We start from the raw sequence: 68,995 nt of genomic DNA, 5'->3' as shown, positions 1-68,995 counted from the left end.
CAAGGAAAATGGGACGATAAACACCCTTGGAAACTGCGCGTTTGCAAAACGGCGAGGGTTTTCTGTTCTGGCAATCGCACTCTAGCAAGTGGATATGTCTACGTTAAGCAAGCAAAATCGCGTTCTCAACGAGGGCGCCAACAGTGTGCGGCGACGCTCACCCAGTGCCCGTCCACGAGCTTCATTTATCGTCCAGGAGGCTTTTTTTTTTCGTGACAGACTGCAGTGCGGCAGGGAGTGAAGAAGACGCATGAAAGAAGGGGAAGACGGCGTGCACTCTATTTAAGACCGAGAGCGCGAAGGACGGCCAGAGACAGAAGCGCAAAGAGAGCAAGAAGCGGGGGAAAACTGCCAAGATAGGCTAGAAAAGGGGAAGACAGGAGTACGGACGCGTTTCGCTTGCCATTGAAATGTGAGCGACAAATGCACTCAAGAGACAAACCCACAGCCAGTGAATGGAGAAGGGGTCCGTTGGGTGTCGCAGTCAGACAGGGGGATGCCTAGCCGTTTCCGCGTCTGGCCAGTTTTGGGGACTGCTTCTCGGAAGAACCAGATGAAGCTTCCGCTTTGGAATCTTTGAAACTACCGGGAGGAATCATTCAGTACATTCGCGACTGCTCGCGCTCCCGTAAACCGATACACTACGCTTCCATTTTCGACTGCCCCGTTGCACTGACTCTCCCGCTGGAACAGAGGTAACAGACCAGCAAGAGAGAAGGCCGAACCAAAAGCGGTGTTAACCGCCAAGAAATCACTCGCATTTCCTCGATTTGCTCCGCCTCCCCGCTCTGAATACATCCCTTTGTCCAGATCTGTGGCAAAACTGTGCTTTGCAGAAACGCGTGGAGACCCAGCAACGGATCGCAGAACCTTCCGGCGGTGACGGACTGCTTCGCCTTCTCACTATGTCGAAATCGCTTTGCATGAAAAGCGAAGTTTCTGTCATCTTTCGGAGCCTTCCGCCCGTTAGTGTGCGCACATGCGACGAGTTTTTAACTCTGAGAAAGCGGATGTGCGCAGCAGATCCGGCCCGGTTTAAACAACAGAAACAGTCAGCTGCGAATCCTGTGGAACCGTAACTGGTCTGCGTACGCACGTGCATGCGTACGCTGTATTTGGCCACTGGAGTACGGCTAAACGCAGCTTCCGCCGCTCTATCGTTGAGTACCGGAGGCAGAGAAAACAATGTCTGGCGGCGCCGTTTCCTGCTGAGAAAACGGCTGTTTGTTTCGAATTCGCGTCACGAAGCCTCGCTCACTCGCGATGAGGAAAACAGACTTGCACGTGACATGTGTTCGGAGGTAGAGACTTTTGGGTACGCCTGAACTTTGCAGAGATCCCTACAGTCAGACAAAAGACAGGTACTCGCCGTAGACGTACGTGCGGAATCTTCATGCGACGGATCTGACCGGTCCCGGACCCAGGTGAACTGCAGCATTCGTGTGCGGAGTGGGTTGCCTGCTTCCTACCATTAGAGTTGTGTCGCGCGTCAGCTTTGCAAAGAGCAGAAACAGGCACCAAGCTCGTTTCTTGTTGAATCGACTCTCGGTGACGAGACTGAAACCACCGAGCGCGGGCCCACCAGACACAGACTACGGTATACAATTGCAACCAGGAGGCACCAAGCAAGCAGTGCACAAAAGGCGGCTCAGTGGGTTACGGGTTCTTCCTGTACCAGTCCTAATGCGCCACTGCCTGTCTCCGATCCGCGTGTATAGAGTCACTCATGAAAACACCAGTATATCCCTATCGTTCACCTTTTCGCCCCAGGGAGAGAAAGGGGTGCACATCTCTCCGCGCGGCGGAAGTCCAGCCTCTCCCAAGTGAACACGACTGCCCCGACACTCCTGACCGTTTGTTTAGGATTTTTTCCAGAGCCGGTGGCAATTTCAGGTTTGAAAAAATGCAAGACCCTGCACGGCAGTTGCGCAGCGAGTACTCTAGTGTGGCGGGAAACAAGAAGGAACTCAGCGGAGGAAAGATCCCACTGAGCCTCCTCCGGGTGTTTAAATACCGCGGGAGAGTTTGTTTATTGGAGAAGAGGTGGACGGACCTTTTTTCTGTCACAGTCTGTGTATTGCGACAGGTTGCTACTCCCTTCCGGAGCAACGCGCCGCCAATTGGCTAGCTGACCGAGCGTCTTTTGTCTGTGGTCTTGTCCTCGAGTGTTTCCGCCCGATTTTTCCTCTTTCTCTGTTTCCATGCAACGATCTCTTCCCTGCTGTTCCTTCAATTTCCCCGTCTTCCGGTCTCTTGTTTTCGGGGTTTCCCTTTGTGTCATGGCTCGATTTGTGTCTCTTTTCTCGGGGACGGATCGCCGCAGGTAAAGTAGGGTGTCTCCCAGGCAGGAGGGCTGAATGAGAACTGGGGGATTGCCGCTCTCTTCTTCCTCTCAAAGAGACAGATTCGTCTCTCCTGCCCCCCAAAACTTTCCAGTGGCTCACCAACATCTTTCTACGTCTTGTTCCCCTTTGTTTTAGCCTCTTTCTCTCTCAGCTGTTGTCCGCCGCTCGTTTCTCTCTGGAATGCCTTCGCGGTCCTCCCCATCGGGTGCGCTGTCTCGCGAGATGCGTGCCACTCTCTCTTTTGTCCTTTTCCCCCTCACTTGCTCTCTCTGTGCCCGTGAATCTACTTCTGCGCTGTCTCTCAACTTTGCCTCTGCCGCCTGATCTCCGCATCTCCGTGTCTCGATTGACCTAAGTCTTCCGTCCTCGCTTCTTCCACCTTCCGGACGCTCCTCCCGTCTCCTGCTTGAGCCGCCTTTCCTTTTCTTTCCTACGGTCCTGCGACCGATCGTGCCACTCTCTGGCCCTTGGCGTGCGCGCGCTCAGTGGAGATGGCCGACACGGACGATTCGCACACCGGCTTCGAGGGGTTCGACCTCTGCGTCACTCCGGAGTTTGGTTCCCCCGTCTGTTCCCATCCGTCAACTCCCCGCCAGGCCGGCTCTTCCGCCTCCCGCGCCTCTCTTCCCACGCCTCCGCCTCCACGGCTTGTCCCCTCTCGGGCCTTTCCTTCCGAGTGTTCGTATCCCAGTGAAGACGCGTTTCACGCGTTCTTCTCTCCAAGCAGAACCAAGCGGGCTCCTCACCTCTCGGACTCTGAGGATCTCTGGCCTTTCGCCTACGATCCCTATGCGAGTGACGAGGACGAAGACAGCCTGCGCAGCTCGGAAACGCGATACGTGTACGGACCGTTTCTCTACCCTCCTTCCGCGCGAACGGTCGTCCCTGTCTCGCCCTCGGACGGGGACCGGGGGCGAGACAGGTCCGCAGGACCAGGTGCTTCTGCCTGGCGAAGAAGAGAACGAAAGCTCTCGAGCGGGGCGCACAGAAAAGAGAAGGGCGAGCACGGAGACCCATCTATTGCTCGAAAGATGCGCCCCGCTTCTTCCTCTGGAAATGACGCTCGTCCTTCGTCCTCCCCCTCGAAGTTTGGGGAGTCTGGGGAGAGGGAGGAGACAGCCGAGGCCGCTCCCGTGTCGGGCTCCACTGTCCGACCGCGGTCGCGGCCGGCCGGGGCCCCGCGCGAAAGGCGCAGAGACACTTCGGAGCGACGCGCGTCTCTGCCAATCCTGTCTTCGGCGGCGAATCAAGAGGAACTTCCTGTCTTTGGTCTGCGGAGAGCGGATCGGCGAAAGGCGATTCTAGGGCAGGTACGACCCGTGCCCATCCGGGATCCGCCCTTGCACGACGACTCGCTCACTCTCCCCTCGACCTGGAAAGAAAGCGCATTTGTGTCGCCGCCGACGGAGGACGAAGTGCGGAGCCTCAAAAACTTCCCTGAAGAACTCGCGAGAAGACGCGCAGAAGACGGCGCGGTGTTCAGGCGCAAACGCCACCCCTTTCTTCTCCAGTATGCGGAAGAGAAGGTGCGTCGCCTGATTCGCCGCGTGCGCGAAGAGGTGAAGAAATTGGGCGCTGCGGAGCCGCAAGCAGCAAACGACGAGGAAGACCCGTTCGGCAGCGAGTTCGCAGAAGAACTGATGAAGCTGGTCCTCCAAGACATCGACAAGAACCAAACCGCGTTATCTTACCTCGAGGACGAGTACGAACTCGTCGAAGGAGACCAGTGGAAGTGGACCATGCTGGATCGAGATCGGTGGACGCGGAGCAGCCTCTTAAGGAGGCTGATGAAAGAAGGCAAGGTGGGTTCGTTTTTTCTCCAAGAGCCACCCGCTCAGACACACGATTGCTGCACCACAGACGGAAACGTGCTGCACTGGGGAACTTCGTGTGGTAACCAACTGGTGCTGCTAAGTCGCCTAGAAACGTTTCAGTCGCCTCGCGCTCGGAGGCGTCTTGCCGGGTTGACGCCTTTCAAGGTTCTTTTTCGAGTCTGTGAAGAGACAAAGTCTCAGTGGAGGATCCCAAGGATCTCCGTTTTTGAAATGCCTCGCCTCGCTCGGACACGGCGCCTTTTTTGTTTGCTTCCTTTGCATTTGTTTCTCGGGTTATCGGATGTATCGTATACTGCATGACGAATCCCCCGAGGACGCCGTTCGCTGTAGGTGACGGTTTGCGACACTGTGGGGGTGACCCCAGCTGTCGCTTTCTCATTTCCTCGCGACTGTCGTATCCTTCTTGCTTTCCGCTTCCTCCCGCTGTGTTTCCCCCATTTCTCTATGTTTCCTCGGTCGCCCTCGCTGTGCCTCTGCGCTTCCAGGTGCTTTTTCAGTCTGACTGGGAAGAGCGTCAGTACGCGGAAGACTACGAGAGATTTCTACTCAAGGCGTTCTCCCCGCCGCGCCCGGACTGGGGCGGGACTGCGTACTACGAGTCCATCACGTTGGACAAGGAAGACTACACGGCGTGTATCGACGAGCTCCTGGATCAGCAAGAGGTGGCGAGGAAGGCCAAACAGAAAAGGCTGGACGAAGAACGGAAACGCGTCGAGGTTGAACTGGAAAGACAGCGAAAGACGCGTAAGAAGCCAGAACCACACCACAAACACGGCTGAGGACACCCCACACGTGGCATGCAAACATGGACCCGTGTGTAGGCACTTGCGCGTGCATCTGTGCGTGTATTGGTTATCGAGAAGCAGTGGGTAGAGAGGACACGAAGACGACACAAGGAAAAACGAAGCGGTTGATCATGGCTGAGAGACAAGGACTGGAAAGAAAAGAATGGAAGACTGGCCGCGTCGAGAAACGACCCGTGAGATGGTGCTACGGAAGAGAAGAGAACTGTGTATCTCTTTTGTTCACTCAGGGGTGAACCACGATCGGGTCATCAAGTACCTCGAAGTGGCGGATGGAAGACTTCCTCGTCTCTTCGAAGGAGTTGCGCGCACCAGGTAAACGCCACCTCCTTTCGATAACCCTAAAGATGTGCCTTTGCTGCATGGATTTAAGAAAGGCCTGCATCGGGAACAGAACCTTGGTCAAAGAAGAAGCAAAGGGACACTTCGCCCTGGGCAGGCGCTCGCGAGCGCAATGCGGCAATCCTCTGTATGCGCGTTGATCCGGAGACCGAACCGAAGACAGGGTGAACCGTCTCGTTTTTTGGCAGCGAAAATGTGCCCTGAAATTGAGGGATATCCTCGGTACAAAAGAGGATGCATGCGTGCGGGAAACGTATCGCAAAGGCAGTTTCTCGCATTCTCTGGTACCCACTGATGCGTTCAGGAGGAAGAAACATCCGAAGAACTGCACCGTATCCTCCGACCGCCTCAAGTCCTATGCGGAAGGCATCGAGAGTGTAACGCGTTGCCCATTCTTGGTGGTTGTAAGCGAGAGGAAGGAAGAGAGAAAAGCTGAGGAGACAGCGAGGAAAGAGGGGAAACAGCAGTGAAACCGAGGAAACGCGTGAAGGGGATGGGGCGGCGGAAGAGGTGGAAGACAAGAGATCGTGCGCCGGGACGACCGGATCGAGGAGTGACGGAATGCTTCAGCCAAAATGCACGATTTGTTTCCTTTCAGTTTCTGTCAGATGATGCCTGGGGAAAAGTTCCTTACCGATTCGACAGAAAGCAACAGACATGCGGAAAGAGTTGGGGAAAGCAGGGAGACCGCAGAAGGCCAGAGTTAAAGAAGTCGATAGGACGTCGGGGAGACTGTAAAATCTGTTGGTTTTCTGATGCGGTTTGCTTTTCGCAGTAATCTCGTGGGTTCCGCTTTCCCTTCATCGCGAGTTCAGTGCGTGAATCCCGCTCTTTCTTTCTTCTCTCAACTCCACCACCTGTTTCCTAGCTCCGTCCTGCATGTGCGTGCATCTGCGCATTTCCCTCTTTCGCTTCGTTTTCCATCGCAGCCGCCGCCGCTCTTGTGCATGTCATTGCCTTCTTACAGGACATGGGTCGGGCCTTGTGTGAAGGCTGGCGACATTGGGGTGGACGAGGAGCTCAAATCAAACACATGGATCCTCCTAGAGGAATACCTCCCGACAAATACCGTTTGACAAAAGAATCGCTAGCGAATGCCATGAAGAAGCTGCACGTTCCCGGCCAAGATGACGACGCTCTCGATCTCATGGCAGCGAAACCGAAAAAGCGGGAGAGACAAGCGGAGCCTGAAAAGATGCTTGGGGGGGGTCGCTATGCTGTGTGAGGCAATACTGCAAAAGAGAACATAAACTGCCTACAGGGATCGTCTCCAGCTTTCGGAAACGCGAGGTCCTGTACATCTCTTGTGACAGCGAACCTAAGGAAGCAGAGAGTGCCGTCGAAGTGATTGACGGGTTCTCGACGGAGAGCACGATAACACGACAGCACATGTGTTTCTTCTTGCGTCAGCAGTACTCCCGTTTCGCTGGTTAGTCGTCAACGAGAGGAGAAGGGCGCGTTCCTTCTAACTGCTTCCCGTCCTTTCTTTCAGCCATCGCTCTTTTCGATGCGAAAACAGAAGAAGAAGAAAATGGACAAACGTGCTTCCGGGAGGAAACGGACCGAAGAGCACTCGACTCCGTGTGCGTATGAGGCCGACCTCGGCGGTGGTCCAGCTGCAGCGATTGTGTTCCTTTATGCACTACTGCTGGATTTAGGAAGCCTCGGGATGGGATTGAGCATACGCTGGAGATCCTATACATTTGTAAGTCCACTCTAGCTTCAAACGCACGTCACACGCATTCGTTCTTCCCTCCCCCCCTCGAGGTCTCGGATACTGAGGCGAGGCACGAAAAAAAGGGGGGATGTTCTCTAACGGGGGGATCTGCTCTTCTTTGCAGGCGGATCCAGGAGAATTCAGCAAATAGCCGAAAAGAAAGCTGCACGTGTACGTGGGCGCCTGCTTCCCTGGCTGACACACATGGGCAGTGTTTGCTGCAGGACAGTACATGTGTAAGTCGGAATGCCGCCTCACCACGTCCCCCGCACCCTCGGCGAAAACTTTCCACGACCAGCTTTAATCGATCCACGCGCCTCGAATAGACAGACAAAAGTAGACGAAAACCAGGCACACGGAAACGCGAGGCCCAAACGTCGGTCGCATTTGCACCGGACCTCCACGAAATTCGACACCCACACCACATTCAGCGTTTACAGTCTGTATTTCTTATGTCCAAAAAATACTAAACAGGGGACGGGGGGATGAGAACGAGTTGGGGAAGACGACTTTAAATCCGTTCAGATACGGTAAAGCCTTCCTCGGGTGGCGTCTGAGGAGAAAGATGCATGGCCTGCCGTTCCAGAGAAAACCTGGCGACTGACGACGCTCGCAGCTGTCCTAGGAGCGAGGTCTACTGTCGCTGACTTCAGCAGCGTTTCTCCGAAAAAACCACGTCTTGTGTGCACAGACATTCATACGCATGAATTGAGGGAAATCCATCTGACACCTAACTCGCAGTGTCTGAAGGCCTGTTATTCTAGACGAGCCGGTGAGAAGCGGGGGCAGGTTCTCAATTTCTCCTCGAGTCCTTGAAGCTTAATTGATCAACTATTTAGGAGACTTGGGCGGCTTACCCCCGCTGCCTACTCACCGTGTGTCCTACTTTTGCTCTGTGCGCGCTACGAGGTGCGGCCTAGGACGGGTGGTAGAGAGGATTGTGCAGCGAAAGAGATCGAATGGCGAGTTCCGATGTGTGTGAAAACGCGTGCCTTTCGTTGTCCAAGAGCTGCACAAAGAAACTGTATCGTTGCACCGGCAGTTGAACTGCCGGCTTTGAGCCGCGACCAGTTCCTGTCGCCAAAAAACCAAGAACGTTGGCGCCGCGTAGCTTTCGCAGAAAAAGTTGAGCTTTCCGTGCGCTTTAAAAAGTTCCACGCGAAGAGACATGTTCCGAGTCTGACGAGCGGCTATCTCTCTCATCTCTTTGGGCTCGTGGGCGTTTCACCAACAGGGGACTCGACTGAGTTTCCCTCACAAAAAGCCGTCCTGCTTGCCTTCCGGCGTCTCATCCCCCGCTCAAAGGTGACTTAAACTTTGGGTGTCCCTCGGGGCATCGAGGGGGAAGGGGACACAGCTGAGCCAGCATGTCACGTTTCTCTCTTTCCGTGTGTTCAGCCTGACATCTGTCTGCTCAACTTCACACCAAACGCGTCAGGCGCGCGTCTTAGCCGACGGCGCTTTCACTTCAGAGATTGTGAGGATGCGATTTTCGCTAAAACGCGTGCGACCGTGGAACCCAGCCGCAGTCCACAGTGCGAAGAAGTCGCACGACTCGGCGCGCACACAACTGTTCGGCTTTGTGGACCGGAAGGCGGCAAACTCTCCCCGCCGTGAACAACTTGACTCGGGGCTTCTCTGACGGGGTCGCGCCCCACGGGGAGCTCAGGGCATCGTCTTCGTCTCGCGGCGCGTCGGTCCACGGATCCTCCAGCAAGCAATCTTTCTCAAACACGACGTCTGCGACCTGTAAAAAGCGACATTGCGAGAGAAAGACCGGGAGGTTTCGACTCCCCGCCACAACAGATCATTTCCTCGTGTGTACGCAGGAAAGGACGATGTCAACGTATGGGCACATAGATTTGCACGGCTGATTTCCCTGGTTGTCTGCATGCACGGTGCTAGGCGATGTCGAACTGTACAGGACTTTGTTGGCGTCTACCAGTCTCTCCCCACGTCTCTTTTACTCGCGGCACACGCTGACTGCTCGCGCAATCTACATATGCAAAAGCTTTCCAGAGAGCAGGGACGAAGAGCGCGGGCCGAGATGGGGTGTTATCACCAGTCCAAATGCAGACCGTCGGTAGTAGAAACCGAGGAGTCTTTGTGGATAAAGGGTAACAAGGAGTCTAGCTGGTCCGTTTCTCAAGATGTCGTCTCTGTGAAGAACCCGTGTGCTGTCTGTGCGCGACGCTTACCGCTGTGAACTTTCCGTTTCGTTCCGAGGCGACCTTCCAGGCGAGTTTCTCCCTTCGTCGGTGCTCCGATTCGCACAACCGCTTTAATTGCAGCTTCTCCCTATCGGCGAGCTTTTCGATTGTGTCTCCATCGAAAGCCTCAAACTGTCCACACGACTCGACCGCCATGCGCTCGAGGAGCCGCAGTCGTTCCTGATGGTACGCCCCGCGAACCCGCAGCGCAATGACGATGTTCTTTTCCGCCACTGCATGCGCGAGCTCGTACGCCGCAGCTTCGCCCGGGTCTGAGTGCTGCCGATTTGCACTGAGGCGAGAACGGAACAACAGGAGAGGATCCCACAAGGCACGGCGCACGAGGGTGTTGACGCTTGCACGCAACAGGCTGAAATAGGCAGAAATCCTAGACAGTCGCCCGCTGCGGGGAAGCGTGAAAGCCAAGAAAACTACGTCAAGAGAGAAAACCCACTGTACCCCTGTGTCCTGAACAAGGGCTGGTCCGTACTCTACTTTGTGTGGCCATAAGCGAAACAGGGGACACGGGAGTCTTCGGTCTCATCTCACCCTCGCTTCAAAACTCATACCCACACTTCTCGTCGGGGTTCAGGAGTCACGCACTACACCCGTATTTGTGACAGCGCAGGCGCAGAGAAAAAATGGGTCAGAGCAAGGGAAAGGGCTCTTACGCGGCAATGCGTCGTCGGCATTCATGGGCGTGTCTGTAGTGCATCGAGATCTCCTCTTCCACTAGACGGAGAAGTTGTTTCGGGTACTCCGTGATGGCTTCAGCCGTTCGAGCCAGGCGGATTTCCTCGTGCATGCGATGCAAACAGTTTGTCTTCTCCTGGGCCATTTTGCTCCGAAATGTTTTTTGCAGAACCCCTGTTAGTTTCCGGTCGCCGCTGACGCATCACACTTCCTCAGAAACGGAGAGAGGGAACAAGACTGAACGAACCGTCTTTCCACGGCAGGTGCGCTCCAGAGTTTAACGACGACAAGAATGAGAAAACATGGAAAAAGTTAAACGCGGGAACGTCGAGGCAGGCGGTGGACAAAACGGTGGCACATCAGCAGTGCCGCAGCCGGGGAGTACGAAGCCCTCAGGAACGCGAAGAAGTTTGAGGAGAGACTACACCGGAGTTTTCCTGCAGAGAAAAGAGGGAAAAGGCCGTTGAAAAACAGTGACAGAATCACTCCTACGCCACGTCGTCCTGCAACGGTGGGCACACAGGTACCGATATCACGCTCAACGCGCGCGTGTGCTGTCTTTTACGTCCAGTCAGTTCGTTGAACGTGTGAGCACGCACTGGAAACGCGATCTCGCCGGCAAGGGTTGCACCAGTAAACACGACACACACAAAGTCAAGAGCCTTTGTCTTCGAAGACTCCGAAACTGGTCCTATTTCCCGAGTAGCCGGCGTCGCAGCGTCGGGGCAGGGGGAGACGAGGAGCAACCCCCTCCGGAAGGCTCAAAATCTCCGCGTACCCAGCTGAAAAGGCTAGAGAGAGTGTGTAGGAATAAGTTGACCTCATACATGTAGGCAGGACAAGCAGTTAAACGCTTAACGGACAGAATTGCTGATTCTGTTCCAAGCCCGGACGAACGCATGCACATGCGTCACATCAACCCCGAAGACAAACATGCAGGCCGGAAGGAAGCAGCACGGCGTGGAGGGCCTTTTGTGGCAGATTCCAGCACGCTGTCTGAACATACGGCATAAAACGTTATTTCGTGCTAAATCTCAGCGATGACAAACGCGCATTGGAGATGGCGTGCACTCTGTGGAGATGCCGGCCATGAAGATCACGTGAGGAAAGCCTGGACGGTGTTAAGCCAGAGTCCCAACATCAGTGGAATTCAGGCCAACTCCGAAAGCCTTCGTTTTTCATCCTTCAGGCACCATATTTCCTCCAGTTAGCCATGGGATGGGGAATTCGGGCAACGCCACTTTGGCGTGCAGGTGTTAAAAGGAAGCTGCGGAGGGGGTCTTCCGCTTGCGGCGGCAACTAGCCGCAGTACGTGGAAAGGCAAAAAAGTAAGCACCAGCTCCACAGCGCACGAAGCTTCTACTCCAGCCGTTATCAGGTGTACGAAGTACCCCATTTATACAGCTTATAGTTGCACCTCAGAATGTGGGCCAGCACCAAGCAAGGTCGAAGTTGATGATTTGGGTGGGGTAGGTTTCCTCTGGTCGAGTTCGCAGGGCCGTACGCGTTTCGTCGGCGCGTACAGCCTCCTCGAAATCATTGTGCAGCTTCGCCATATGGTTGTCGCCAGGAACTTTAGTTGTTCTTTTCTTGGAAGCGTCTAACATTTGATCTGGAGTTCAGGAATTGTGGTCATTGCACAGAGGCATCGTGTACACGGCGTTCTTTCGTCGGGCTAGAGCCGTGGCACGCGAACGGTTGCCCACGAGGTAACCAACTCTTCACAAAGGGGAGAAGTGTCCCTCCAGAGTATTTGCTCGCAGAAGATCACTGGTTTGCCCGCATTCAGGCAACCAAACATGGGCACCTTTCCTCGGCGGCAGAGACATGCACGCGCACTGGGGTGTCGGACACTTGAAAGTAAAACAGCCATTTCGTCGTTAAGAAATGTGGCGCATCCCACGCGGTGACAGAACTACGGACGCATCCACACAGAAAACACTCTGGCAGGGGACTGGGCAAAGGGAATCCTTAAACTTCGATATTTCTTCCAGCGGGGGGCCGACACTGTATCAATGGTGGCACGCATGTACCTCTGGAGTGTAGATCTGTGCACGACGGGATTGTAATCAGGCAAAGTTTTCAAAGACACTATTTACAGTGGGCATATCGACGGCCCTTTACAAGATCGTGAACTAAACGTTTGAAGCGCACTGATTAGCAGGGCGCCCTGACGGAATGATGCACATATTGTGCTTTGCAAGGTATCGCAGTTCCAGAGTACTTCAAAGTCCGCTCATGGGGAGAACACCCATTTGATGTTTGCACACACATCAACAATGCCAGAAAGCAGGAGACAGTGACACTTGCACAGGTGCAGAGATTGAAGGCCTCGCGGAGAAAAGCCGGGAACCGTAAACGCGCCGCAGCCCCCTACCAGAAACGGTGAACCCTATCCCGTCGGTCATCCTCGGGGCCAGGATGCGCAAAATTGAGTGTCGTGTGAGTCCGTACTGCGTCGAGAATCGCCCAGGCCTACGTCCCCATTTCGCCACGTTTGTGCGGTTTCCTTGTGAGAACCCACCCTGGTGTGTCAGCGCTGCGCCTTGTGTTCAGGATTATCAACGTGCAAAAAAACCAGCAGAGCGAGAAAACTGCAACTCAGAAGCTAGTATGATCAGTACCATTGTACTAAAAGTGATTCTCTCTGAGCCAAAATTGTTGGTAAGCTTATTCTTGCTGCTTATCGTTGATGTGTGAAGTACCATTCCCAAGGGATCATCCCGAAAACCTATTGTTTTTCGCACTGGAGTCAGTTGTTTTTCCAGAATGGCAAATTGAATCAGTTTTTTTCAAAGCGAACGGGCACCATGACGGAAAGAAAAGCGATCGCCGCTCGTGAATTGCCAGCAGGCAGGAGATGCCTTTATTTCTCTAGCACTGGGAAAAAGCGTGGAAGTTCGTCAATATTTTCCCGCAGAGCTGCATCACGGAATGTGGGCGAATAACTATCCAGTTTGTCTTGATTGCAATTGCTCACGCACACGTTGTCACCTTCCTGTCGAGGTCGTCCGGTTTCCGTCGACACCGGTCCCCGTCAACGCGAAGCGTCGCCTCCTCTTTTTGCCACGACAGTATCATGAAAGTTTTTATCACTGCTCCGCCGCGGAGAGGAAGACCGTCCCAGCGCACACTGGGAGCGCGTCAGACCAGGTCTGAGGACGAGGCTCGACACGAAGTTTTTACTCGCAACCGCTGGCGCGGTGCCCGTCGCTTGTCTGCTAGCACGCCCTCTCGGTGGTCTCCCCGGAAAACGGAGATTTTTTCAAGAACTGGTTGGCATGTGTTGGGATTGCGGATGAGCTTTGAAAAACGAGAGGGAAAAGTGTTTCTTTCCGTTTTTCTCGAGTCGGGGGTACCGTTCAGTCGCTCTTCAACCTGCATGACGCAGTTTTTTGCTGGACCACGTCGTCCACTTGGAAGCTCGACGTCATTGACGCGCTACGCTTCTCGACAAGGTGAGCAACCTGACCTTCTTGGGCCATACTTTACCTTTCGTCCCTGCGTTATTTTGATTTGCAATTCCGGTAGTTTCTAAAGCTCACAAACAGGAAACCCGCACTCCACGAGCGTTTTTCTGGTCTACGTCTTCCGGAACGGCGGAACCGTTGTTTGACGGCGGCGGTACAGAGCCTGGTATACCCGCGTCGAGCAAGACCCAGCAGTATTGTTGGGTTTCTGGGCACTCCGACAATTTTACAGGGTACTCCAAGATTTTTCCCACCGGCGAGGGAAAGTGAAACGGGCGCGTTTTCCTGAGGAGTTTCGTGCCATCGAAGCAAGTCGCAAAATCCTGTTTTGTTGTTGGATCTGCACGGGGACTGTGTAGCGCGAGATCCGCGCGCGCTCGCTACCTTTACGTGTCGATTGATGAGAGCGCGGTCCTGTGAAAAAGTGGGTCACAGCAAACGCCGTAAACCGGCGCAAGCAAGGAGAGAAAGCTGTTTTTCCGTTCATGTCAAAGCTATGCGCTGGTATATGAAAAAAGTAGCAATCGCTAAAGTGTCCACGCAAACGCCGGCACAGACAAACCCAGAGGATCTCAGGAGTCCTTGTTCTGTGATAAAAAAAAGGATCTGCGTACTTTGGGGTTGAACAATGTAGAGTCTGCTTGTCTTCCACACGCTTGATAGATGCATGTCTTCACGTCTGTAACCTCCAAATTCTGTGTCCAAGCTGTGGCGCCCGTTGGTTTTTCACAAGGCCTGTGAAAGAGTGAAGCCTCCCCTGTCTGCCGGTTCGATGGCGCCGGGCTTCTACGGTTAGGTACCGTTTTAGGAGATTGGGAGATCCCGACTCTCTCCGGTGTTGCGTGTCTTCCACCAGGTGTGTTTACCGTATTTCTGGCATACTCTGTAAAACGTGAATTGCCGCCATATGTACCAGTTGCCTTGCTCGTACGTGCTGACCGCTGGCTTTCTGCGCTGCGGATTTTTCCCCACAGTGACGCTGACTACTCTTCACACGCAGCACTTCTGATGCACGTCCTTAAAAAACAAAGCGCACCTGCTCGTTGAATGCCGTGACAGTGCATGCCTGCACGACGTCCGTTCTCACAAAACGATTTCCATGTTCCCGTTTCTGTCTGCTTGCAGGAACTCTTTTTGTCGTCTGCTCTCCGATCTTTTGTTTCGGGCTGCCAGGGACTCGGCTTCGGGGTAGCCTCCCTTCTGGCTAGAGGTTTTTCGTCGTCTTCAACTCGTCCCTTTCCACACAAAATGTATTCTCTCGGCGTCGAAGGAGACGAGACGCTGCCGGCCCAGCAGGCGTTCGTCTCCGCGCCCAGCATCGAGGGCTACAGCAAAGCGCCTACCGGACAGAATGGCATGAGGTCGCCAGGAAGTGGGTCTTTTGACTTCGGACAGCAGCTGACGAGACAATTGACTCAGGCCATCAATGAAAACCTGCGGCCTCCTACCGAAATCGACGACACTCCGCGCGGCGAGCACCACAGCCCGTTCATTTACTTTTTCACGTCCGCTCTACTCCGCATCGGATCGTCTCTCCAGGCGGCTTGCCTGCTGTTCATGTGTCTCTTCTACCTCGCCTTTGGCGGTGGCGGCTTGTTTGTTTTCGATGAGTTTGCGGGCCCTGAATCCGTACGCATGTCTGACGCGTTCCACCTTATTACGTCGATCCTGATGATCGGGTACCTGATGGGCACCTTCGGCATTGCGCTCTTCCAACTCTTCGTCGCGGACTCTAGCAAGTAAGCGCTATTTTCGTAGGCGAGGATGTCCTTCGAAGTCAGACAGCTGTCTCGTGCTGGCCGCACGTTCCCTCCAAAAGCGCGCCGTTTCTGCGGCGGTAGTGATTTCTGGAGATTTCGCAATCGCGCCCCGCTTGTTGACCTAGCCTGGGTGTCTCTACGGCTTTGCAAGATCTGGACCTTTGCGCTGCCTTCTTTTTTCAGATGGACTCGGGGGTTCCGAGCGGGTTCGAAGACGCTGTCCTGCGCGGTGACACTGGATGCCGTCTCGGGCTGCCTGCGCGTGGTGCAGTACATCCACGCGTACCTCTTCTCAAGTGTTCAATGGTGGGCAAAGTATCAGCGAACTCAGTCCGATTGGGGCCTCTACCATTTCTCCAGCACCTTGCACGCCTTCGCACTCGTCATGTACGGCGTCGGCTTCTTCCTGTTGGAAAGCTACCATGACCAAGGCACCTACGAGGAGTATGCGTGGAGCATGCTGGGTCTTTACACGACTGCAGGACTCGCAGGTGAGCCCTCCCGCCACTCGCCGAACACGGAAGTTGATCTCGAGAGGAACACCGCAAACTGCGTCTCCCATGTAGGGAATCGCAACCTCCTTGATGCACAGAGAGACACCAGCTAAAATCGCTTCGTGCGCGAGCGAAGAGAGAGCCTCGACTAGGGCCACACCCGAAAGCGTTACGGGTGGAGTGGTCCACACGCTTTGTATGGCACTTAGCACCTGTTCATAGTACGCGCCGGTGGAGTCGCGCCTGCAGAGAGGTAAACCCGGCAGGTTGTTTCGCTCTTCGAAAAAACGGGATCGTGTCTCGGTGCACATGTGTCCTTTTTTCCAGAGCTTTTCATGGTGTATACCGGATACGGGGCGTTCTTCACTCTCCTCTTGGTCGCCGCCCTCATCGTTACGGTGAACTGGGCGTTCCAGTTTGAGCCGCTGCTGGAAAAGTGGTCCCCCGACCTTCACTCGCGCAACTTGAATGAGAACATGCTTCCTTTCTGCGACGTCGGAACTGAATCCGAGGCCTCAGCGCCTGTCACCCACCAAGCTACTTCGGGGACCTTGGCATATGGACCGACGCGATACCTCACCCGAGAGCTCCCCGTGGACGACGCGTCCAGCCTGCATCGGAGCGCCAGCGTCTTGAGCGGCCACCGAACGGCCGGTTATTCTGAGTCCGGCGCCGTGGGTGTGCCTCTCTCTACTTTTTCCAGCTCTGTGCCTGGGGTCAATGAGATGCCCACAGCGTACGACTACTCGGCTTTGCATCAGCAAATTGCAAACAGTGGAGTTGAACCGGGACTCGTGCGCAGCACAGGATCGCGGCAGTACCAGTGAATAGACCGGTCCCACGCCGGCCGTTGCGGAAGAACATAACGTAGAATACGAAGGCTAAATGACCAGAGTTCAAAAATGTCGGGATTAAGGGACGATGTTTTATTGGGGTTTCTCGTGGGGAGTGGCGAAGCCATGACAGAAGATGCTTGACGCTTAGTTTCACAGGACCCAGCAAACAAGCTGACGCTGAAAGCCCGACGTGAACGAAAACGGGGCCCGCGCACGCGCCGTTTGGGCGGCTGATTCAGAAGAGAAAAAGATATGCTGATCTGTGCACCGAGGGTGGGTGTCAAAGCGCCAACGTCGAGAGCATTCTCGTAAGCACTTATAGTGTCCCTCGAATCTCCGGGACGGAGAGAGAAACACAACGGGGAAATCGGGGCTTCCAACTCACCGTGCTCAAGCGTGTGTGTATTTGTGTTTTCGGGAAATTGCCCCTCTCATGCAGATTTCCAACGATGCAGGAAAACTCAGATGTTTGTGTTCCTCTTATGCAACTCGATTGTTTTTCGCTAAAACTGTAAAAAAAACCCTTTCTCGTCTTTGGAACCGACGCTTCGTTTTTCGCGATCCAGCAACCCAGCCAAGTTCCCTCTCCTGTCTTGGAGACGTGAAGATTGACACACTCCTTGTGTGTTTCTTCACTGGCAGACGATTGCTTGCCGCTAGATTACACCCTCACGCTTATCTTCTAAGGAACCACTTCCCCAAAATGTAAATCAGCTTCGGTCTCGGCTGTGACAAAGAGAGTCGAACAGGCTTCCGACACTACTTTCCTTCGTTGTGCTAACTACGCAGAGAATGCAGCCTCAGGCAGTGAATCAATCCGACGCCGATGCATGCCCTCTGGTCCGCGTCGCTCTTCTCGAGAAAGTCGCAATTTGCTGAATGTCTCAGCTGAACGTTTTCGTGGTGCTATAGATAGCGTGACCGCTCTATTGAATTCCGTAAAACGGAGTTACACATAAGAAGATCTTCGCTTTGCATAATACAGAAAACCCCTGAGGCTGTAGAAGGGACGAGTTTCCCCGGGAGTGAACCGCAGAGCAGCGCGTGAACCAAAAGTTTTGAACAGCTCATCCCTTCACTTCCCAAAGCACGGCCACAGGCAACCTTCACCGCTACTTGTCACAAGTCGCTTTTAATCCGCTTCCAGTCCTTGTTCTTCGGATTCGGTGACTCCCTCTGAGGGTTGTGTCACATTGATGTGTTGTTCTGAATCGCTTGGGTCCCTTTGGTGAAAAAAACTGCCAAGCAGGTCGTCGAAAGCAAGAAACTGGGGTTTCCCCTCACTCTTCAAAAAAGGAAGTGCTCGCGCAGTGCGTGGTCCCTCGGCAGACGCAATTGCATCCGTGTCACCGTAACCTGTGCGTTCCTCGTCTTTTGCGCTTGCTTCCTTACCCCGCTCTGCGCTCTTCAGCGCAGCGATTCGCTGTCGTAGATTCTTTTGCGACTCCGTCAGGAGGGAGAAAAGACGCTGGGTGTCATGCAGCGTTGTGTTCACAGCGCAGTCAGCCGCCAGTGTGAGAAGCGATCTACAGGAATGAATCTGAAGCGGGAAAGGAGACAGCAGAACGCAAGGCAATCAGGTGCTTACATCAATCGCAGACGTCAAACGTTCACGCCTCAGAAACCAGCATGGACGATGCACGGGGAGCGCCACACGGCTTTGGAAAGGTTGTCCCTGTCCCTAGTCTCCTGTCAGAAGCGTTCGCGAGCACGACACTGGCACTAGCCGCGCTCCTAGCGGGAACTCGCAGCCCCGCGACGGTAATGAGACTGCGCGGAACGGGCTTGGAGTGTGCACTCAAGTGTTCAAGAGCGTTTCCACTTTGCCCAAGATGGAAGCAGCCAGGATACACGGCGACGCCGAACTCTCCATTTATCCTCGGCCCGGCAGGAGACATCTCTCGCCTTTGCACCCGACCTCGAAGTTTGTCTTCGTTTCCGTCTTTGCCGCCAACAATTTGCTTCTGTCTCCGGCTGACGGGAGAGAGAGTGCGCGGGAGCAAGAAAGCAGGGAGACTCAGACAAACGGACAGAAGGTGAGAAAAGGAGAGAAAACAGGAACAGTCAACAAAACGCCGGAGACTTACAATGGCAAACACCTGAAGCTTGAGAAGGAAGTTGTCGACGGTCATGCCACATAAGTTTCCCTCTTCATTCACCTGTTGTGAAGCGACACATTCGGAGGATACACAGCACAGAGACAACTGGGTGAAGAGAGATTTGTTCTGCGCTCCGAGGATCAGCGTTTCGAGGCGGATGACGCTTTCCTCGAAGTGGAACGAAGGTGAACTTCGAAATGACGCGAAGTCGTGTGTGTAGCTGGGACGGGATTCTAGGAACCATGTACGGCATTGCAACGCTCCTTTCAGCCACAAACACCGGATCGAACGAAAGATCGACAATCGGTGAATGCTTTGCCTCTTGGGCATGTGATGCATCCGACAGAACAGCGGGTGCCTTGCGCCCCTCAAAACGAAGTCAGAAAGACCTCTGGAGATACACACCGGCGGTCCAACCCGTGTACGAAGATGCCTTTCTGCGAGAACTGCAGGCGGGGCTGTCTCGAAACCACAAGGTTCCGGTCGTGTCGATACAGCCAGGTGTAAAAGGGTGTCCGGGGCTCTTTGCTTGTGTGCGCACATGTCAGCTTCTTCTGAGCGTTTTGTGTCTGCGAGTTTTCGCTCATTTCGCACAGTGGAGCAGTGACTCAGAAATTCCCGCCGTTGTTCACTCGCCCAACGGAAACGTTTTCCGTTTTATCGCAAGCGCGGGGGCGTGTGTAGCCGTCTGTGCACAGCGGCTTCGCCCAAGCAACTCGCGAGAGGGGACCGAGAGAAGGCTTACGCTGCAGCAGTCCAGAAAGGAAGAATAGCTGGACACGAGACGGCCCATATGAAGATTGACAGCTTGATGAAGGCAGGGCCGATAATCCGCCATGGTCGTCTCGGGAGAAAACGCAGTAGACACGAGCGGCACTAATACGGCCGGACCCGTCCTCGGATCGGGCTGTCCGAGGAAGAAGAGAGAATTCGTAATGACCAAGGTAAGCGCCTGTCGTCCCGCAAAACAGCACACTCCGCGTCAATTTCTCTGCTTCATCGCCGGGTGTGTCGCGTGCCGAGGCAAGCGACGCCGAGAGAATTGCCGCACCGTGGAAACGTCAATTTCTCCAAATAACGCACAGTGGAGTCACTGGAGGGGTTACTATTTGGGTACACACAAGAATTCCGACTCGAGACCTTTCAGGTAGAATTTTCAAGTCGCCGTACGCAGCGAAAGCGAAGGGAAAGGAACAGAGCAGTGCAAACTCGCGGAACAGCACTTTTGGCGAGGACCCGAACAGGTGTCGGCGTCGACAGGCGGGCGCGTGTGCAGAAAACGGCTATCCTTAATGGTCGGAACAGAGGCAGCAGAAAAAACCTCAAGACGGAACGAAAGACCGTCACTTTTGTCTGGCGCGCATATGAGGGCTATAGATTCCCCGTCTTTGAAAACTTCAGCGTCGGCTTTCAATGTATGTTCACAGTCCCGACGCACATGTGCATGCACAAACAGGCCTGTGCCTACACAGACGAACACAACTGTATGCAAAGACACTGGAGGCGAGGGATCAGGAACCGGAGGGGTGAATCACGAGGGGGGAAAATGCAGTCTCTGCCGCGTCGCCATGCTCCTCGAAGCACAAGCTCACGCTTTCCACGAGCGCGTAGAACGGAATCGAGAAATGCCGGGCGGCGGGTTGTGTCCAGGACCGCGGCGCCGAGAGGGACAGTTTTTATCCCCTCACTTGTAGTAACTTGAATAAATGACACTCCAGAAGCCTTAGGGAAAGTTTCAACGAAAGAAACCAGATATGAAACTTTCATTTCCGCTCAGGACGACAAAAAGTGTCCATGTTCTGCTCACTGGCAAAACGGTCCGCGTCCGCCGTCCGCATGCATGCAGTGTTCTGAACTCGTGACGCGATCGTCGTCCTAACTTTGTGCGACACCCTTCGTTCGCCACGTTTTCAGACCGCAACAGATTTCCCGCAGGATGTTTGCGTTCGCACGCGTGCCGTCTTCCAGGTTCCCCTGTGAGCTCTCTCAGGAAAAAAGTAGTTCACAGATTAGCCTCAGCTGATCAATGCAGTGCCGGGATTCCCAGCCAAACTCAAAAACGCCACAAGGCCTGTGCAGGTGCCCAGTAGGGTTTGTCGGGCTCTTTGCAGGATTTGGGGGCCCTTAGCAACACGTTCGTGTTTCCGAACTCGTGCTCGGCACAGCTGCAGGCAGAAGGCTTACTGAAGAAAACGGAGCAGCGAAGTGCGGTAAAGAACGCCGCGAACTAATAAACGTCAACAGGTGCTGGGTACGGAATACTCATAGCTGACGACCGCATTGCTTGCGTCTCTGCTCATCCTGGAAACGTTCATGTTTCTCGTGGGCGCGTCCCCCGGCAGGCTTTGAGCTGTCCGCCTCTAGGTACGAGTGATTTCGCACCTCAGATAAATCCTCTCGGGCGGGAGAAGCCACAAGTTGCGTCAAGAAGAGCAAGGTGGTCCTTCCACTGCTGCCGGAAAGCGAGCGATTGCGCGTAACCCGGGCCCCACAAACAGCCCTTGCTGACAACGACAGCCGTAGCCGTTTTCGAGCCGCCCATATTGCGGTAGCGCCTGTCCCTTTTTCGAGCTGCCCATATTGCGGTAGCGCCTGTCCCTTTTTCGGCATGGAACCGGTTCGTTTTTGCCCCGTTTGCAGTAGCTCTGCGGTGTCGCACATGTGTGTTGCCTTGCGTCTTGGGTTCTTCCCCGCCAAACGGTCTCTTTGCGCCCCGATGAAGACGCAAACCAGTTGAGGCCGCAACTGCAACGCTTGGAGCGGTGGCGCGCGCATGTCAGCAGCTGTTTGGTTTTCTCACCTTGCCAGCAACCGCGACTGAGGCTCTAGGCTGTGAATGCGCGTGCTCAAACGTTCGTGCAGCCCAGCGAAAGCAAACCCGGAAACAAGCCTGATCGCAAGCTTTCTTCGCTAGAAGGGTGGCTTAAGCAAAACGCGAACGAGTGGCCCGGTGACTGAAGCGTACGCTGTTTCCTGGCCGAAAAGGTCTGTCTCGGAAAAGCACGCCAGCGACGGCTACGGGCGTTCTCCCGAACGTGCGACTGTCCATGGAGCTCTCTCCACACCTGCGGAAGTCTCTATGTGTTCGACAGCGGGTTTCCCACGCAGTCTTCACAGTCGTGGCGAAGGGGCGGGGAACGAAGGTTTTCTCTTCGATAAAGAACCACAGGAGCTCTGTCACAACTTGTGGCGTCCAAAAACGGCAAGGAAGCTGGGAAGGCCTTCCCAGGAAAGAATTTCAGTTTCACTACATCATATCGAAACGAAACTCAACTGTACGATGAGAGGCATACAAGACTTCAAGCAGACCCCCAGTGAGTGGTACAGGAACGCAAGTCTCCGAGATCTGTCTGCGCTTCTCGGGAGGTATACCTCAGTCGACGAAAAGAAACAGAAAACCCACTGCGGGCCCGTTCCAAAGTGAGACGGCTCTAAAACGTAGCGAACGGCGCACCGCTACAGAGGATCAGGACAAAGAACAGGCAAAAGCAATACTCGGAGGACCAGTCACACGAGGAAAAACTCACGATACACATGCACGAAAAAACGCATAAAAAGCTCTGGTTCCTGCGGTTAAGTGCACTCACAACACGGCTGGCATCTCCTCTCTGCCCCAAATCGATTCACCGGTGAGAAAACCCTCGTTCCTCCGGCCCTCGCATGCTTCTCTTGTTCGAAAGCCACCCCCTGCGGGTCTTCTCTCCTGCCTTCCCGCCACTCAGATTTGCCTGCTTCCCTTCTTGCTGTCGCCCAGAGTCGAGTGCCCATCCACGTTTTCGCCGCCGCACCTCTGCTCGCAGCCCTTCTTCTCCGACTTTCTCGACCCTCGCGATCACTTGGCAATGACGTATGCGTACATGAAATTGGCGTCGGGCAGCTGCAGAAACCACGCACGCACACGCCCCACACAAACCTAGATGAAAGGTTTGCTGCAGCACGCAGCGGAAAGCAACAGGCACATGCCCACGCTCGGCGCCTCCTTCCCTCTGCGCCCTGTGCACAAGTCACGCGCTTACGCTCCAGCTGTCGCGCACTGCGCCGCCCGACACAGCCACAGGGAAGAAGTTGTTTCCCTTTTTTGACATGTGTGTCGGCTGACATGCGACGCATGTCGAACCGCTGCGGTGAAGCGCATGCACCCGCAGCTGCGAAGGAGCCCCCCAGGCCGCACCCGTTTCCCCCGACGTAGAAACGCAGCGGTCGGCTGACACGAGCGCCTTCCACACTTGAGAGACACGGAAGACACACCAGATCCGCGACGTGTGGTTTGCCAACGTTTTCCGCACAGGATCGCCACTTACGTCCAGAGGTTTGATGTACTTTGGATTCGGCGGAACCATGTAGATCGCTTGACTCGGGCTCTCGAGGAGTCCCACGCGCTCCTTGTTGATGAAGTAGTCGCAAAGTTCGTCATACTGGCGACTGTCTTGCCGCGTGTCGGCGCCTAACTGCCAAATCGAGTATCGAATGGAGCCGTCGCCGGAACCGTGTGGAGCCGCGCCGCTCTGGTGGCGGCCCCTGCGCAGGTGCGTCTGGAGACGGTCCAGGTTCGCGCGCTGGTTCACGTCCAGCACGCCGGGTCTGAACAGAGAAAACGCAACAGGAAAACGACCCATGCAGGCGTGACGGCGCCACCACAGCTGCGCACGCGAACACTCCTCACAACCCGCCAGGAGCTCACACCCCTGAAGGGACTGTCCTCCAAGACGCACAAAGGCACCGTACCGCTCCTCCACACAGACACACTTGTGTATCCGCGTTTAGAAGGGTAGGCGCCATATCACGTTGAAAGGGAAGCCACGCGGAAGGCGTCTACATTGTCTATCAGTCTCCAGTTCTGTTTTTGTGTCGCCTTTTTTCGGTTGCGTCTGCGTGGGGCAGTCAGGTCCCGCGTGTCTCTTCCAGCGTTCCCTCACGGTCGAATATTCGGGTCACCGCGGACGAATTTCGCCGACATGTTGCACAGCCGCTGTCCTTGTTTGAGGACCCTGCAAACCATGAGCAACTGCCCCGCTTCCTCCTCTGCGCCGCCGGGCTCCCCGCGACTCGCTTTTCCCGCGTTCGGCCGTTCTCCAGCTTCGCCCTCGTCCAGGCTGCCTCGGCTGCGGCTGCGCCGGGCGTCTCGCTGTCGGTCGTTGAAACTTCTTCTGCCACGACCTCCCGGCAGGACCTGCGGCGTTTGGCCGTCGCCCTCGAACGCCGCGCCTTGGCTGAGGCCTCCCATGCGCATCAGCCCTTTCGGGCCTTCTCTCTCGTCCTCGCCCAGAGCCCTGCCGTCTCCGGAACCGCCCCGGGCGGAACCGCTCGCCCCGACGGCGTGGTCGCCCGGCCCGCGGGGCTCGTCGAGGCCAAAGGCCCGTCCCGAGTAAAACGGGGGCGATCGCCTGCCTCGGCCCATGATGGCCGCCGGCTCGGGCGACGCTCCCCGGGCGTTCCTGTCGCCCCCGCGGTACCCGTACTCGTCGTAGAATCTCCGCTGTCGCTTGTTTGGCCCAAACGGGGACCGGTCGCGTTCCGCCAGCAGGAGCCCCCCGCGGGAAGAGCCCGGGCCGCCGCTCCGCATGCGCAGGTCTGGAGGCGCAGGAAAGCCACAGAGAGAAAGTGGAGAAAGGTGGGAGACTGGCGAAGAACGGGACGCGCGTGAGAGAAAGCAGGGAACGCGGGGCGAGCTGGAACACAAGGGAGACACAGAGAGGGGGGACAGAAGCGAAGAGAAAGGAGACAGGCAGTACGGCCGAGACAAGGGGCATGAGTCGGCACACAGGAATCACGATATGGGTGAAGGGGATGCACAAAGATACGGAGACTACACACTCAGGCATGAGGCGGACACAAGCGGATGCCGAGAGAACGCAACAGGCAAAAACAGACGAAATCAGAAACGGGAGAGAGGACAGAGGGCAAAGACGGAGAAGCCTATTGCCGGTAGATGCCACGGAGACGACGTCTGTGTCTACCCGTCTCCTGTGCCAGCAGGTGTTCGCCGATGGAGACCCCACGCTGGAATTATACGTCTGAGCTTTCGCATGCACTTTTGCGAGTAGGAATGCGCCGAGCGATGTGCGTCCCCCTGCTTCCTGGCAACCTAAATGCTTACCAGGCATGCCGGCCATCATCCCATAGCCTGCGTCTGCAGCCGGTCCAAGACGTCGGCCTTGCATAGAATGGTGATAGACTGAGTCCCCGCCTCCCCTAGAGTCTACGGCCCCCCCTCCTCGTCTGCCTCCCATGTCTCCACGCCCTAAAAGACCTTCGTCAAACCGATTGGACGGGTAGTAGCCTCTCTCGGCCATGTCGCTTCCTCGGCTCCGACTCCGGCTGCGGCTGCTCACTGTGTCTCCGACTCGTGGGTATCTGCTGCGCCCTCGTTTGTCTCGTCCTCGTCCTCGATCCGCCTCTCCGTCGGGTCCGCCGTTGCCGCCTGGGTAGGGCGGGAGGTCGAGAGAAGAGCCTGGCCCTCGATCTCGGTCTCGTCCTCTGTCCCTGGAGTTTCTTCTCTCTCGACCGTGGAGACTCGTCGCTTCTTCCGACTCCCCGTTCATGTAGCTACCAGCTGTTCGTCCTAGTCGGCTTTCGACCCCACATCCTCTACCTCGAGCCCCTCCGCGGCGACCGTCGTCTGGGTCTTCTAAATGCGGCCTGCCTTTCCCCCGTTCATCGTTGCTGCCATCACGATGCGCCACACGCAGATCCTCATCACTCCGCTCGTGGGAGCGCCTTCTTCCGTCTGCGCCCCCGTCAGACGGACCCAAACTCAATGCCTGTCTCTCTCGGTCGTCAGCCTTCCCAGCTAGTCCCTTCCACCCTCCGTCCTTCTCCGGAGAAGCCATGCCGGGGTCGCCGAGCTTGTTTCCAGCGTCGCGAGAGGCCCGGGCTGCGTGCGGGCCTGCCGCCGACGCAGCGTCACCCTTCGAAAACAATTCCGCCTTCAGCCGCTCCTTCGCCAGGTCGAGAATCATGGAGTCCAACAGACTCGGATCTCCGCGAAGGAGGTCCATCAGCGGATCCGAAGACCCATCCTTCCGCCCTGCCGACGGCGGCTGCGTCCCACTGCTCCCGCCTTCTTCGTCTGGGTGCCCGCGGCCGAAACCCCCGCCCCCAGCCGCGCCTGCTGCCCGCTCTCGCAAGCGCTCGCGTATGAGGCCGAGCAGCGAGTCCTCGCCCTTGTCTCTCTCGCCGCGCCTCTCATCCTTCCGGAGTTTTCTACCGCGGTCGCCGGAGTCTCTGCGCCGCTTTCCACCGCTGCGGTCACCGTCCTCCCGCTCGCTCTCGCTGCTGCTGCCGTCCTCCTCTCCTGGTCCCCTGTCGCCCTTCCGTCTTCTCTCCCGCCCTCGGCCTTTCTCGCCCTCTCTCCACATCTGCCCAAGGAGACCCTCCGGGCCCGCCTCCCCGGGGGCCACGTGCCCCGCGCCCGGGAGGTTCCCTGGGAAGCCCGAGAGCCCTCGCGCGCGCCGGCCTCCACGGTGCCCGGGGCCCACAGAGACCCCGCCGCCGGGTCCCTCCGACAGCACGCCTTTCCCCTCTTGCCGCCGGTGACTCGACGCCATCGGCCCCTCCGCCTGGGTCCACCCGCTTCCGAAATGCAGAGCCGAGCCCGCGTTGTGTCGGCCCATTCCGCCCCCGCCGGGTCCAGGCGCCAGCAAACCGGGGCCTGCATTTCCAGGCATGTTATACGGCGAACCCGGAGGCGGCGGAAGCGGATGACGCGAAGGCGGGAAAGGCGCGTTTCCAGGAAAGCCCTCGCTCTGGACCCCCTGCAGCCCTGCGTTCGCGCCCGAGCGCTTCGAACTCTGACCCGACCCGCCTCCGCCCCACGGGCATCCCGGGGGCGGCGGAATGGACGAAGGGCCGTTGGGCCCGCCCGCGGACGGGCCCGGAGGCCCCGGGGGCCCGTCCATCGGCCTGAGGCCCTGGAACTGCGGGCCCCGGCAGGCCCCAGGGGGCCCGCCCGCTCCCGAAGCCGGCGAAGGCGGATGCACGCCTCCCTGGCCCATGCCCCCAGACAACGGCTGCCCCGCAGGATTTAGGTGGCGGGGGTCTCCAGAGGGTGCCGGAAAGGAGACACTGTCGCCGCTCGCGCCTGCAGCGCCCTGGCGACGCGACGAGCCGGTGCGGAAGCGAGATGAGGCCGACGGACTGCGAGAGCGAGCATGGCGATTTCTTCGATTCGCTGGCGCTGCTTGGGCTCCAGACCCGTCGCCGGTCGCTCCGTGCAACGCGTTGGGATCCATCGGCGAGAAATCCACGTTCAGGTAGATTTCCCTCCTGCAGCGGCAAACAGAGGAGGACCACAGCAACCGACACATGAGGCGCGAGAGTCGACAACACTCGCGCGAAGCTGCGACGGCGGAAGGCCGAAGGAACGACGCGAAGCAGGGATTCACAGAACGAATGTTCTGGCTACAGCGGTGTCCGAGGCGCAGCATCGGGACTGCTCGTACACGCACACACAACAAAGGAAAGAGCCGGACAGGGACGGAAGGAATCGACAGCCCATGAATGCGCCCCGCCCGTAACAGGCCCGACCTCTAACTCTTCCAAAGATGTTCGTCTTGCCGTCTGATTTGTCAACTCGCCGCTTAAATGTCTCTACAAATCCCGCGTGTGTTTCCGGCGCCTCCAATTGTCCTTCTTTTTTCCCCTGTCCGTTCTGCCAAGCTTGCTCACAGCCTCCCCGTCTGGGTGTGACCTTCTGTCTCCGATCCCCTCGGCCCTGCCCCGCTTCTGTCCCCTCTGTCCCCCCGCTCGTTTTCCTCACCCCACAAGAAGACCGTAAAGGTGATTCCGGGCTTTGACTGCGTCCTGCGTTCTCCGGTAGTGAACGAAACCGCACGTCTTCTCCGAGAGAAGACGGAAACGCACGACTTCTCCGAAGTGTTCAAACAGGCTCCTCAGGCGATCTTGTTCCGGCTTCTTGCACATGAACTCTGCACATAGAAAGAGAGTAACGCACGGGGGAAACAATGGCCGCCGGCGTGGGGAGAGAACCACAGGTGGAGAGAGGGGACCGAAGAAAAGCGGAACCGGACAGGCGAGGCGAAGTGAAACACGGGGACCCAGCAACGACGGCGAACCGCAGAAAGGCGACACGGCCGAGGACCCGGAAAAAGCGCGAGAGAGTGTTGCCCTATCTGTGCCCTATTTCCAAGAAGAGAAACCAGTTGCAAGCATCCACAGGAGCCTCTGGACTGAGGCAACACTCTGAGCGTACGCGGGACCTGTTGCGCGGTCCTGCCGAGCCCCGTTTTTTCCGTCCCTTGCCTTCTCGCATGTATGTAAGTACATGGACGCATTCCTCTATCTCTTTTCGCCGTCCTCATGCATGCTCTCCCTCGCCCATGCCTGCTGTTTCCCGGGAAGAAAGAACCTACCGCGGACGTTGCCGAGCCAGAGAACGCTGTTGGGTTTGCGAGGGCCCGCCGGCTCGATGTCGATCCCCAACACGTTCGCTTCGAGTTTTTTCTGCGCCGCCATGCATGCCTTCTTCGTCCTGTACGTGATGTGCGCGACGGTTTCCGGTCCGTGTGATGTGGCACTGGAGACTTCCATCTTGACTTCCGTCTCCTCGAGTTTCTCGTCTTTCTCGGCCTTCAGCGCCTCGAACGCATTCGTCGCGCTGTCTTCGCCTTCCTCGACCTTGACTTCCTTCTTCACTTCGTCCTCCTCTCTCTTTTCGACTTCCATCCCCGTCTCGAGGCCCACCGCGGGGATCCGCTCTTCCTCGTCCCCTGCGTCTGGCGACGCTACGCCTGCGAGGCCGCCGGAGTCTTCGGCGTCCTCAGCGGGCACAGCAAGGCCCTCTTCCTGCGACTCGCCGTCGCCTGACAGTTCGCGCTCGTCGATGTCTCTCGCAGGACTGGCGGCTTCGCCGCCGGACTGGTCTTCTTCGCCGTCCTTCTCTTCCTCGCCGTCCTTCTCTTCTTCGCCTTCGCCACGGTCTTCGTCACACTCTCCGTGGTACTTTTCATCCCCTTCGGCCTGGTCGTCCGTCCGTCCATCTTCTCCGCACTCGTCGCGTTCGTCCCCTTCGTCCTCTCGGACTTCCTGAGAGTGCGCGGCGCTCTCCTCTGGCGCGCCGCTCACTTCCGTGTCCGACTGCGGAGTGGCCTTTTCGTCTCTGTCTTCGCCCCTGTCGCCCTGATCGCCATCTTCGTGGCCGGGGTCTCCGTCCTCGTCTCCTGCTTCCGAGGCCTCCCGAGTGCAGCCCGACGGTGCCGACGCATGCGGCTCTTCGCCCGCCTTCTCAGCGTCAGCACTGGGCAGCGGAGGGATGAACTCCAAGTCGAAGTCCGACTCGCCAGTGGTAGTCTGCAGCCAGGCCGTCATGGCCTCGACGCTCAAAAGCGACTGCGGAATGTTGCTCAGCAACAAATACCTGACACGAGACACAGCAGAGACACCAGAACAACTTTAGAGGAAAACGAGAACGCCCCCAAGAGGGACACAAGTCGTGCTGCAAACGTCCCAGGGAGGCAGGCATCAAGCGGCTGCCACGCACCACACAGGAAGAGTGCCGGCGAGCAGAGGACACAGGAAGCAACACGACCGGGAACCTGAACCACACACGTTCGAGACGTAGAAGAGCCTCAGGACGAATGTGTGTGGTGTCTCTGAGCAGTGCGCCGCTTCTCGGAATTCGCCCTCCGCCCCACGCAGCTCCGCAAGCACAGAGAACGCTTTACGTTCGATATGACACAGCCGCGATGGACTCCCGGTGAAACCCCCACCGGCGAGTCTGCAGAAAACGCAGAGAAATCAAAAAAATCCCTTTGGGCTTCCCACGTTCCTGCCGCCGGGGCACAGATCGTCTCTTTGACAGGCCAGCACAAACCACGAGATGAAGGCGTGCGGACTGCGAGACACAGGCCCCAGGCCACGCGACAAGGACCGCCGAGTCGCAGAGCGCCGATGAAAGAGCCTTACCTATTCGTGTAGCCAAATTTTTTCCAGAGCTCTCGGTAATCATTCATTTGCTCTTCAATCGTCATTTTCTCTTTCCAGAGGGAGACGGGGCGCTCGAGTCTTTGCTCCGCTGTCAGCCTCTCCCGAGGGCCGGTCACACCGCCGACGCCGACCTTGCCGGCGCCCCCGAAAAAGCGTCGTCCTCCGGCATTCCCTGTCTCTCTCCCAGCCTCGCCCTGAGTCTCTTCGCCTGCTTGGTCTCCTGGCGGGCCTTCTCGGGGCGTCAACCTGACTTTCGCGTCTGCGCCCTGTCCTGCGCCCACACCGTCGCCCTCCCGTCCCTTCGCGGCTGCTGCATCTGGGCGTGGACGCAAAACAGCCTTTCCGCCTCCGGGCCTCCCCTCTGCCACCCCCCCCGGCCCCGGCTGCTGGGGCGGCGGCGGAGGGGGACAGCAGGGCCCGCTCTGCCCCCCGCGGCCCATCATGGGCGCCGGCGGCGGCGGAGGCGGCGGAGGGCCCCCCAGGCCCATCGGCCCCCCGAAGCCTGCACGGGGCGGGCCTAAGGGCCCGCCGACGAGGGGCGGCGGCAAGGGCCCGCCCAGCGGCGGCCCCACAACTCCTCCGGGCCCTTGACCTCCGCCGGGGCGCGGCGGGAACGGCGGCGGAGGCCCCAAAGGAGATCGGACGCCTGGACCCGCAGGCAGGCCACCCACGCCAACGGGTGCGCCCCCTGCCCCAGGGCCTCCGGGCGGCATGCAGCCACCGACTGCGCCACCAGCCGGCCCTTGGGCTCCAGCTCCTGCGCCTGGGGCTCCGGGGGGTGGAGGGGACTGGCGACCGCGCAGGTTCTGGACGTTTCCGGCGTTGGCCCCACCTTTGAGCTGCCTTTTTCCAGAAGCTCCGTCGGGATTCAACAGGTTGTTGTCTCTGCGGTTTTGCACATTTCGGGGCGTGTCTCGAGCAAAAAGCACCTGAACAGTGCACTTGCCGAAGACCTTCCCATCGAAACTCTTCTTCACCTCGGCGGCATCCTCCGGGCGTCTGAAGCGGACGATCCAGCTGGCTCTTCGTCGGGACGAGTCGCCTTGGCCTCCCGCTTCTTGCGGGCTCGCATGGTGGGGCCCGGAGGAAAACCTGGAGCTGACCACCTCGTCCACTTCTCCAATGCGACTCAGCGCTTCCTGCAGAGCGACGTGGGTGAGGTTCGGGGGGAGATTGAGGAACTCGAGAGTCCGCGACCGGAACGAGGGGTTTTGGGGGGCCACCCGGCAGAAGGGGACTTCGTCTTCACTAATCTCGCCCTCTTCGTCACTGTCCGGCCCGCACAGATTGGCAATCTCCGTGAGCGCCGCAGAGATGCGCTCGGCGGAAACCGCCGAGCTCCGAGAGAAAGCGCCCGACCGGGCATTTCTCTTGGAGCCCCGCGACGGCGCGCCGTCGTCCCTGCCCTCAGCTCCAAGTTGATTCGAGGCAGCCTCTTCGGCATGCGACAGCTGTTGCGCGTCCCCGGAAGACGTGGAGCCGTGGTCTTCACCGTCTTCCGCTGTGTCTTCCGCACTCTCCACTATCTCTTCTTCCTCTTCGCCTGACAAGGGGTGTGCGTCGTGGTGCTTCCCGTCATCCCGAGGCTCGTCGACGCTGAAATCGAGTTTCTCCTCGTCTTCGGGGGCGGCGCAAAAGGTTGTCTGAACGCGGTCCTCTTCGTCTATCATGTCCTCTTCCTGTTCGTGACCCAGAGACTGGCCCTCGAGGCCGCCTGATCCATACTCGACTTCCCTCTCTTCCTCCTCCTCTCTGTCTCCGTCCTCTCCGTCGCCCCCAGGGGTCGAGGCGTGCACGGGCGCGGCCACGAACGCCATCTCTGCTCCCATTCCGCCACACGGGACGTCTCTTCCCTCCGGCGGCGCTTCTTCTTCCTCCATGTTTACGGTTGACGGCTTGGGGCTCCTGATGAAAAGAAGCCTGTCAAGGCAAGAGGATGAGAGGAACAAGCAACGCCATGCGAACACGTGCGTCGTTTCGAGGGGGAACTGAGAGTCTACCTCCTCCGTTTCATTCGAAACGACTCAGAGGGGCAACGAATGCGAGAGAAAAACCTCACAAGAAGGCAGGCACATCTACACACCCTCGGGCACTACACAGCGACACACGCCCTGAGGTTTGACAGAAGCACGCGTGGACGAGAGCGACGCTAGACACAGGAAACGTGACGGGCTGCTAGCTATCTCGTCAGAGCCGCGGGGCGCAGAGGAATCGCCGTGCAGAGTGAAATGTGGGGAAAAGGAGAGGTGGCGGCGTATGAAACGAAGCATTACAGGAGACAACATCGGACACTCTCAGCAGAGACACATGCACTGTTCGGTCACACGGAAGCCCCCGAAAGGCAGCTTCGAGCGAAGCATCGAACGACGCTCTACTGGAGAAAGATCAGCCAAGAGTGTGGAAAGGAGCGGCAAGAGGGAGCAATGCGTTACAGAAGCCAAGAAAGGACAGGCCGCATGGCCGAGGAAGGAACGAGCAACGGAGAGGCCGCGATGAATGGCACGTTCTGCCGGTCTCGCGTCTCGAGAAAGGGTCGGCCAGGAAAGGCGGCACGGACGGAAAACGAAGAGAACAAACCCTCGTGTTGTTGAATCCAGATGAGAAGCAACGCATGGCTCTGGGAAGGGCGCACACGCGACTACACAGGGCCCACGGAAAGCGAAACTCGCGTCTCAAAACGTGTTCGGACTACAGAGATACCACGCGTGCTAGGAATCCCTGACGAAGACGGCGGTTGCGCCCGAGGGAAAACTCGAGGAGGACTACCTTCGAGGAGAGAGAGCACGAACGTACGAAAGTGGAAAAAAAAGGAAAAGAACGGCAACTCAGCTATGAAGTGGAACGCAGTCGAACGGCGATTCAGCGTGTGACAGAGAAGTCGCAGATGGGCAGAAAGACGCACAGAACGGAACGTGACAGGCAAGGCGAACAGGAACGACGCTCAAACACTGCAATAGGGCGCTAGAGGGTCACCGACGGAGAGCTCTCTGAAACGGTCACGCTCTCTGCTTTCCCCCTGGCGTGCAGGGATAAACGAGCGTCGAATGCATCTCACGGGGAAGAGACGAGAAAGACAAACGCAAAACGCGCGTAAAAGGCAGAAAAGAGCTGGGACGAGGCTGCAGTGGATGTTTGCGACGAAACGCGTGGAGCTTGATTCAAGAGTGACTGCCAACGTCTCGGCTCTTCTACGCCCTCTGAGGGTGGCCAGCGGAAAAGGAAGACATTTACTGAAAGACGTAGACATGCACCGAAGGAGGATCTGGGAAAAGACGAAGGTGAAAACTACGGGGCAGCTACACCCCCCAACAAAGAAGCGACGGGTACCTCACGCGTGTTCCGGAGAGACGAATGGTGTGAGAGTGTTTTGAAAAGGGCTCTCTCTGTGTCTATCCACTTGCGACCAAGACATTCGGAGACGATCACTGGAAACTCGGAGACGGAACTACGTAGCCGAGACAGACCGGCGGCATGCATCTCGTGCTTCCCGAAAGCTGACCCTTCGGTTGGAGATGTTTTCAAATGGAGCGACGGTTGCCCTCCAGGCGCGATTCGATGAGCATCTCGTCCGTTCGGTGTCACTGTGATGAGCGATTTAAGGGAGAGAACTCAGGAAAGGGAGACCAGAGGAAAGGAAGAAATCTTTGATCTTACCAGTGAAGATGAGACAGATCGGCGACATGCAACGAACAGTCGCAGGGCTGGTCTCTCTATTGCACTCGAAAAACCACGGCCTCTTCCTGTTTGGACGTGTGCGGCCGAACAGGCAGACGGGGCGACGACGGAAAGGGCGAGACGGGGAGTTTAGAAGACACCGAGCTATGTGGCACAACAAGAAGTGTGTCCTGAGGGGAAACCGTGACAGAGGGAACGCGATATAAAGGTGCACGGAGAGATACAGACGCGCGCCTTCACTGAAAAGACGAAAACAGTGGACGCAAGTGGACTGGCGAAGAGGCAACTCCGGGAGAAGCGAAAAAGGACGGTGTGCCAATGGACCGTGCACAAGCAAAAGCACGGGGTTGGCGGGAACGGCGCAACGCAAGAGAGCGGAGAGATGTATATACAGCACAGTTTGCAATGCGAAACACGTTATTGGAGGAAAAGTTCACGGGGGAGAGGACGAAGAGGCAAACTGCACGAAAAAAACAGGCGGGGAAGAACACAGAGCCGCCGGTGGAACTTGGCCGATTCGCGGCACCGGGAAATAGAATGAATTTTCAGCAAAGAAAAGAGATGAGGATTCGAGAGTGTAGTGGGCACGATGAAACACCAAAGGGGGCGTTTGCCTGCTTCTTGGGATGGAACGTTGAAGAAATGGACTTGAAACAGAGGAAAGAGGCGCACGAACAACTCCCACGAAAAAGAAACGGAGAGACACAGTGTATCAGAACTCGACGGGGGGGGCTATTCTAGAATGGCACGTGGAGTTGTGTTGAAGAAAACTGGCAAAAGAAGAGAGAAAAGGGTGGAGAACTTTACCATAGGCTCTCCTTTGGTTAAACCCGTTTCTTCATCCGTTTTTTTCCCATCCTTGAACGCGTTCCGATACTCACATACAAGCACTTAAAAAACACCGGAGGCACCGGCTTATAGACAAAAGAACGCCTCGCCACCCTCTTCCACGGATTTCTCTTGCAAATTGCTCTCCTTCCCGCGAGGCCAGAATGCACCCAGGAACTGAAGCACTCCATTTGTTGCCATTGCGTGTTCGTGAAAGGCATTATGTTTTACATTTACTTTGTACGGCAGAGAGTTATGTGTGGAAAAATCTATAGTCGTTAAGGGAATGTTCCTCCTTGTCTCGAGGTCGAACTTTTCCGTTCCTACCTCCACGTCGCGCTGCAACGCCAACGGGGTGCCCTCCGGGTGTCCACGGCAGAAGAAGATGACAAGCAGAAATAAAGCGATGGTTTCCATTCGACCTAGGCAAACGTCTAAGTTTTAATACCCAGAAGTGTCTCCTGTATGGGTGTGTCTGTGCAGAGGCACCTTTTTAGAGGAATGTGTCTCCCTCGAGGCGGGGACCGTCCAGTGTATCCTCCCGGGGTCGGTTGGCCACGCGTTAACTCTCACCCTCGAAAGGCGCTCAATGGTTCACCAGCACGTTTCACGCAGTTGGTTTTCGGGTTCCACTCTCTGCTTTTATTCATTCGGAGGCGGGTCACATGCGTTTGCCCAGGGGGCCGTTCCAACTCCATCGCCGCAGCGGTGGCTTCGTTAGTGTCGCGGGAACCTTCGACTTTCGGAGCTGCACAGGGAATTCAGATGCCTCGAAATATGAAGAAAGAACCCAGAACAGAGAAAGAGAGCCAAGGAATCACTAGAAGGGAAAAGAAGGGAGAATCTCTCAGTTCAACAATGCTCTGTCTACAGCGCTGTAACCAATCAAATGCCAGCAGCGTACCTTACACGAATGCAGTGGCGGTCTAGGCTGACGGTCTCTGCAAAGACCCGGGGTCTTGCTGAAACTCTTTGGCGTCGGAAACGAGATCTCTTGGAAACACCATAAAGTTACCCGGTACCCGTATTGCGAGCCGCCTAGGACGGCTGGTCGGCGCAAGTTGGATCTTCGTAGGCGTCCAGTCTTCTCGGTCGTATCCAGCTACTACGTAAAGAATGGAACAACGGTAGATGCCGACGCACTCAGAGAGGTGGTTTCACGGGTCTCTTGTGGACTGAGAACGAGAACAATCAAGGTTTCCCCCCTTGCAGGCACGATGAAACTTCTGTTGATCGGTCGCTAGGAACCGCCGCAGCGCCTTTTAACGGAGGAGTCGCTTCAGCCGAACCAATCACCCTCCGTCGCTTCTAACATATTTTAGTGAAGGAGGCCACGTGCAGTGAAAAGTGCGTATGTTCCATGTACAGCAACCGTGCAGCGGTCTCTGGAAAAATGGAAATCTCAGTTGAGTATTTGCTCGTGACCCCAGCATCAGCAGTACCAGCGTTTGCCCGGCTAGGTCCGGCTGGGTGATTTAACACAACCTCAAATTTTGCCACTCGCACGCATTGTACAAGCCTTCTCTGGGGAGAAGGTTCGCACTTAATGTAGGTCGATGCAGTGCCATCCTTCCCTAAAACTGGTTCACTCGACAGATGAGTTGTGATCGGGATGTGAGCAAATTGCGTTTTTCCAATGCCCTTGGTATGCTGCGACGATGAATCACTACCTTCTTGGTAAACAAATTCATCCTCCATTCCCAAATCGGCCGAAGACATAGCACATTTGCAGTCTCCATATTTGGCAGCAATTCAGTAAATCAACCAATGGAATTTGCACACGAGAAGGTTGAGATTCAACGGCGACTGGTAGCTGCTGTCTGAGGCGTCGGCTGTTCTTTACCGAGTTCATCGACTTTTACTTGTTCTGAGAAAAGTTTGATATTTCCTCGGCACAAAAGCGAAACAAAGGACTTGTGCGCTTTCACAGTTCCTGAACTTCAGCAGGGACACCGGTGACAGCAAGTACGAGTATCGTATCATCGTTCACCACCTTTTGTTTGCCTTTCGACAGGCCTGCCCCGACCGAAAAACGATCTTCAGGGGCGGTGTGTTTGAAAGATTAACAAGTTCACCTTCTTCCTACCCTCACTGCCAACGATGATACCGAATGGTCATTCGCGTATCGGCACGTCTGAACACCATCTGGATCAACTTTTAGAGTCCGGGCGGTTGCCTTCATTTCAATCGCCGCGACGAAACCGTAGGAGTCACAATTTCCTAGGTTTCTAAACCCCACTGAAACCACACGTAAAAGCCATGAACAAATCAGCAAGGCAATTCAGAGACTACATTCTTTCTGCTGCGGAACTCGTCGCCGGCGTGTAGCGCAAATTACTGGGAGAAGTTCAACTGATACTTCTTGAATTCTGTGCCCACCTCTCTTTTTTTAGAAAGAGAAGACAAGAAAACCACAGGACCGGCGTACTCAGATCGTAAGAGATCCCATTCGGTGTCTCTGTAACAAACGCAAGTACACGTACAATCTCTTCCGATGCTGAGTCACAGCATGCGAGTAATTAGTCCCGTCAATGGGCATGTTTTGGAACACGGTGAACGGCTTTTAGAGGCCGACACTTTTTCGAATCACTTTTCCCCCCAGTGAATATGGTTCGCACCTGTTTCTTTGTACTTCTTGAATCTCTGGAGAACGAACCTCCCTGGACACGTTCTCATATGAACCAGACCATTCTTTGTCGCATCAATATTTCTCCCGGTCACTCAGTTTTGTCAGTGCTGTTCCCATATCCATCTTGTCCCGAGTATTTCCTTTGACACGGTTAGTTATTATAAGGAAACTAGGCGCCAGGAGCCGAGAGCTGCAGCTTTCAGACTGTCTTTCGTTGTCTGACGGCTTCCATTTTCACGAGATCATTTTTTCTTCTTTTGCTCGTTCAGAGCCGCGAGCGGTCTCAGAGAGAACCGACTTCGCGGGACGTATTGGTGTGGCCTGAAAGGCGACTTTTTACTGCTTGATTTTTTCACAAACTTCTCCAGTACAGAATGTTAACCCTTTGAAACAGCAGAGCCCTAACGTGGGAATGGTGTATTAGTCGCTGTACTTCCATATTTGCAGGTCATTATGTCATAACGTCATCCTGCTACATTGTCTTGCTGTCTGTTTATATCCGTACGGGGGATACCTCCCCTGCCGGTCGTGGTTTCTTTCAGGTCCCTGCCACTGGGAACGAATGTGAGGCGGAATTCATTCTACTGAGCCAGCCACTCGTGGTCGTGATGGCACGGCTAAACCGTTTCGAAACCAACATTCCTCTTGTTGAAAGGAGTCCCCCCATTTGCCAAAACGCCCTCAGTCATTCTTGCGCGTTTCTGCCGTTGTGGTTCTCTCTCTCTTTGGAGCATATTTCGCGATCAGAACCGACGAAAACGATGTTACGCAACAAGTGACCGTTCTATAGGGAAACCGCGTATTGTTCGTCCACGCAGAGTTATATGCATGTTACTGACCTTCTGTGTGTCTACCCGGAAATCTAATCTCTTTTGGTAGGAAAAACAAAGATTCCCAGTTTTCGTCTCGAAAGGGAATATTTCTTTTGCAGCGGTGATACCTCGTGTGCACCATGACGGATTTCTTTTCTTGTTTTCCGTCTGCCTTTTGTGGCCTTCGCCGCCGGTTACGCCACAAGGGAGAGAAGAACGATCAGATAAGTATTCAAGGAACGGTAACGATGGTTCATGATTCATCGTCGCCTATCTCCATTGCGTCGCCGTCCCCTACTCAGAAAATGTTTTGCTCACTACACCAGAAGTTCTCACCTGTCCTTCCACGTCGAAAAAGACGGATACCTGTGCTCCCTTCACTTGCCTCGTCAGCATATTCTACTTGTTGCGATGGTCAGAACTCCAGCCCGCTGATCGCATGTAGTGAAACAGGGGATGGAAACAGTGAAACCCCTATTTTACAAAACAGGCCTGCGATTGGGCCAGGGGAGTCTCAACTCTCTTCGGCACTCCAGGTCACTCTCTCTTCGCAACACAAACTCAAGTCCGATAGAATTGCGTTTTCTAGTGACCTAGAGTCTTTTCTCTCTTCCAGAACGCCACCTCGAGCGAATGTGGCAGAGAAGAGCGATTTCAATACCAAGGAGTTCCACGGAGTCCGGCAGTCTACACCAGTTGGTTTTCCCCAGTCAAAACAGTTGCCGCACCCTCCACTAGAACATATCTCAGGAGAGAAAATGCGGCCAAGAAGAAATACAGCTGTTGGGGTTGTGTTCCAGCCCTGTCTGTATTCTCCTGAGGAAAAAGAAGAGATGATTCGTGGCTTTACGGGGTGGGAGGAGGATAAAACTGCTTGGTGCAATCGCCGAAGAAATGCGACGACGAACAGACAAACACTCCCGAAAGTTAGATGCCGAAGACTGCCAGATACGAAAGCAAGAATGGACCCTTCTCCAGCTATCACATTACTCGACGATGGACACTTTATTTTCATTGGAAACCGGAACACGGTAGCAGGGGATGATACCCATGCGCCGCGTGCTCAGGATACAACCGTGCAACAAATGCCATCAACCCCTGCCGATGCTGCAAGAGCCACCCTTCGTTTCGATCGTTTCTCTTTCAGACGAGGAATGCACAAGAATCGCCTTCAAAAAACGGCACGCCTAGAAAATCACTTTGAAGACAAAGAAAGGAATGGGAAACAGGAAGCTTTTCGTCCACCTTTCTCAGATAGAGAAATCGATGACGAGTTCTTTAATCTGGGAGACGGGTTGAAAGTGGGAGATGAGGACCTACTCTTTCTCAGTGATATGACAGCGTACATCGATTGCCGTTTTGTGGATGACTGAATAATTCCGAACAATTCCCACAGGGGTTGCCCTTTCCTTTTCTGTTAAGAGTAAAAGTCGAGCGATTCCAACACACGTCGATCCATTATTTGCCCCTTGACGTTTTTAAGGTAATGTCATACTCTTGGTTACCTGTATCTGCTGAGAAGCTGACATACCATGAGAGTCGTGTAAGCAAGGGACGAGGTTGACTTCCCTCCTCCTTGCTTTTGACCTTATGGTCAACCAGGCCTTGCTCACCGCTAGACAAATCCGGCATTTAATGGATCGAACCAGTCAATTCACATTTTCTCAAATGTTGCGGCCTGAATACAAAAAAACCTACTCCTAGCTATCCCGTTTTTCCGGCCCTGTGGACTCAATGGCATGTAAGATGATGTGCGACAACCTCAATGTATAGTTGAATGCCATAAACTCGTCAGGCCACTATGAAAGGGTTCGTTGGGAACTAGCAGTCAGGCGTGCAGCTCTCTCCGTGGGGAAAACATGTTAAAGATCAGTGTTCCCTTGAAATATATATATATATATATATATATATGAATTCCCTGCAATTGCCTGCGCCAATTGTTTTGTCGTTTTCCGTGGGCGAAACATGTGCCAGTACAAAGTGTGTCCACATATCAGCAGTTACAGGTAAACAGCAATGCTATTGTAAATAGCGCTTGTGGCGTTCGCTTTAGAGTCTGGCTAATCAATCGTATGCGGAGGAGCTTGGGACATGGTAAGGAACCTTCCGGTGGCACAGTCGTCACGCGGAAAAAGCGGGTAGCAATTAGCTTCGGAAACTTAACGAAATCCAGAAGAGGCTTGCCTGCTTGATCGAAGCAACGCAAAAGTCCTTCGATTTCCAGCTACACGCAACAATACAGTAGTCCGTATTAGGGGAAACGTGGAGCGTTTCGCGTCTTTTGTACGGTCATCCCCTTCGCCATGCACATGAGACCCCCACACGATGCAAATTGAAGAACATAATAGCTCCAGGAAAGTCGGTATAACCAAAAGACAGACCAAAAACAGGAGCAGAAAACTAAAGAGGAATGGTAGCACAGACGTGAAGACCTCAACCTATGCGCCTGTGTTCCGTTACTAATCACTATGAATCGCCAATCGATGAAGCCAGCGAGTGAAGATGGCTAAAATTTCGGAATCTAGAGGTCACACATACATGAAATGGGACAATAGGTGGGGGGAACATAGAACGAACAAGCAAAACTAGTTACAGAGACCACAGCTTGAGGCAAACTAACTTCGCAAGGCTCCAGTCGATCGCTTGAGCTTAGCCAGCATGAAAATTAACGGGGACATCCGCAGAAGGATCCCCTGAACCCCCAAAATTACGAGGTAGACCAGCTTGAAGTTAGCTTGGTCATTCTTAAAACGGTGGTGTTCGCACACTTGACTTCTTGTTGCACGCACATTCCGTCAGACAAGCCTCTCAGGCGACCCCCGATGTAGCTTGTGGGCAGAGCTTCTTGCAGGACAGCTTGCGTAAGCCGACAAGGATACACAGAGACAATATTCATACATCGAAGAATCAGTTGTCTCTTGGTGGAACTGCTGCGAGTCCAGAGCGAGGGAACCTCACGTTCAAAACCCCCGTAAAATGTACCAGAAAAACGGAAATAAGATACGATGAGCTGGGTGAATGCAAATCGGCAGACGCGACACAGTTTCCCTTGTCAGAGAGTATCCAGCCCAATCACAAGCGCGGAAAAGAAAAATTCACGGACTTGTTAAGCCGCAAGTGTGGTGACACCGCAATACAGGCACGGGTCTACTCACAAACTTTAGCCGTCGCTTTACGTCGGCCGGCCACTATTTCTCGACACCAGTGCGGGAGAGGTGTTCGGCGACACACGTTTTGCCACAGAACGAAAGTTCCCTAATATCTCCCCTCAATAACACCAAATACCTCGTCATAAAGTAAAGACCTTTCGCGTAATTCTTTGGCCCTATGAAATCTACTCTTGAATACATCAGCACCCGGGCAACCGGATCAGCCGAACCACTGTCCTGGTTAGTTGTATGGTAGACGCAAACCTGTTACCGTGTTGGAATTAGTTTTCGCAAAGAGCCGTGCTTCGAAAAAACAAGGAATATACACGAGGCACGGCAGCCACACTTTGCAGCATAAACACAGGAATACGGTTTTTGCGCTGCACCTCTTTCGGTTTAAATTCTAAAGTCAGATACAGCGGCGAATCTGCACAAAGTAGCCAGGAACTCGTCCATACGCCACGCTTTGGCGCCGTCTCTACCAACGGTCTTGTCGCATGCAACAGAGACGTTCACGTCTACGTTCCTTCACTGAACCGTATATCTGATATCAGTCAACCCTGTTGCCTTTGGGCATGATATCAACACACTATCGAGTTGCCAAGACATTGTGCATGTACCTGCCAAACACGGACGTCCTGACTGGGTATCTCATCTGAGAAGTATGCCTCCTTCACACGCAGCAAAATGCCGGTGAAGCCACAGCGAGAACTCTCTACAAAACAGAGGCGCATCTCACAAGCTGAGCGCGCTCCAGTCAGCTAGATGAATCGGCGTCTTTAGCCAGTTCGCTCTCGAGAATCCCTCCAGACAACTGCTGGATCCCCGCTGAAGAACCCGCCGGTCCGTAGTGCTTGAGAGATGTGATGTGCCTGTGGAGGTGGCTTTTGCGGCTGAAAGACCTCGAACACTGAGGACATTGGAAAGGCCGGTTGCCTGCATGCACCGCCTGGGTGTGTTGACTCAGGTTTCCCTTCTGACTGAAAGCCCTCCCACAAATTTTACACTGGAACGGCTTCTCGCCTCGATGGACGGCTTGAATGTGCTGTTCCAGATTGCCTCGCTTGTAGCTGAACGTCTTGTGGCATATGGGGCAGACAAACGGTTTCGCCCCCTCGTGGACCGCTCTGATATGGTGGTGAAGGTTGTAGTTCCTGCTGAACAGGCCATTGCAGAGAGGACATGCATACATCCGGGCTGCTGTCCGCGTTCCGTTCCTCGAGATCGCCACTCGATCTCTTTTCCCACCAGCGACAGAAGGCGGCTGTGTCCCTCTCGCGCCTGTCTGTTCCTCACGCTCGGCAGTAGTCGCCCATTCCGTCGTCTTGCCAGACTCCGTGGAAAAACCCTCTTTGCCGCCTTCTTTCGCAGCCTTCACGTCTTCGGCCGCCTTTACGGGTGGCGAATCTCTAGCTTCAGGGAACCGCCACAGACGAACTTCCGCATCTGCGGTTTTTTCCAGGGATTGACTTGCTGTTTGGCAGGCAGAACCCGACGCTGTGACGGGCTCTCCAGTCGTTTCTGCTTTCACCCGCTGACAACTGGCTTTCCCGCTGCCGATCTCATCGACTGCCTTCGCTGGGCCACACTGGAAGAGGGCAGAAAGCTCCGCGAGAGCCTGTGGCTGGCCCACAAAACAAGCGGAAGACAACACGGTTGTGGGCTTTGCCGCATTGAGGCCTGGCGCGATGTTGCTCGGAGAGCTCCCGGAAAAAGTGAACTTCGCGCCACCGCATGCGTCGGTTGTATCGCCCGACTCTCTGCTGTCTCTGCGACTCCTTTTCCTCTGAGCCTTCGCGAGGGCGGACGGAGCTGTACACGTTGTTCGGTTCTCACTCGATCTCCGAGAAATCCCCCCAGACTCGCCTTCTGCGCCTGCCGCCCCCATGCCTGGTTCAGCTGCTTGAGAACCAGTCGCCATCAGAGAGCACAAAAGAGTGGAGAGCGGCTGCAGCGATGGCCCTGGCTTCTCTGCAAGGTGAGCCGAGCGGAGAGCAGAGGGGGAGACACCATCAAGAACAGAGGACCGCCGAACGATTCTTTTCTCTTCTTCAGCCGACGCCGAAAAGACAGATCCCGCCCCTCTCTTCCGACTCTCTGGCTTCTTCGAACCAGACCCTTTCTGCCCAGTTGACGCCTCGGCTGTCTCGAAAACAGAACACATCGCTTTTGGCTTGGCACCCGCGCCTGCAACGGATGCGAGAAGCGGTTGGCTCTCTTCGCATTTGCTGGGTGGTGCAGAGCGCTGGCCAGGCCTCACGACGGAGACAGTGGACGACGCGGTTGGGAACGAGAGGCCACGCTCGGACACAGACGAATCCAAGAGAGGGACCATGTGCTCCCCGGCTTGGCGGTCGGCTGTTGCCGGCGTTGCGTGAACATTTGGTGGTGCCGTGCGATTCCGAGAGAGACGGGCTACAATTGCAGAAAGCACTGAAGCGGCAGAATCGCCACTGAAATCCTTTGCGTCAGCTCCACGCAGAACCGCGCATGCAGTTTGCAGCCCTTCGATGAACATACACTGCTCCTCTGGCGGCTTTGCTGCCATCGCGTCAAGCAGGGACATTGCTGCGAATGACACATATGGATGCAAACCCTTGCTCGTTCCTTTACGAAGCTGTGCCACACATTGGTCCATCGATTGACTCATCGAGTGTGCCGCACTGCTCATTGCTTTTGGAGAACTCGCCGCGATCTTGACACCGGGGTGAATGGCGGCCACCGAGCGAGGGGACACACTATCCCATCTCGCCTCAAGCTCAGACAGGGTCCGTGAGGGTGTCCGCGAGGCGCTCGTCTTCAAAGCAGCCGCGGTGCGGCGCGGGGCGAAGGCATTCCGAGCTGTTGCAGCCTGTGATGCGAGATCGCGGGAAAGAGAGGACACAGAGGACGACGCGAGGAAGGCCCTTAGAGCTTCTTCAGAAAACTCGGCAGCTCGAACGGTTTCCGCTGTATGTCCACCGCTTGGAGGTCTATCGCAACTCCGTGCTGAACGGTTGCCCATGCAGGATGCCACTGGAGAAACCGAACGTGAGGCCGAAGACTCCGCACGGCTACTGGGGGATGCACGAGAAAACGGGCTTGAACGCGACGTCTCCAAATGCCCCGACAGAAAACGACGGAACGTGTCACTTGGCCAGGCACAGTCATCCTGGCAACCTTCGTCACTTGAAGCTGACGCGGGACCACTTCGCGACAAAGCCGAGCCGCTGTCTTCTCGCGCGTTTTGGAACGCAGCTCCAGGCTCCTGCGTCTTCCTCAGCCATTCTGGCGAACTTGTGTCGGAGAGCGACCATAGGAAAGGTTTCGAGTTTCGACCAGGGAGCGACGACTGGGGAGCACACCTGCGCAAGGCTGACAAGATAAAGTCGTTGAGGCCGTGCTTCACGTCGTGGACGGCAGAAAGCTCTGCAAGGTCGTCCAAGGCACTTTGCGCACTCTTGCTTTTGCTTGCAGCTGAGGCTCTCTTCAATTTCTTCCCTCCGCAAGCGTCTTTCTCCTTCACACTACTGAGGCCGCTAACTTCCGAGCAACTTGTGCTGCTTGTTCCTCGTCTTTGCTTTTTTGTCCCAAGGGGGAAGAGAGTCTCGTCAAACTCCAGGGTTTCCTCCTCCATCCCATCAGCCTCTGTCGAGCCGAAAGTCTTTGCTATTTGTTCGATTGTTTCTTCAGGAAGAGCCACCGGCGGCGCGTTCCCGCTGGTCTCAGTGTGCTCGAACTCACCGCGCTTCCGCTCGGCGGTAAAGGAGTTGGTGGCGCCTGCCGCCAGGCCGGGAAGAGTCGAGAAAGAAAACTGCTGAAGAAGCCAGCCGTGACAGTCTCGCTCCTGCTCAGGTTGACGGGCTCCTCGCGAGGGGTTGGCTGCCTGCTTGCAAAAGTTCGCGCCGACGCCGCGCGGCACCGAATGCAGGTCTGCCGCAGCTGAAGGCGACGAACCGCGCTCTTCTGGTGCGGTCTCTGAGAGGCTGCTGTCTCCTTCGCTCGGACCCTCGGGTGCTTCTGTCAGCCCCGCCGTCGGCGACGACTCAAGGACATCACGCAGTGGGTGCCTCGAGCTACCAGCCTCCTCCGCATCGCCCCGGCCTTCCACAGCGGGGGCGTCCACTGGTGAGGATACCTCCGGGCTCTGCCGCGCCGGTGCGAGCAGATTAGGGAGTTCGCTCTGTGCCGAGTCTGACCCGAACGTCTCTGGCTCTCGAGCGTCAAGACTGTCCACTGGATGCCCGTCAGACACAGAAGCACTCTGAGGGTCATCACGGGCTGAGGTCGGCGACATTTCCCCGCACGCGCTCTCCGCAGAGTTTTCCTCCGGCATCGTTGTGCCGATGTGGCTGCCTGTCTCCGGGTCTTGGAAAAGGTTTTGAGTGCAGGCTCTTCCCTGACCGCTCGGATGTGCTGGCGGCTCGAAATGGGTTCCAGAGTTCGCGGTCCTGCCGGCTGCTCCCGGACTCAGCAGAGCCGACCGCACTGAGTCTCCGTCGTCCGTCTCCGGTGTGCCTTGGAGAGCTTCACTGAGCGGTTCCTGTTCCTCACGCGTCTCCCCGTCCCAGGCGTCGCCCTCGTCAACCTGCGGCAAAATAGAGGGACTTCGCCTCGGTGGCAGTTCAATGAGATCCACAGCTGGAACGTCCCCAGAGCCGACAGTGTCTCCTGGGGACTGAGCACAACCCTTCCCGCCGGCAGACGGACCGGCTTCCTTGCGCCGAACTGGGGAAAAGGCGTCTTTGGCCAAGTTCGCTTGTTCGCCGAGCAGCGACGCCGAGCGCGAAAAAGAAAGCGGCGAAAAAGAGCCCCTCGACGAGAAGTGGTGCGACGCCACAGTGGAACAGGATGACTGAGGGCGGAAGAGGGGAAACGAACAGTCTGCTCCGTCCGCTAACCCAGGCATGAACGCAGGTGTACCGGTGGCCGGAGCTGCCGGAGACCGTTTTTTCGGACTGCCTATCGAGGGACAGGGAGGAGACAGGGGACGGAAAGGGGACTCACAACCGCGTGCGGCTTCAGAGCAGGCTCGAGGCGGCGTGTCCACGGAAAACGCAGAATCCAGGTCCAAGGCAGCATCGTCTACCTTCACGGGTTCGCGAAGCTCAGAGGATGACAGCTCCTGTTCCACTGCGACGTCTGCCCGGACGGTCTCCGCCTCTCCTTGTCCCATCGGTCTCGCCTTTCCGGTCGACGACCCACTCGCCTCTCCATCGTGGTTGCCCACGCGCTTCGCGTCACTGTGGCCCACGCGCTTGGATCTCCGGAGAGAGGCGGGAGGTAGCCCGGGCGGACTTTCGGAATCCCTGGCGTACTCGTCTGCGCCCCACATGGCTTCGCTCGGTTTACCTGCCGCCTCCACAAGACCGGCATATGCTCCTTCTGCAGCCAGTTCGATGGAACAAGCTTCAGCCAAGGAGAGACCAGAAACAACAGGCCTTCGGTGAGTCGTCGGAACCGACGCTGCCTGCTCAGCCCCCGCCAAGAACTGATTTTCCGCACTCCCGCTCCTGAAAGTGACGGTTTCGTTCTCCGCGGAGGGCCTCATGACGGCTACACTCGTGCGCCCGACGGCATGTCCTTGCCGCTTTTCCGCCGGCGGGTTTTACCTTTGCCCAGGTCTGCCGACAACAGACTGAGAGAGCTCGTCGAGATGTCACCGCATAGGATAGGCGGAGGGTCGCCGGCAAGGCGAGAAGCTTTTCTTCAAACACTTCGCTTCTTTCGGGGCCAGCCCTTCTCAAAGGGACTTCATTTCCTGGGACAGCGGCAGGAGACGAGAACACAGAAACGAGCGCAGTGAAGGCGTGAGACGAGGCAGACGAGGCGGGCACGAAACTGGGAACCAAGCCGTCGCCTGGGCAGAAGGAAAACACTCAGTGAACCGCGAGAGCGGGCGTTAAGTGTACAGGTGCCTTGCCGCCGTCACAAGACCATACACCAAAGATAGTCACGGAAACTCCGGACAGGGACCGGATGATGCGGAACGCGAGAAATACTCCCGGCCCGAACATGCCAGCACACGTGGGCTTCGGCGGAAATTTCCCAGACGAGAGTGTTCTCTACCGGGGAAGCAACAAAAGAACAAGCTTGTGATCTCGTCTATTGCCCTTGCCCCCCTGTATTTTGAACAGCGAAGGCGCTTGAACGGGCACGGGGGCTCTCGCGCCAAGAACTTGCACGAACGGCCAGCGCTAGAGCCTCCAAAAATGGACGAAAACGGCGTATACATTCACACTTCCGCTGAGAAAGGTCCAGTAAACTTGCGTTTACACACAGCGCCGAATCTGGCGTACCAACCACCATGCCGGGTTGAGTCGCCACAGGGGGGCGTCGCGACAGTGGGGACTCGCCGCCGGAGACACAGCGCCGGTTCGCACAGGGACGAAAAACTGCATTCCGAGCGAGAATAGAACTTACCTGGATAAACAGACGCAGGTGGTCCTGTCGGAAAGGTCCAAATGCCTTGGAGATGGCGCGAACCTTCGCGAGAAGTATCCAAGAGGAACGGGTTGTGCACGGTCGCGGCGGGGAGCGGCCAGGGCGGGTTCCCCGTGCAACAACTAGCTGACGGGAACACGAGTTGAATATTTCGGGAATATATCAACTAAATGCGCCGTTGGCCAAGCGCCTGGCACAAAAGACTCATACCGAACCCAGACGCCAAGAATAACGGCTTTTGCCCGCTTCGAACGACCTCAACCGAGGAAGAAAAAAACCCCGCGACGGGGCCTGCCGTTGCCGAATCGGGGCGATAACCCGCCTCAACCCACTCGCACAGGAAAGCCCCCAGGGCTGCTCTCGCCGCCTTGGTTCCCGAAGTTCCAGTTGAACATGATAGGGCAGTTGTCTGTGAAGGCAACGGGAAAGGGCCACTGAGAAAAAACCGCGAATTTAGTGAGCGGAGGATGCGTTCGGATTTACGGTTGGCGGTGAAAACTCATCGAGAGCCGCTTCCCGAGAGACACCGCCGGGGACTCGTTTGCCCGCCGGGAGCTTATCGCCGTCGGCGCCTGCACAGCCAAGGAGAAAACCTGCGTTGGAAGTTCCAGGGGGAAAAAGCCGGTCTGCGCCTTCATGCAGGCAAGAAGCCTCGACAGAGAGCGTGATAGAGCGTGGAAACGCAATTAAACGGAGGCATGTGCCGAGATTTTTCGCGAATCGAGATACGGAAGCAATACGCACAAGTACCTCTCTCTCTCGGGGTTGGGGAAGAGGACGCGGGGCACCACCGACTGGGGCCAGGCTGGTGTGCTCTGCCGCCGACTGACGCCATCTGCCCTCATACGCCGGATGCGTACAACTCGCCAAGGGCGTGGCGAGTCACTGCACGAAGAAAGAAACCTGCGAGAGTGTTTCTTACAAAGGCTTATCCGTGGTGCGACGCCGGCACGTGACGCTTTCAAGGGAAAATCGGGAACCCCTGTGAAAATATCGCTGGGGCAAAACACGGCCACCAGCCCCGGATACAACAGCTGGTAAGAATGTGGACGAAACGGAAAGTGGGGAAACGCTCTGCCCAGCGGGCGAGCGAACTCGCGAGGAATGCACGGGCATCAGCACTCTCTTCCGGCGGAGAACCCAGCGGGGGGGATGTCTATAGAGAGCGGCTCGGGAAAATCGCCCGTCTCCTGAATCTATCTGGGTGCCCGCAGACAGCGATGAGAGGAACTACCGCTTGCGCCTCAAACGCGTTTCTCCCTGATCTGGGTAAGAACTCTTCGACCCCCCACCGAAACGAGGCAAAACGCTGCGGAAAGTAAGCAGTGGCGCAAAAAAACTGCATCGGTATATCCCGTATTGCCGCAAGGTAGATAGGCCTAGCGGCGCACACGGCGGGGCCCGAGACTTCGTGCTCCGCCAGGCAGAAAGAAAAACCCAGCAAACGCGCAAAAAGAATGACTCCACTGTATTTCCGTTCAAAGCCTCGAGGCGCAAGTCACTGCCTACGAAACTTACGACTGAGAAAAGTGGATCTAGGGAAGCTCGCCGTTGCATGAAACTCCAAGAAGAGCCCAATGGAGCAGTCTCCAGTGCGTACGCAGGCAAAGCTCGGGTGTACGCTGTAATGCACTAGCGACCGGAGGGCGTTTGCAGAATACGCGCTGTGAATAATAATATGCAGGTTCAAAGGTTTGTGAACTGCGCCCTCGAGGCCACATCGCTTCGGCTGTTGATCCTGCAAAGCGAGCGGTATACCCCCACCCGGCCTGTCAGTTTTAGCTGGAACCCTGGCGCTTACTCAAAAAAAAATACCCGGGATATTTGGGTGACCAGTGTTGAAGGATTGAACAAAGTGTGCAAGAGTTCTGGCCTCAGGATCGACGTCTGAGTTGCATGGGGATGATCGAAACATGTTGAGGCGGGCATGTGACCAGTCTGCGGTAGATCTGGTGCCGACACAGCGTTTCCTCTTGCACGACAAAGAGGTCTGGGGTTTAAACAGCGGTTCTCCTGTGTGTACCACGATAACGCTTTAAAAGTGTCCGGCCATCTGCGCCTCTTGTAGCGATTTGTGGCGGACGATGACAGGGCCACAAATGCACTGGGGCGACGCAGCCCTCACTTCGTATGAACTAAAGAAAGCACGTAGACAAACGCGGGAGGCAGCGGAAATACAACTCGGAAGCCCCATCCAGCTTCTCCTCGTCTACCTTGAGGTTGGATGCTGCCCACTGAGACGACTGCCTCTCATAAGCATGAGGATTTGTAGAAACAGTAAGTTGTGACGATGCAGGTGCTTCTTTGTGCAGTGAACGTGTCCCCCCCGGCACGATCATTTCGGAGAACAAAAGGAGACCGCAGACGGGAAAGTTCTCTGCGTTGCCGTTGGGATTTACTTCCAGATCTTTGGAGAGGGTCGAGTTCGAACCTACGCTTGGTCCCGCGAGTGAAACGCCGCGAAACCTTCTGGAGGATCTCTCGCGTGTGCGCACGAGGCAGCGACCCTGGCAGAAAAGCCGCCGCCGCCTGCCTCAGCACCAGTACACAGCGGAATGCCGCAAGTGAGAGAACGGCTCTAATGATACAGGTGGGGATCCGGGACTTTCCAAGCATCATCTGGCTGGCTCGTCTAAGCTACAGATACCCAAAAATGAAGATGCGTCTCATCGGCTCTGCCTTTGCGAGGCAACAACACGACATGACCAAGGCCCCGCGTGCTTGGCGGAAGCCGGATGACGAAGACGGCGCCCGACGCGCTACCGGTATCGCCGTCCTGGTGGCTGCGTACGAAGAGGAGAGAATTCAGGTGAAATTCGCCTTTCAGTCGAAAACGCAAGGCTGAAATCTCAGAGACAGGCACTGATACGGCTCGGACACATGGATAACCTGTGAGGAGTGCTGATGATGCTGTTCCATGTGTACTCCTACTAATGGAGCAAGATTGGTAACGATGCCCTTCAAAATAAGTGAACAAAGTCTTGGAACCCTCAAGCTCGAGGCTGCAACGCCTGTCTCTACTGTCGTCACCCTCGCTCGGGACCTCGTTGGAGCTGGCAAGTGAAGTTCGGGCAGCCCACAAAGAAATGCAAATCTCCTGAGGTCCGAAGCGGAAATTCACTCTCAGTCGTGGGCACGGGGAAAACGAAAGCACGGTCGGCCACGGTGGGGTTTCGTAGGCATCCAATCCACTTGCGCTGGCGGCGTCTGCAGTGTGCTCTTTTTTTGTAAAATGTGTAGGCTGGACTCGTCGAGCGTCACATACAGACTCTTATACCGAGCTACCAGGGAGTTGTCTCCCTTTATTGAAAGAAGAACATTGTCGAAAAAAGGTAAACTGCTGTAGTCAGCACACAGAAGACCGTCGTTCAGGCGGCTTCGCACCTTCCCTACGTGGTTTTCTTGCGCACATTGGGGCAATTGACTTGCACTCGCGGCGCGCGGCCGGTGCCGTTGCCAAACGATCTCGACGTCACCCTGTCTCCGCCGCCGACCTCTCTTTGCGGGATGCCTGTTTCTATCCCGTAGAGGTGCTTTTTAAAAGGGTTATGCGGCACAAACGGCCTTAACCTCCTGTCCATTTTGCTCGTGGAGTCGCCAGAATTGCTTGGATCGGCGTGCTTCCCCGCTAAAAACTTCTTCTTCCAACCAGTGCCACGGTGTGTGCTAGCTGACTGGACTGGCGACCCCCGTCTCTTGGGGGAGACACTTTTTGGTTAGAGTCTTTCTGAAGAAGCAAAGCCGTCCTATGTCAACAAAAATCTGTTGCTGGGTTGCTTTCTCCTTCGGTTGGAACCTCACGCTTCTTTCAGGAGACAGTCGAGTCCACCTGTGTCTTGGTGCATGTGCTGGTTCTGCGCTTCCGTTACCATCCGCCACTGCGCTGTTCGGGAGTGTCCCCGCGGGGTTATCTCAGACAAAGTTGTCCCTTTTGGCGGATAAAAGAGTCGCATTGTCGGGAGGTGGTTTGAGATCAAAGTGTGAAAGACAACCCTCACCGCTGCGCGTCTCCGAAGAAGAACGCGAGAGTGTCTTCCACGCTGTTCAGCCCTGTCCGGTCAGCAGACAACTTCTGAAGGAGACCGCCGGTGGGTCAGTCCTTTCCCGTACAAAAAAATCGATTTTGTGTCGTGAAGTCCCTGAAGATTCGCCCTCTGTGCGACGCTATCGCAGTGATATGTGTGCTCCCGTCCGTTTCCCTGTGCGCTGCCCCAAGCCGTGTTCGTCTTTTTTCCTGGATTCGCAGCCGGGAGGTGAGCGGCCACACAGCCTCGCGCGATGGAGGGATCCAAGACGCTTCCTGACAGTCCTGCCTCTTTCGAATCGAAAGGGGAAACACGAGTCAAGGACGACGAGGCGGACTCTTCACACAGTGTCGAGCTCAAGGAGGTGTCTAGTCGACAGGGTTCGCCTGATGCGTCCACGCGGTGTTCCCTCGTTCCGGATGCGTCGCCTCTCCGTTCTCCGCAGTCCGAGAAAAACTCGAGTGCTTCGCTGATTTTATCTGGCGAATCTCCTACGGCGAGTGAGTCGCAACAGCCACCCGCCGCCGTTTCCGGGCTGCGAGCTGGTGTCCAGACACCGCAGGCCTTCGCGTCGCCGAGCGGCTCTCTGCCGAACAGTCTGAAGGCCACTTCGACTGCTGAGACGATTCCAAACGCGCCTCCTTGTGCGAGGTCTGCTGAGGTTGGGGCTTCTCAAGACGCCGGCATCGAAGCCGCCGGGGAAAGAAGTTTCGGCACACACGAGCCCAGGACTCCGCTCGGCGGGAGGAACTCAGCCGGTTCCCGACCACAAGATGGTTCACCGACGGGAGGCGTCTCTCCGGCCCCACTTGTGCGCAGCTGTGTGTCCACTCGAGAATCCAGCGCACGCGTCACCCGGGCGCCCTCGCCAAACGAAGAACGGAATGGAAATCCACGGTTTTCTGCCTCAGCCTCCTCGTGGGGTGCTCGCGCCGACGCAGCGCGAGGACGCTCGGCCGTCGTCGCTGCAGGGGCGGGGAGGGCGCTGCGTCTCGCTGCGGCCTCGGAGGGAAGTCTCACGGTCGTAGACGGGCCGACGCCGGCGAGGGAGTGGCTGCAGCGGCTGCACAGCCAGGCTGCACGCCCTACGCCGCTTCTCCGTCTTCGCGTCCATCCCGAGACTGGCCAAGTCACACGCGCCAGCAAGGTCGCCGCCGAGGACGACGCGTGCCGAAGGCGCGGTGGACCTCCGAGCGACGAAGCAGAAAGTGAGGAAGGATGGGGAGCAAACGTGTCGCGGATGCGAGAGTCGCTCTCGTACCGGAAAGGCAGATGCGTGGACGGGCGCGGGGGGGCTGCAAGAGGTCGGTGACCATGCGGGGCTTCGTTACATACTCGAGTAAACCGCGCGCATGCGTGTGCGAGCATTCACAGCCGGTGATAGCCTGACGAAGGCCGTGGAGCGTCGTTGTGAGTGTTCCTTGCCTCTTTTCGTCGCGGTGCCTTTCCGGCCCGATGCCGGTGAGTGCGTGCAACGCAGACTGCACGTGACAAAAAACTCGGGAACTCCAGCCCTCGGAGCCCGACGAAGGACGAGAAGGGGGTGGTGGAACGCCCGCCGTCTCTTCCGCGATTCCACGCTTTGCTCTCCTGTTCTCTCGCTTTTCTCTCGTCTCCTCCGTTTCGTGTCTCGACGTTCTTGTTCTCTCTTTTGACGCCTCCAAATGTGCGTGCGTCCCAGGTTCTGCGTCTTCTGCGGGGGCCTTCTCTGCAGCGACTGCAGCTGCCTCGCACCCGGCGCGAAGTCATTTCCGCGAGGAGCTTGACGACGCACAAGGCACCTCGGCTCGACGGCTGGCCGCATCCGCGGGCCGTCCGGGGCTGCTCATGCGCCCGCCGTCTCTGGCGACCGCGTTTCCCTCTGCTTTGGCGACGACGCAGCGCTTTCGGTATCGGAGCACGAGCGTGGCTACCAGCGGGCGAGGCTCCTCCCAGGGCTTCACAGGCGAGCAGGTGTTCGAAAGAGACACGTACACAGACACAGTCCACAGCAGCGAAGACAGTGGGTTAACGTGGGGAGAGAAGAGGGCGAAAGACGGCAGCTGGAGAGAGAAGTGGATGCAGCAGACGATAGAGGAAGAGGAAGAAGAGAAGACAGACGGAGAGGCGCAGGGCGAGGAGCGAGGCAGTGGAGGGCCACGAACCAGGCGAACGCGACGACGAACGTTCGGACAGAACCACGGGATCCATGAAGGCCGTAGAGAAAGGTGAGAGGAGGTTCGGAATCCAACTCCAGCAGAGCCCAGAGAACCGACACAGTGTAGGTAGGCTGCCCCGGCCGCTTCGATCTATGCAGCTGTGTCCACGGATCAGCTGAGTGTTTTGGGAGAGGTTCCGCAGCAAACGGCGGCTTCAGCACAAAGTGCAAATATGCCCACCGTTTTGGACAGGTCAAAACTTCGAACGGGTTTCTCCAGAAACCGACTGAACGGGCCAATGTGCCTAACGCTCCAGCGTGGCGGTGGCAGATATGGAGCACCTGGCGTAGCCCGCCCGCGTTGGGTAGATGCGCGTGTCGTGCGAGAGTACATCACCCCCAAATTGGATTCGGGCCCTCGCAGTGTTTGCATACGCATGCAGGCAGGGACTTACGCGTGGCACGCGCCGGTTCTGTCAAAGGACTCAAAGCCTTGTGCGTGGGGGTCTGGTGGCCCGTTTGTCGCTTCTTCCGCAGATGGTCGGAGCGTTGGGACGAAGTGGAGGGGCGTCGGCGGACAGTCGAGAAGGCCGTTCAGCAGCTGGATGAAGGTGGAAACGTCGTTCAGGAGTGGTTCGAGGTGATCGAAGAGAACCTGGAAACTGGCGAGACAAAGTTGACAAAGGCAGGCGAAGATTTGCGGGACTACTTCGGCTCTCTGTCTGGGGCGCCGAGCCCCCGGGAGGAGACAGCCGAACGCGGAGACCAGGCAACAGCCCCCGGTGCTGTTCCTGCCGACGCCTTGCTCAGCGACGGCGACGCGAAGAACGAAAGACCAAGGACGACCGGTCGAAGAGCGCGCCTGGCTCGCCGATGGAAAGAAGAGAGTCACCGGCGGGTGTCAGCAGAGACGGGGGAGGACGAAGAGGTCTGGACGGCCTTCGAAGAATCGCAGGCAGGAAGAGAGAACGGGCGACGCAGACGACGCGAGGGAAGGACGGGGACAGAGGAGACGGAAGTCTGGTACCGGGCGTTCGACTTGGAGACAGGGGCGACAAAGGAGACGTGGGAGGAGCGATGGGTGGAGAAAGCTGACGGCGAAAAGTGGGGAGAGAAGAAGGGCGTCAATACCCAGTAAGCGGTTGGGACGATTCGGTGTTTTCTCGAAGCGAAAAAACACAGCGCTGCACGTGCCTCCTGGAAATCGGCACCTAGATATCTGCGACGCACCCACACCGATACACACAGACGCGTTGCGCGCACACGAGTGTACACTGGAACCTGCACAGAGTTTGCGTTTCTCCTGTGTTTCCGTAGACCGGTCGTGAACCGCTTGCTGTTTTCTCTGTTTCAGAAATGAGGAGTGGGGGGAAAAATGGCGAGAAAATGCAGCAGGGGAGCGCGAAGTCGATCGCTGGGCCCAAACGGAAGACGGCCGAAGAAGGTGGGGGGAAAAGAAGGGAAGAAGCCGACCGAAGAAGGTTGAAGAAGGAAACCAAGAAGACGGACAGCCCGTTGAGGCGACGACTCCAGAAGACTACACAGAAAGGTGAGAGTTTTCGAGAGGGGGGAAACACTGGAAAAACCTGGCTACCACATGCAAGACGAAGGGACGCCTCGGGGCTACGAGACGGTCGTTCCTCTCGAGGAAGGCCAGGTCTCGCGAGGCGCCCGAGAGGAAAAAGTTCAGTCTCCTCTGCGTCGCTCTCTTTCCTCTGGATAGCGTAACGCCCCCAACATGGCAGAAGTTCCACTGGACGAAACTCCCTCTTTCCACCCGTCCGTAATTTCGTCTTCTATGTGACCGGTGGCCTCAGATGTCCAAGTGCTGCATATATATATATATATATATATATATATATGGGTTTCCGGCCGTGACTGTCCATAGGGTGACCAGCGAGGATTGCTCTTTTTTGTGCCAAAGATAAAATCGATGGAGATACTGGACACGGGAAAGAGCGTGGCGGCGCCGAACATGCCTGGAGTAGAACTGGATGTTCTTTTCTCTGGTGAGGCCTGCATGCCCAGGGTGCATGCCTGTGGGTTTTGTGGGCTTGGTTCGTGACGCCGTCTCAATGTTTGGCAAGTGTTTTTCCGCGTGCATGCGCCGGCGCTCTCAGGTGGGAAATCGAGCACAGAGACGACACGTACGTGTCTTTCACGGACCGCTGGTGGCAGCGACCTGAGGAAGGGACTCGGTGGGGAGAAAAGAAGAAGTTGGTTCACTCCGCTGTCAAGAGACAGCCGGACGTAACGGCTGCAGACGAAGAGACCGAAGCGGCGGATCGCGTTGTCGTAAGTGCTCAGGACAAAAAATCAGATGCAAACAAAACACAGGCGCCGCGCGCACGGCTGGCCACCGCGCATGCGTTGGCTTTCCTCGTGCAGGCACTCATAACGGCCATACAGAAAGCCAGTCTCCCATATATTCACTGAAATGTATCTACAATAATACTTGCACATATGTTGGTATAAACGTCCAGTTGTGGCATTTCTAAGAATTGATGCGTATTCACTTGTTTACAGGGACGGCCTTGCAGGGCCGGGGTCATTGCGCTGCTCCTCTCGTTCTTTTCTCGTTCTTCTCTCGGTCCAAACATGTGCATGCACGCATACCTGCATACCGATTACGGGCATGCGTGCATCCGTGTGCATCTGTGCATACACGTTTGCTCCGTCTTTAGCCATACCCTGGCGCATACACAACACTCGAGTAGAGAGAGCGGTAGGGCCCGTCCGCGACATGGTGTTGCAGAAAAACTTTCGTCGAGTAAGGTGGAAGTGTCCCCGCTTTGTTCTTGTTAGGAATTGAACGAAAAGTGGTATGACAATGGACAGGAGAAGATGGTGGACGAATGGCAAACAGAGCTTCTTCTCGAGGGCGCCCACGACACTGCACGTGGCCCTCGAAGAATCCTTCACCAGGTGAGTGAGGGAGTGTCCGCAGCCCGCATGCAAAGCTAGTCTTTGAACAACGGTTCACACTGTTTCCAGCTGGAAACAGCCGTCGAATTCGTTGCTTTCTTCTCCGATGTCCGGCGTAAAACGAGGCACCCACTAGACACCGATTTGCACAAAGATGCATTCGCACAAGTCTGCACACATCTGCACATTAATAACTACCTATGTACTTGCATATATATATATATATATATATATCGAAAGTGTTGTTGGTTACCGTATCAATGAGGTATCCGCTGGAGTCGCAGGAGGTTCGCGTACCACTGTTTTTTCGCGTGGCGAAGCCTCAACGGAAGTTGGCGTGGGCCGGACTGACAAGAGCATATATATATATATATATATATAATATATATAATATATATATATATATAATATATATATATATATATATAATATATATATATATATATATATATGTAGACACTTAATGACGAACCATGGGGTCATCGGGGAGGATCCTTTGAAATGATGCCTCGTGAGCTGCAGTAGAGACGGCGTATTGTGGGAGTTGTTTTTTCGGGCAACTTGCACTTTTTTGCGGTGGACTTCTGCACATGTGGCAGCCTTTACACTGGGCTCTTCATGCCTCCTCCGCTGCTGGGATCGTGCCCAAATTCCCGTTTTTCTGCTTCAGTGTCCCTTGCCCCTGCGCGCTCCTTGAAATTTCGTTGTTTTCTCACGCCGGACGCCTGTTTGTCTCCGTGTCCTTGGTCTTCCTCACGATGAACTGCTCGTGCTGCAGACCGAGTCTGGGCGAAAGCACACAGATCGGTACTCCGACGGAACTCAGTGGGGCGAGAACTGGCATCAGTCACGCGCCGCGTCTCCAAGTAGCGCTTCGCCCTCCGGTTCTTCCTCCAGCGAGAGGAATGCGGAAAATGCGGACTCGGCGGACGGGGTTGTCTCGCGCCAGGTCACCGTGCAGATTCGGGTGAGTTTCCCAGTCCCTGGAAAACTGCAGTTCGCTCTTTTCGGTTGTCTGCTGGCGGTTTCTGTGGCCGTTGCGTCCCCTGTTGGACACTCAAACACAAGACGCGACTTAGTCTGCCGCCATTTCCAAAGCTGCGCCTCCGGCCCGCGCGCGCCAAGCGGTCGTGTTTTTCATGTCATCTTGCCTGCGCGTGTTTCACGTGGCGGGGTGGTCTGTATGAGATGCCAGCTTTTCTGTTTCGCGGCATTTCGATTGTTTTCGTCCGTGTTTCGCTTGCCTGCATCGCGCCGTAGACACCCAGCGGTCGCTTCGAAGTGTGCAACGTGGAGGCCTCGGCTCCAGTTCTGCGCCTGTCGTCGAGAAGCCGCGACAACTGGTGGCGAGAGCCTCACGGCAATTCCTGGGGCGAGAAGATGTAAGTCGAGGGTCCCCCCTAGCAGCATTCATATTTCAACAAAAATATGTATAGATATATGAATATGTGCATATATCTGAATATATGTATATATGCATATATATATATATGCCAATCGGTGCCTTCTATCCCTTTTTTGGTGCATGCACGCACGGAGGTGCGCATGTGGATAGTGGGCTTTCGGGGGGGGGGGGGGGAGGGGCTAGCTGGCGAGTCGAGAAAAGAAGGAGCGGAACGTGCGTGCGTCCAGTTTCCAGTCGGTCTCCGTTTGTCTTTCTTTTTCGAAGGTACCAAGATTTGGAGCAACGGGCAGAACAGCATGAGAAGTGGTATGACAACGGTCATGAACGCCAAGTCGATCGATGGCGCGTCGCTCCTGACGGCTCGAGAACGGGTGAGCGAGGAAGCAAAACAAATAGCGGGCGACTCCCAGAGACCGCGCGCTGCACGCGGAGACAGTGGAGAGGTAAAGAACAGGTGATAGAAACCATCTGAGGAGTCGGATCCTTCCGATGGTGCGAGTGGTTCTTTACCCGCATTCCCCGACACGCCGACTGTTGCAGCGTCTCAACGGAAAGCAAACGTGACTGGAAAGACAGGCGAGGAAGCGCGGAACAGCCCAGAACACGGGGAGGGCTTCCGTGAGGTTCGGAGGAACGCGAGGGTCAGACCTAGAGACACAACGGCGAAGAGCTCCACGCGACGGCGGCGACGGAACGGTTCACTGTGTGCGCTGCTTTTGCGCGATACCCTGTATTATTTAACTCTAAAATCGTGGTGACGAGCGGTGTGTTTAAGGCTAATTTACATCCCCTAAGGCAGTCCAGCGGGAGCGCGCAAGGTGTCCCACGCTTTGGGATGCGGCATGCGGGTGTTCGCCGGATCCTGTCTGTTCCTCGTGCGTTCCGTCGCTTTCTACAGGCGAGAAGTTTGGCTCCAAAACAGATGGGACGGAGTGGCGCGAAGCGTGGGGTCGGCAGGCGTCTGACGAAGGCCCAGAAGACTCGTGGATCGAGAAGAGATGGAAAGAATGCAATCAAGGAGAAGGCGTGAAAGAGTGGGGAGAGACGGAGGGGTCCGAAGGGCGGAAAAGATGGAACCAGAAGTGGTGGAAGAAGGAGAGCTGGCAAGGTGGAGACGAATTCGTGGAGAAGTGGGAAGACGATGGATACGGCAACACAAGCACTGTGAAGCAGGGTTCCACTTGGAAGTAAGCGTCTCCGGGACACGAAGCGCGACTCCCACCAGGGAGTCCTGCAGACACCCGGCAGCCGCCACTTTTGCCTCTCTTGACGCCCCAAGCACTATGCATTCGCGTATATATAGGAAATGTAGGTGTATTTGTATAGGCATGTTCGTGTACACAGACATGCATGTAGTTTGCGACATCTATACATACGGAGAGGCATCCATGAGCGCCACTGTTCTCAGTTTAGGGGACAACGGACATGACGGTGTCAGGCGAGTTGTCTTGTGGGGTTTGCCTCTCGTGGTGTGTCCAGACACCACGAAGGAGGCCGAGAAGTCACAGACTGGTTTGAAGACAAGTTTGGGGTAGTTGAGCACTCCCAGGAGAAATGGGCCTACAAGCAGGGCCGGAACGCGTCGGGCGATCAGTGGTTGGAAAAATGGAATGAGAAACCTGAGGAGAAAACTGCGACAAAGTCGGGTTCTAACGCGTAAGTTCCGGGCTGAGAAGACGCCTTAGGCCGACACCGCCCCCCCCTTCCCTGTGCGTGGTTGGCGCCCTCATGCATGCATAACAGATCCCCACGTAGTGAAGGTGGTGTGAATAGGCGCCCGTTTAGGCAGGAGTTGAAGTATTTCTCCTATATCTACTCGATATATATACATATATATGTAGAGAACTACCCAGGAAGTTTCATGAATTCCGCGTGTTCGGTCGTGATAGCGCTTGTGGCATCGTGCAACCAAGTTTATTTCTGAGTCTGCTAACTGGCGTTCTGCGTCACCACACACATTTGAGCGTATCCGCGTTGTGCAGGTATTCTTGGAGATATACGGCACCGCTTGTGAGTGTATATGTCAGGTATCGATGCGAAGAGTCAAGTCATTCTTCGACGGTAAACCTTCCTTTGTCTGCAGGCGAGGCGATGCGTGGTCGGAGCAGTGGAAGGAAACCTTCGATGAGAATGGCGAGAAGAACATTACATGGGCTGAGAAGACCGGGCGCAACGCTCAGGTATGTCTTTTCCGTTTCCGGTTACCGATTCGTCTGGCTTGACGACAAGGCAAAGTGTGTCGCCTTCTGAAAAACCAGCGGGCACGGTGTGCGGGTGCCTGGCTGCGGTCTCGGTCCAATCGCCGGCGCCGTCACACATGACGGCTTCTGTTTCAGCCATTCGCGCTGTGTATCGAGACCGTTTGTGCCCTCAAGACGACGTGGCGTCCTCCTTTCAGTCATGCTTGCGCCGCCTCTACGTGCCTTTGTAATGTCGAACCATTTCAGACGGTTGTTTTTTTCTGCGTCCTTCGACAGGTCGTCGCATGCCTCGTTGCCTATGTTCTCCTGACAGCTTCCCGCCCCTGAGCTTCCCTGATGTGCGTTTTGTTTCCTGTTTGCTGTCCTGTCTTTCTCCCCTCCCCCCCTTGCCGCCTCCCGTGCCTGCATCAGGGCGACTCCTGGTATGAAACCTGGCTGGAGCGCCGCGCGAATTGGAAGATGGCAATCAAAGAAGGCCGCAACGCACGCGGGGAAGAATGGCAGGAGAAGTGGGGCGAAGATTTACACGAAGACGGCTCGGGCGAGAAGTGGTGTCAAAAATGGGCGAAAGACCACGCGGGAAATCGACATGGAAAGAGCTGGGGGGATCGATGGGGAAAAGACGGAAAAGGTGGACACAAGTGGGGCGAGGAGTGGTCAAACGAAGACGTCCACAAATGGTGGCATGACACTGACGGACGCCCTGCAGGATGCTAGAGGAAGGCGTGCTGTGGCGTTCGAAACTTGAAACATGCAGGGGCCTTCAGATGGAAATTAGCTCGCTTCAGCCACTGGTAGTCTATTAATAACCCCCCGCAACGCGTACGAAGAATCCGCCGCACTCGAACCTGTAGCCTGTTTCGGTGTGTGCAAGCCATACACATCAAAACGGCCATCAAAACACGCGGACGTAGCAGATAACCGCACGGCTGAAACGGCGCCAGGCGACCGTCCCTCATATCATTAGAGTTGACGGACTCTTGACGGTGAAAATGTGCATCGGAGCCCGCTTACGCGTGTGCGTATATATATATATATATATATATATATATATATGGGTATACCTATCAAGATGCGCGTCTGCGTTCAGAGAGGCTGACTCTTCCTGGGTAGCGGGGGACCAGCACATTACGCAGATTTGCCCCCTTCCCGTCATTCTCTTTTCGTGTCAGTGTTCACGGAAAGAACACTCGATAACGAGGCCAGTCGTTGCAGTTAGGGAAATAGCCATGACGAAGAATTATTTCCTCATGCAGTATACCATACCCACACCCGCTAGGAATTTGGGAATCAAGGAAGACGTTTTCCCAGCCAGAGGCGAGCACCGAAGAAGACCGTGCGTGGCGAGAGGATGGTAGAATTCCCCCATATCGCCCTGCGTTTTTCTCCGTTTTTTTCTGTTCATAACCTAACACCAGAGAGGTTTCGGCCCGTCAGTGCTACCGGGTAAATCTGAGTCGTGGACATGCACGCAGCTTTCTGACAGTGACATCTCTCCACGAATGAGCACCAGCGTCTACGCTCCCAGTGGATGACTGCGTCTTCCGGCTCTTGCTTGCCCTCGTGAGGTTCATTTTTACGGCGTATGAAAAATGTCACGGGGTACTCCGGTTTTTTTGCACATCTCAGCTCTTTGGAGCACCTCTCTCCGCAGTTTAATCAATCCATAACAAGAGAAAGCCTCTGTCCCGTTTTTCTTGTATTCGCGAATGTGGTAACCGTACGTGTGAATCGGAGATGCGAACCGTCTTGGATACGAGAACCGCTAACGGATGACGCTGCCGTCCTCTTACTGTCAAGAAACAATTCTGCGGCTTTTGCCAACCAGGAGGAAAGGGAAAACTCCTCTCGTGCGTCCACGCTCTAGACACCTACCCTGTAATGGAGCGCCCACAATGTCTCTTGAAATTTGAGGTGGTTTTCCTGAGCGACGTGCGCGAAGAGTTCACCTCATTTGAATTAGGTTGCACAGTGACTTGAAAGCGCCTCTGAGAGGAGATGGGTTCGATGTTGGCGTGAAGCAGTCTCTGTAGCCGAAACGTGCGTAAACCTTAATTTTCACAGTGAAGAACCCCAATTAATGGATTTTCTTCCCCGTCTTCTGGACGTAGGGGGACCGAAAGAGAGACCAGCATTTTCTGAGGCTCGGGCGTGGGGCAGATCATCGCTCCTCAAAAGAATAACCCCCTTGTATTAGTGTGCAAAGCTATATTTGTGGGCTGTGCTCCCCAGCAGCATCCGCGTGCACGCTAACGCGTATTGATACGCAACACGTCAGGTGGAGGCCGCGAACGGCCCGGCGAGACGAAATAGAAGCAACCCAAGCATCTATAAAATACTTTAGCGAGAGATGCTATCTCCCTTTTCCCGCTGCACACAGCACGACGCTTTCGTTACATTTTCGGAGATCATTTGCGAAGAATTGGGGAGCAGACCAGCACTGAGGTCCACAGCGAATCGCGAAACAACGTACAACACGAGCTCTCTGCCTTCGCTCCCGCTTCCGCTGTTTCCGTCCTCTACTCTCTCTTCGTTTCTCAGCCTCGACTGATTCACCCCGTGTTCGGAACCTCGCTTGTTTCACGCGTGAACTGGCCCGAGCGAATACGGGGGAGACGGCCCCGAAAATCGCGGGGGTCATTCGCCACCTCTGTGATCCAAATCAAAGTGATCCACGACGCGAAACGTAACTTCCATATAGAAGCGGTACCGTTGAGACTATGTGTATCCGCATACATTCTGCGATGCTGCGTCTGACGAAAAACTGTTTACACAGCCATAAGCAGGCACAAGACTCTGTAGCTTCAGACGTATCTATCCACGTCTAACATGCACATGCGGATATACACGCTGACGGGTACATCCGTGACTATGTATAGAACATGCCAGTCGGTTTTGTAAACTTCAACGTTGTACAAAGAAGGAACTTCCCAACGCCTGCCGCTAAATCCGAAGGCAGCGTCAGTCCTTGATCCCCCGGAAACATCGAAAAAGACAATCGGTTGAAAACAAATCCCTGGCCTTCCCGTCTCCCCCCGCACCCGCAGCCAGTCCTCCGCTGGGGAGCGCCACACACATCGCTGACCCATCCCAGCCCGAGAACACGGGGTTAAGTGGAAACTTCAAGGTCAATTCACCCCGTCTGCAATGTCTCCTTCACACCTACAGGTGTACAAGACAAAAATCTCCCAAGGGCCAGGTAGGGGACACTTTTGAGTTTTGCCAGGTTAAATGGGAGACGAAGCTGCGAAGCCGTTGTGGCAGCGGCGACATTTGTGCTCCTGAGGGCGACAGCAGGTTCTTCTTAGCGCCACGCCACCTTCAACCGCTGTCAGGAACCACGAGATAGGTCCGGCCTCTCGCAGAGGTGAGGCTTTACCGCAACGCGGTCGAGATTTGAAGGCCCGCTGTTCAAGTTCCTCACTTTCACTCCACGCACGGGTTGCTGAACAGAGCACCCAGGATCCCCTTTTTTCTCCACTGGGTCCACCTGTGGACCAGTGGAATGCTGAGAAACAACATTTTCCCGCTCGTTTTTTCGTGCTCGAGGCGGTTTTCCATCCTCCGCTCTCTGCACCGTGCTCTACTCTTTCGCTCCTCTCGATTTGCCCCTTGGCTTGTGTCGCTTATTTTTGCCCAGATCTGCCTTCGCACGCGCCCCCCCTGCGACCAGACGAACCAGTATTGCCCTCGATTTCCCTCCTTTTCCGTCTTCCTTTTCCTCTCTCCGTCGCCTCCTTTTCATGTCGCCTTCTGTGCATCGCCTCCCCCGTGTCACCGCTTTATCTCCGCTGCTGGCCCCGCTCCCGTCAGAGGAACTGAAGGACATCGGCGAGAATCGCGACGACCGCGGCGTCGACACCGACGTGAGTGAAGACGCCGGAAAGAATGCCAAAGCGACTGCTATTGCGGAAAAACGTGAGGAGGAGGCCGAGCGCCGCAACACAGGGAAGAGCGACAAAACCGTACACTAAGCCGACAGTTGTGCTGAAGACGACGGCATGGTACGAAGCGTAAAAGAACGAAAGCATGGCTTGGCCGGCGGCGGAGAGACGCACGTCGACTTGCAGGACGCCAGGTGCGACGTGTGTCATGACCGGAGCCGTGGGCGAGGGACATGTTTCCGGATCTTCTTCGTCGATCGTCTCCGGCAAAATCCGTAGCTCTCCTCGCCGGGTTCCTTCCGTCTCTGCGTGATCGGTGAGGCAGTCTGCCCGCGGGAGCCCCGCACTCCCAGACGCGTCTGCAGGCACGAACCCACAGCTTTCGCCTAAATAATGTATGCGTCTCCCGACGTCTGCACACTGCGTCCCAACGCACGCGGAAGCAGGCGAAACGGGGGTGTCTCCCGAGGCCGCTTTCTGGCCCGTTTCCGTCTCGCTGCAACCACTCACTCCCCGCGGGCGCAGGCCAGAGAGAGATTCGTTCTCTGGCGTCGTTGCCTGCTTCTGGCGGCCGCCCCCCCTGTCGTCCTTCTCCGTCTGCCCCAGAGGCTCGCTTGGGCCCTGTTCGACTGCGGTTGCCGCGATCGCCCGCTCCATGGTCGCGGCGGTGAGGAACTGTCCAGAAGCCTGCGGCTCCTGGAAAGCGGAGCGGAGCCGGGAAGGAGACAGAGCGAGCGAGGCCGGGCGAGACGGATCATCAGACGTCAGGGGGATCGCCACAGCCGTGGATCCGACGTTCGCTGAGGCGTCTGCCGCGTCGCGCGACTGGATGCACCAGGACAGCAGGAGAGGGTCTGACTCGCGCATGTAGAGGACACCATTTGGGGCCGAGACAAAGACGGCGCCGCCGAATTCACGGTAGAGAAAGACTCGCCAAAACCATTCTTCGACGATAGGATTGACGAGAAAGAAGTAAATACCTGCGAGGAGGAGAAGCGGAGACGGAAGGGCGAGGCCTTCAGACAGACAATTGACGCGCGCGCCTTCCAGGACGCCGGCAAACCAGGATCCGCCCACAGCCTTCGCACACACAAAGGCGGCGTACAGCCCGCCGAGGGCGAGGAGACAGCAGGCGCCTGCCCAGGGCCACTGGCGTCGAAACCGACAACGCTGAATTTTCCACACATGTCGATAATAATCGAATGAACGCTCCACCACGTAAATATACAGGAGCGGGACGAGCACCATGCACAGCCAGTGCATCATGAGCATGGCCAGCAGGACGTTGTGAAGTCCCACGATGAACAGGATCATGCAGAAGAAGGGTGCAAATCCAACAACGAGCAAAACGGGGACAGAGAGAGAGACCGACGCGGTTGGGACGAGAAAAGTCAGCCAGGAGCCGGAGCCCGAGAACGCCGGGGAGGACGGAGGAGAAAGAGGGGCATACTGGGTGGCCACCTGTCCCTCTCCTGGAGTGGACGGCGTCCGAGGCCCTGCCTCGCCATCAGTCGACGGAGCAGCAGTCGGACGCGCCGACGTGCCGAGCCGCTGCGGGGAGAGAGACGGGGGGCGCCATCCGCGCCGCGCTGTGGGCGAAGCTGGCAGCTTGCTCCATTGGTCTAGATTTGTGGGCAAGTGCTGAGGTTGACCTGAGGAAGAGAGAAGAAGCGAGACAGGAGAAAAGGCGTCAGACTGGAGAGAAATGCGCATCTCTGGAACGGAGTGACTCCCGGACTGCTTTTTCCAGTCTATCCAGTCCCAGACTGCAAGGCAAGTCTCCAGACTTGCATAGGAACTGGAAGTGGAAGGAGTGAAGACGAGACGATGCACAGATCGGTCTCAGATCAACCACACACTCCCTCTCAGCGTCCCGCGAAGGGACCCGAGGAAGGCAACAGCGCCTGCGCAATTCGCCGTGAGCTTTCCAGACTCGACACGAGGCAGCAACTGAATGCCTGCGGTCGAGACTCCTTTCTGTCGCCATATGCGCCATTCCGCCACCCGTTCTCGCAGAGTTACACGATCGAGACGGAGGGCAGGCACGGGGAGGACAGTTCATGTGTAGAGACACTTGTTGATCAGTAACGGAGGCATTTTGCACATCGAGGCAGCGGAAGATGTGAGCACAACTTGGGGACGTACTTACCCTGGACTTGGCGTTCCTCCATCGTGTTGGATCTGGTTTCCGCCATCTGGGACTCCAGATTCTGGAGGAGGTAGAGAAAGGTGCTGAGGCGCAGCGACGGGAAATTCCTTGAGGGGGATCATAACTTGATAACTCGTCAAAAATCAGAGCTAACTGACGCGGAGAGGTAAGACAGACGACATATGCAGATACAATCCAGTACGTGTAACGTAGTCTTCGTCAGCCGCGGGAAAATTTTAGCCCGTGAGTGAAAAAACCGGCAGCTGTGTCGAAAAAACCGATTAACGCGACAGTGCGCACGTCGCACCGACATTCGCCAGCCGTGAATTGACGGGGCAGACACGCAAGTGTTCTACAGGCCGTCTCGGGGGAAAAACGCTGAAGAAGATGGACTGAAAGTGCCCGGCAAAAACGGGATATGAGACACAGACGCACCGGAATTGTTGAATCGGTACAAGGCGGTAGCCCATACAGGTAACGACACACCGACGAAATTTTTGTACCGGTAAGACGAAAAATCGAAGAAGAAGACCTTGTGTGGACAGAAGCACTCCGAGAGAGCGAAAAAGGGCAAGGATAGATAGGTTGAAAGTGACGGGAAAAAGGATGGAAGAACGATCAGCAGCTACGCGGCGTAGCTCTCTACTCAACCGCATGGGGCGGGGGGCACTAGGTGTTGGAAAACCGTCTTTGTGGAATAATGCGACGTTCGTCGTGACTTCTTTGCTTCGGTTCTTTCGCCCTCCTGCTAGAGATCTCGTCCAAAAAAGGTCGTTTGTCACCACTGTGAATCTGCTTATCCTCCGGATGTTGGACCTGTGCAACGACGCGCTGAGTCTACACGAGAGACGGAAAAAACCACAAGACCTGCCGCCATAGAAGGAGGTCACTTCGCTCCACTGAAAAGGCCAAAAGGCGAGTCTTAACACAAAAAAAATGTATTCCAGTGTCCAAAAAATCACGAGAACCAGCGCGAATGGCACCTGGTCGCCATGGAAAAACTCGACGCCGCCAGCTGGACAGCGCCGCGAAAAGTTTGCAACTAGACACAGACGCATGAGACAATCGAAAACGCCAAAAGGAATGATGCACGAGTTAGATTGAGGCACGATAGTATATGTTCAGTTGGTGGCTCTGTACATTTTTCCCCCCGTTCTTGCTGCGAGTGGAGCTGGTTTGCCTATCAGTTTGTAATGACAGTGTTGCCAGGCCGTTTCCCGGGTTCTCCCAAGCGGGCGAGTCGCGCCAATGCATGGCGTCAATTTCGTAGATCATTCTCAAAGACTGCATACTCCCGTCACCTCGGGCTCCAGACACGGCTGGTGCTTTCTTGGAGACAAGCTGTCCAATTGGGAGCGAAAAAATGGGGAACCTGGGTAGACCTGGGTCACTCGCTGCTTTCTGGAATGGAAACTCCTGAGGTCATGGAGGCAAGCTGATCTTCGTACTTGAATTCGCCCCTCCTGCACTGATCGGGGAATTTGGTTGGGTTCCAGCACAGTTTTGAATTTTCGTACAAAGCTTAGCGAGCACCCGCTGTGACCCTGGCACAAATCATCTACTTACACGTTTAATAGTTCGAATGAGCCGTAGTAGGTCTCATCGACGTTGCAGGCTTGGGCATAGTCTTTTCGTAAAAAAGACGAGATGAAGGGTGATTACGAAGTTGTCTTTCCTCACATAAAGCTGACATGCACATTCCCCTCTGCAAAAGGAATGATTCGCAATCTTCCTCGTGGCCCTGCAGGCTGCTGGGCGCATGACGAGGTTGAGTCGAGCAGCAGTCGACTCGGACCGTAAACAGGTTTCCTATACGGAAATCTCATTTTAAAGTAAGCATATAACCAGCTCTGAAAAATATTTTTTTTGTACGCGTCTGAGGCTGTAGGAAAAGCATGACAAAACTGTCAGACATTTGTAGTTTCTGCGGATTCTCTCCTTCCCAACTCATTCCCCACGTGAGAACCCAGTCAGGCAGCGACCGGAAGGCTCACGATCTGCAAAGATGCTGCCTGGTGCACCACACCAGATCTTGTCCAGAAACTTTCTTTCCGGGCCAACAGCTTAAAAACCGAATGAGCATGTGGAACATCGGACACGGTTTCGGTCTCAAAATCATGTTTCTTTGTACAGTCGACACGTTAGGAAATGGGTATGCTAGCTCTACCTGAAAAAGCGTCTTCGTGGGAAGAGGGATTGATTCACGTGGTTTACGCGGCAGTCCATTTCTATATGGACACGTACGTACATTTACCGCTTTTCAGTCTGCCAGTAAATTTCTACAAGATACTAGGGTTTTAATCTGCGTATTTGGCAAAGGACTGGGTATCCTCAATGGTCCTTTTGCACCGGCCGACGAAAAAAGAGTTGCTACACTGCTTTCAGAGACACCGTCCTAGGCATATGTTCCTGCTACATCAGCCTGCCTTTCCGGAACCCTGGTGGGTCTGTGTGCACCGTCTGCCGAAGATGGCAAAATCACTGACATGCCGCTGCGCTTTCGAGTTGCGCAGCACCACGCTGAGCCAAATAAGACGATAGGATCCCCAGAATGCGTCTTAGCACCTCGGGAAATGTATCTTCAAGAGACTAGGGCATCACTGGAAATCCTGTCGGTGCCTCATTTCGAGTTGGAAGAACAGAAAAGCACATCAGTTGATCCACACCCTCATGTACGCTCGAAAATATATTCTTCTTGTGGCAGCACGTGATTAGAGTACCCCTGCTGTCCAAAATAGATATCTTTACCGGCCATTAACAATGCTGTCGGTGGCCTCTGTAAAACTGTTGCGAAAACGTCGCTCAGTCTTGTCTTCCTTTTGAATCAAACCCGCCTGTCTGCCAAGGAAGAAACGAACTCGCCTCGGCTTCTTCCCCTCTGTCTGCCGTTTCTCATTTCGTCGGGAAATGACCCTTTCATTGACTTGAAAGCTCCGAAGTTTCCTTTTTGAGACTAGTTGTGATCACCGGCCACAACCGTCTCGTTGACTACTTCTTGTCTTTTTTTAGCCGAAACTCGGTTCTCTTCCATGGGCCATGTTCTTGCGTTGGCGTGTGACACCCAAAACGTACTTCATGACTTCATACAAAGCACGGTTACTCCTTCCGTAAGGCGATCCACAACTGCATACTTGTGTCGAACTCTTCCACAAGTTGAGTCAGTTCGAGTTTTGGCTGATTTCCTTTGCACCCCGGGGAGCTCCTG

At 55.8% G+C, this 68,995-nt stretch overlaps 8 protein-coding genes across 8 annotated transcripts; 4 read left to right on the top strand and 4 right to left on the bottom strand.

Annotated features, from left to right (window-relative positions):
* Positions 1–2,836: 2,836 nt before the first annotated feature.
* On the top strand, positions 2,837–6,550 carry NCLIV_044370 (conserved hypothetical protein; the record flags this gene model as incomplete). The annotated part of the gene is made up of 5 exons (XM_003881359.1): positions 2,837–4,147; positions 4,678–4,924; positions 5,214–5,298; positions 5,630–5,729; positions 6,293–6,550. The coding sequence occupies 5 exons, from the start codon at positions 2,837–2,839 to the stop codon at positions 6,548–6,550; spliced, it is 2,001 nt and encodes a 666-aa protein (XP_003881408.1).
* A 1,987-nt stretch (positions 6,551–8,537) lies between these two features.
* On the bottom strand, positions 8,538–10,090 carry NCLIV_044360 (conserved hypothetical protein; the record flags this gene model as incomplete). Its single annotated transcript, XM_003881358.1, has 3 exons — positions 8,538–8,789; positions 9,241–9,544; positions 9,924–10,090. The coding sequence occupies 3 exons, from the start codon at positions 10,088–10,090 to the stop codon at positions 8,538–8,540; spliced, it is 723 nt and encodes a 240-aa protein (XP_003881407.1).
* Positions 10,091–14,663: 4,573 nt separating this feature from the next.
* NCLIV_044350 (conserved hypothetical protein) lies at positions 14,664–16,496 on the top strand (the record flags this gene model as incomplete). Its single annotated transcript, XM_003881357.1, has 3 exons — positions 14,664–15,154; positions 15,359–15,666; positions 15,997–16,496. The coding sequence occupies 3 exons, from the start codon at positions 14,664–14,666 to the stop codon at positions 16,494–16,496; spliced, it is 1,299 nt and encodes a 432-aa protein (XP_003881406.1).
* A 5,940-nt stretch (positions 16,497–22,436) lies between these two features.
* NCLIV_044340 (conserved hypothetical protein) lies at positions 22,437–31,428 on the bottom strand (the record flags this gene model as incomplete). Its single annotated transcript, XM_003881356.1, has 7 exons — positions 22,437–22,481; positions 22,906–23,185; positions 23,521–24,175; positions 24,702–26,869; positions 27,363–27,531; positions 27,976–28,979; positions 29,528–31,428. The coding sequence occupies 7 exons, from the start codon at positions 31,426–31,428 to the stop codon at positions 22,437–22,439; spliced, it is 6,222 nt and encodes a 2,073-aa protein (XP_003881405.1).
* A 6,204-nt stretch (positions 31,429–37,632) lies between these two features.
* On the top strand, positions 37,633–38,865 carry NCLIV_044330 (conserved hypothetical protein; the record flags this gene model as incomplete). The annotated part of the gene is made up of 1 exon (XM_003881355.1): positions 37,633–38,865. One exon carries the CDS (start codon positions 37,633–37,635, stop codon positions 38,863–38,865), a length of 1,233 nt encoding a protein of 410 aa, XP_003881404.1.
* Positions 38,866–41,398: 2,533 nt separating this feature from the next.
* Positions 41,399–46,171, bottom strand: NCLIV_044320 (zinc finger protein 467, related; the record flags this gene model as incomplete). Its single annotated transcript, XM_003881354.1, has 1 exon — positions 41,399–46,171. The coding sequence occupies one exon, from the start codon at positions 46,169–46,171 to the stop codon at positions 41,399–41,401; it is 4,773 nt and encodes a 1,590-aa protein (XP_003881403.1).
* A 5,171-nt stretch (positions 46,172–51,342) lies between these two features.
* On the top strand, positions 51,343–60,474 carry NCLIV_044310 (putative AT hook motif-containing protein; the record flags this gene model as incomplete). Its single annotated transcript, XM_003881353.1, has 13 exons — positions 51,343–52,393; positions 52,771–53,296; positions 53,764–54,360; positions 54,581–54,775; positions 55,347–55,521; positions 56,032–56,151; positions 56,930–57,118; positions 57,412–57,533; positions 57,821–57,927; positions 58,455–58,743; positions 59,036–59,212; positions 59,640–59,736; positions 60,169–60,474. 13 exons carry the CDS (start codon positions 51,343–51,345, stop codon positions 60,472–60,474), a joined length of 3,951 nt encoding a protein of 1,316 aa, XP_003881402.1.
* Positions 60,475–63,566: 3,092 nt separating this feature from the next.
* Positions 63,567–65,836, bottom strand: NCLIV_044300 (conserved hypothetical protein; the record flags this gene model as incomplete). The annotated part of the gene is made up of 2 exons (XM_003881352.1): positions 63,567–65,293; positions 65,791–65,836. 2 exons carry the CDS (start codon positions 65,834–65,836, stop codon positions 63,567–63,569), a joined length of 1,773 nt encoding a protein of 590 aa, XP_003881401.1.
* Positions 65,837–68,995: the final 3,159 nt, after the last annotated feature.

The sequence above is a fragment of the Neospora caninum genome, chromosome IX, assembly GCF_000208865.1.
Source record: "Neospora caninum Liverpool complete genome, chromosome IX".
NCBI classification, from domain to species: Eukaryota; Apicomplexa; class Conoidasida; order Eucoccidiorida; family Sarcocystidae; genus Neospora; species Neospora caninum.
Note: the sequence above shows the minus strand (reverse complement) of the source record. Positions and strands in the feature narration are given on the sequence as shown.